Source organism: Lynx rufus, unplaced genomic scaffold (assembly GCF_022079265.1).
Source record: "Lynx rufus isolate CCGP_SWC_20201006 ecotype Redwood Valley unplaced genomic scaffold, mLynRuf1.p SCAF_9, whole genome shotgun sequence".
NCBI lineage: Eukaryota > Metazoa > Chordata > Mammalia > Carnivora > Felidae > Lynx > Lynx rufus.
This window is the reverse complement of record NW_025814897.1, coordinates 82,328,385-82,400,473: the sequence shown is the minus strand read 5'-3', so window position 1 is coordinate 82,400,473 and position 72,089 is coordinate 82,328,385. Positions and strand designations below refer to the sequence as shown.

The window sequence follows — 72,089 nt, the reverse complement described above, 5'->3', positions numbered from 1 at the left end:
CAGCTGAAAAGTGAGGTATAACATCTATTCATTCCACAAACATATAGTCAGCATCTACTATGTACATGACACTGTGCTTACCTGGAAAGTAATGGGGGTTGTGAAAACATGAAAAATTGACTACAACAACCATAAGTGTTTTTATAAGGGTAATGGCAAGGTATCTAATGGGATCTTTGAATGTTCATTTTAAGAATGATTCATTGCTTATGGCTCCCATAGAAGAGGTAGCCTTAACCACCAAGTGGACCCCATAGGGGCAAAGAGCAGTGAACAACCTGTTCAAAAAAGCTCAACTTTACTTCTTATCCTAGAGTTTTTGCTTAAGCTAATTTAAACTGATTTCTGTTAGTTTCAAATAAAGAACCTTGACTAAAATGGATAACAAAGGCAAATTTGGTATTTTAATGTAAGAAAGGAAGTATAACTCCTAGGTATTCCTGACATTTGGTAGAATTCCTATCAATAATATTGCAACCAAAGGGAATATCTTCTTGGAAAGAAATGGATCAAATACAAAATGAAGGGAAGAAGCCCAGAGACAAATAAAGTATAAGATTAGTGGGAGTTCTCAAACTGGACAACGTGAGCATAGTGAAGACAGCTTGGGTGAGGACAAAACGGGAATGAAACAGAACTGATAGGGAAACATGCTACAGCTTATTTAATCAATAGAAGTTATAGAGAGTTAGTGCCTTCCTGAAATATCCTAGCAACTTTATGTATTAAAACTCCTAAACTTACATGTTGCATTTGGACATTCATCCATGAACCTTTGAATAAACACTTCAAGCTATCACTCAGTGGCATCGCCTGTTGGTTGACAGCTGAGTGTCAGCCATGTAGCCACCTTTGTCCTTACTACAGTGTTTGTGCAATTATTTGAGTATTCTACTACATACCCTTTTGTGATTATTTTCTAAAATGTGAGTGGGAAATAGAAAGATTAATATCAATGCTACTACTGAGTAATATATTTCTCCTAAGCTTATTACAACTAAAGCCAAGATTGAAGTCATTAGTTGTGTCAAAAGTAGTGGATCCTTTGCCATCAATTGTGCTCACTGGGATTAAGCTGTCCACTGATGCTTATTTTAAAGGAAAATAATAATATTAAAGAAAATTTATTAGAAAGCAGAACTAGCCTCAACTTTTTTCTCTAAAAGTTGTGATATAATTAAGGATTTTTAAAATTATTACTCTGGAAACAGAGTCCTCCACTGAAATACCTAGTCTACTATTTAATACCTGTACATCTGATTTCCTGCAAGTCTTCGGGAACTATCATATACTAAAATATTGGAGTGCCTCTGTGACGAAATTGGCACAGAGACAAGCTACACGTTGACGGGAAATCTCAACTCTCTTGACATCTACTAGAAGTCTTTTAGAGCTCAAAGTAAAGTGGTTAAAAATTGTTTTACTTACCTTATTGAATATCAGCTCTGAAATAATAGAAGCTGCAGGAAAAAGACTATTTTGGACCAACTTCTCTCTCTGACAAGGAGGAACTGAATGGTTACCGCGTCATCTTGGCATTTGTAATGAGGAAAGGAAATATACTGCAGAGGCTGATATGTGCTGAAGATTTTAAGAAAGCAGATGTCAAGAACTTCAAAGAAAGGAAGGAGTTATAGCACAGGAGTTATAGGAAAGGGGTGGTAAGAGCTCAGACTACAGACTCAAGAAAAATGTAGGTTTGAATCCTAGGTGTGCCACTTAGCAATCGTGTGACATTAAGCAAGATAGTCAACCTTTCTGAATCTCAGTTCTCCTTGCAGAGTGAGGGTAGTAAGGAAGAGCTACAAACTGCCTGGGAAAATTACTTAACCTCTCTAACCTTGTTTAAAAAACACACTCACACATACAAGGATAGTAATTATGTATACCGCATAGGTTTGTTGGGAGAGTTGACTATGAAAGGTCACATAAGGGGCATCTGGGTGGCTCACTTGGTTAAACGTCTGACCTAGGCTCAGGTTTTAATCTTGTGGTTTGCAAGTTCGAGGCCCCCATTTGGGGTCTGTGCTGACAGCTCAGAGCCTGGAGGCTGCTTTGGATTCTGTGTCTCCCTCTCCCCCTGCCCCTTCCCTACTCATTCTCTCTCTCTCTCAAAAATAAAAATAAACATTTAAAAAAAAAAAAGAAAAGTCACATAAAATACCTAACACTGTTTGGTAAATAGTAAGCATTTTTTAAATGCATGCACACACATTATATACATATTTTATGGTCTCTAAAATTCTAAGAGAGAAGTGAGGGATTCATGAAAGAAACTATGAATAGAAGATGGATTGAATGAAGATATAACTAAGAATGAACACCAAGGACAACCACAGGTCTCTAAGAGCTGAGTTTTAAAAGGATAACGCTCGAAAAGAAATGAATTAATGTATCCTAAGACAAGCCTTTTTTTTTTTTAGAAGTTTTTCTGTTTATTTATTTTTGAGGCAATGCGAGAGACAGAGTGCAAGCAGTACAGGGGCAGACAGAGGGAGGCACAGAATTTGAAGCAGGCTCCAGGCTCTGAGCTGTCAGCACAGAGCCCGACGCAGGGCTCAAACCCACGAACGGTGAGATCATGACCTGAGCCAAAGTTGGATGCTCCAACCGACTGAGCCACTCAGGTGCCCTTTCAGACAAGACTTCTTCAGCCACATTTTGTGGGAAGAAGAGGAGGCACAGAATACATGTACTCTTTGGGGACTATTGTGCAAAGTTACCAAGTGAAAAAGAGAAGGCAGAGCTACATCATGTCTATTCGAGGTCTACATTTCCCAGCAAGAAGAATGGTCCACAGCTGGAAAAAAAAAGAGGAAGCCAGGCAAAGACAGTATGTACCAAAAGATGGGTTAGAAGAGAGAAAGGGAAGACAGAGTTACTACGTTACATGGATTCAAATCTCCAGATCCATAGACTAGGTGGTGTCTCAGATTTTTTCCAAGATCATAAATGCAATTGCTTGACATAAAAAGATTTGTTATAGCAATGAAGATCTGAAATTATTCTAAAAGAAACATTGATATGGAGACAGAGAGATGCTCATTTAAATAAATTGGCCATCCAAATCTTTATAGATTTTATTGGGCTTTATAAATCATACATAGTTTTTATTTTGATGCCTTCTTGTATAGAATATTTAATTATTTAAGCCAAATAAGATGCTGCTAAGGCAGGTCAACCATTAGTAGACATCATCCATTATAAAAATCTGCTTCATCCTTCTGAAGACTGACAAGTAGCTCAATGAAACCAATTCTTAATCATCCAACAAGGATTTGAGCATTTATTATGTGCAAAGAAAGTGAAGTTGATCTCCTCTTTTTGAGCATTTATTATGTGTGCAGAAAGTAAAGTTGATCTCTTCTTTCTATAGAGTGAGAGAGGAAGATAATCATGTGAAAAGGTTACAGTTCAAAACATAGTTTGACATACCAAACACAGGTACAAGCAAACTGTTACAGGAACACAAAGAGAGCAAACAATAATTCTGAGTTGAGAGCTCAGAGAGAAGACTGTAGGCAGGGCTGCTACTAAAAACACGTAACAATTTATATGATACCACCAATCAGAATGGATCTCTGAACAATCAGAATAGACTCAGGTAGGAAGTATCCACTATAATGACACTGGCAGGTGCCAGTTGAAAACTAGTTGTGGTTAGAGGGAAAGTCTCATAAATGCTAATCCTCAGAAGATTTGTGGAATTTTGACAGATGTAGAATGACAAAACAAACAAACAAACAAACCCTCTAATCTAGAGGAAGAGAATAAACATTGGACAGCAAAAATGGATTGCATAATATGTAACCAAGAATTTCAAGTTCATTGGTAAACTGGTGTGGCTGATCAGTATGATTTGTGAAATGATGTAGAAGATATGGCTAGAAAAGTCTTTGAGGCTCATCTATAGCTTAAATACCAGAAACAAGAGGCTTGAATTTAATTCTATGATAACTAGAACGACAGCTACAATTTTTTTGAGCACACCCTATGCAATAGAAACTTTGTATGCATTATCTCATTTTGTTCTTCCAATAACCCTATGAGATACAGTTATGACCTCTACTTTAAAAACTAGGCCTTAAGTTCACACAGCTAGTTAAGGATTAGAATTTAGATCCAAATTCAAAGCCACAGAACGACTAAACTATAATCCTTGATTGTGGAGAAAATGGCAACAGTGAACATTTTTTGAGAGGGAAACAGAATGAAAACTGAGTGTCTGGAAGATAGAATATAGTGGCAGTAGATTTCCAGGAGAAGTGAGAAACTAAAGTTGGGAAGTTTAGTTAAAAAGTTGTTAGTTCAGGGGGCACCTGTGTGGCTCTGTTGGTTACATTTCTGACTTTTGATTTTGGCTCAGGTCATGATCCCACAGTTTGTGGGTTCAAGGTCCACGTTGGACTCTGTGCTGACAGTGCAGAGCCTGCTTGGGATTCTCTTTCTCCCTCTCTCTCTGCCTACCCCCATCCCAAATAAATAAATAATCTTAAAAAAATACATTTTTAAAAAGATTCTCTCTAAAAAAAAGTTGTTAGTTCAGAGATTAGGGGCCTAAATGAGACATGAGAACAATAAAGAAAAAAGGATAGATTAAAAAACATTGGAAGGGAAGAATTAAGAGAAATTAATGTATTAGTTTTCTATGCTGCATAACAAGTTAACACAAACTTAGTCACTTAAAGCAACATACATGATCTCACAGTTTCTGTGGATTATGAGTCTGCACACAGTTTAGCTAGCTAGGTCTCTGCTCAAGGTCACACAAGGCTGTAGTTAAGGTGTCAGTTGGGCTATGGTCTTATCTGGAGCTCGACTGGGGAAGAATCTACTTACAAGCCCATGTTAGCAGACTTCATTTCTTTGTAGTTGTATGACCAAGTCTCCCCATTTTCCTGGTAGCTGTCATTAGGGAACACCTTTCAGTTACTAGAGATCACTCTCATATTCTTGCTCCGTACTTCCTCCTCTCAAACACTGCAGCTTACATCTTTAAGGCCAGCAAGGTAATCTCTGATGTTTCAAGTCACTGGGGTCAAGGAAGCCTAAATATCTTTTTTTGAGTGACTCATCTGATAACCTAGAGAATCCTCTTTTGATTAATTCAAAATCAACTGAATCACACTTGCAAAATCCCTTTATCTTTGCCACATAGAGTAACCTAATCAGTGGAATGACATCCATCAGGCTGTAGACACAATCAAAGTGGAGACATTATACAGGAGGTGTTACATCAGGGGTTGGGAGCCTGGAGGCTGCTTTCGAGTTCTGCCTACTATATCTAACAGATGGTTCGATACAAAGAGGAGGCAAAGACGACCCAAAATTTTTAGCCTGAGTATTTAAGATGATGTCCATTAATTGAGATATGACATAGAATAGGAAAAGAAGTTTAATGAGAAAGATCATGAATCTTGCTTGGGACTTCTCACCTTGAGGTAGGTACATCCATTTTTTAAAAAAAGATGGCATCAGTTCATTTCAATGGTATTTAATGTTTTATTAAATGGGGTGGAGAAGAGGAGCTTCTTACATCTGGAAGCCATTCTATCATAAAGTACACAATTTTTAAAAATGTTACAAATAGCCATGAACTTGAGAAACATTTAGCAAGTTATTATGTTTTAGATTCACATCTTCCTTTTATCCCAGCAACCAGTCACAGTGATTTTTTTTTTTAATTTGGGTTGTTTTGATAAATGTTCCTTTCAGCCTCTGTTATTCCTGAGAAATAGCCAAACATCTTTTCTCCCCCATGAGTGTTTATCTTAAAATATATCCAGTAATAGCTGAATGAGTTGTTAAGCAAGTAGATAAATGAAATACCCAAAATAACCAAGGAAATATCAGAGTTAGTGCTAATAGAAGTCAGAATAAATAATCTAAACTCTCATTTTAAACTATCTAAATTATCCCATGGCTTCGGGGTTAATACAGATTACATGTTCCCTGGCACACAGTGAAATGCAGAATATTGTTGACTGGTATGTTGTGGAAGAGAAATAGTTACTGGGTTTCTTCCTAATGCCAAGCCCTATACTAGAATTTTTACATATGCTATCTCATTTTATTCTAACAACTCTGAAATAGGTATATATTAGCCTTATTTAAAAAAAATAATGTTTATTTATTTTTGAGAAAGAGAGAGAGACAGAGTGCAAGCTGGGGAGGGGCAGAAAAAGAGGGAGACAGAGAATCCAAAGCAGCCTCCAGGCTCAGAGCTATCAGCACAGAGCCCGATGCAGGGCTCAAACTCGCGAACTGTGACATCATGCCCTGAGCTGAAGGTGGACGCTTAACTGACTGAAACACCCAGGAGCCACTAGCCTTATTTTTTTTAACAGATAAGGCAGTTGAGGCTGAGAAATTAAACATTGCACCCAAGCTAGGAAGTGGGAATAGCCAAATTTCAGACCCAGATTTATTTAATTCTTTAAGAATACTTACCTACTGGGGCGCCTGGGTGGCGCAGTCGGTTAAGCGTCCGACTTCAGCCAGGTCACGATCTCGCGGTCCGTGAGTTCGAGCCCCGCGTCGGGCTCTGGGCTGATGGCTCAGAGCCTGGAGCCTGTTTCCGATTCTGTGTCTCCCTCTCTCTCTGCCCCTCCCCCGTTCATGCTCTGTCTCTCTCTGTCCCAAAAATAAATAAACGTGGGGAAAAAAAATTAAAAAAAAAAAAAGAATACTTACCCACTTCTTCCGCTCTTAATCTTTATGCAGTTTTCAGATTAGCTGTACCTTCTTCTAAGAAACCTTCCCTGACCACTCTTGGATCTTCCAAGACTACAATGGTTGCAATTCCTACCATGCTGTCCCCTACAACCAAGATCAAAGTTCTTGATATGTATGACAGCACAGATAGGATTCAAATTCCACCTTTACATTTGCTAAGTGCATAAACTTGCAAAATTGACTTGGCCTCAGGCTTTTCACTGGTAAAATAGGAATAATATTAGTACCTGGCTCAAGGGGTGGTTAAGAAAATGACCTATGAACATAAATCCCTATCGTCGTTGTCATCATCATCATCGTCATCATTATTTGTTATTCCATTTACTACCCTGGGTTGCAGTTGCCTCTTTACTTTTCTGTATTCCACACTAGATTGTAAAATCATCCCTAGGACAGTGGCTACATCTTGTTAGCATAATTTCCCCAGAGCCTAGTACAGTGCCTATCTGGCACATGGCTGGTACTTAAAAACTTCTGCTGAGGGAGAGAGGGCAGAGGAATGGTGGAGGGCAGGAAGGAAGGGAGGGAAGGAAGGAGGGAAAAAGGGAGGGAGGAAGGGAGGGAGGAAGAAGGGTGGAAAGAGAAAGAGGAAGAAATGAGGAAAGGGAGAAAGGGGAAAGAAAAGGAAGAAAGATAGGAGACTGCTCATTACATAGGTGTTCTTGCTTTTCATTGGTCCAGCCCTAATAAAGGCATGAACTCTCAGGTTTGTTGTGGTATTATTCACAACAGTGAAGATATGGAAACAACCTAAGTGTCCATCAACAAATGAATAGAGAAAGGAGATTAGGGGCGCCTGGGTGGCGCAGTCGGTTAAGCGTCCGACTTCAGCCAGGTCACGATCTCGCGGTCCGTGAGTTCGAGCCCCGCGTCAGGCTCTGGGCTGATGGCTCGGAGCCTGGAGCCTGTTTCCGATTCTGTGTCTCCCTCTCTCTCTGCCCCTCCCCCGTTCATGCTCTGTCTCTCTGTCCCAAAAATAAATAAAAAACGTTGAAAAAAAAAATTTAAAAAAAAAAAAAGAGAAAGGAGATTATATGTATGTGTATATATATGTGTATATATATATATATATATATAATCACTCAGCCATGAGAAAGAAGGAAATAATCCTGTCATTTGTGACAACATGGATGAAACTTGAGGACATTATGCTAAGTGAAATAAGTCTGACAGAGAAAGACAAATAATTACTAAATGCTATATGATATCACTTATATGTGGAATCTAAAAAAGATGAAATCATAAAAACAGAGTAGAGTGGTGGTTATCAGGGGTGGAGGGGCAGGTTAGAATGGAAATATTGGTCAAAAAGTGCAAACTTCCAGTTACAAGGTAAATATGTTCTGAGAATCTTTTTTTTTTTTTTTTAATTTTTTTTTTCAACGTTTATTTATTTTTGGGACAGAGAGAGACAGAGCACGAGCAGGGGAGGGGCAGAGAGAGAGGGAGACACAGAATCGGAAACAGGCTCCAGGCTCCGAGCCATCAGCCCAGAGGCCGACGCGGGGCTCGAACTCACGGACCGCGAGATCGTGACCTGGCTGAAGTCGGACGCTTAACCGACTGCGCCACCCAGGCGCCCCTGTTCTGAGAATCTAATGTGCAGCATGATGATTATAATTAACAAAACAGTAAAACCTTGGTTTGCAAGCATAGTTCATTCCAGAAACATGCTTGCAATCCAAAGTACTTGTATATCAAAGTGAATTTCTCCATAAGAAATAATGGCAACTCAGATGATTCATTCCACAACCCAAAAATATTCATATAGAAATGATTATCATACTGTAATCTAATACAAAATAATAAATAAAATGTAAAGAAAAATAAATTAACCTACACTTACCTTTGAAAACCTTCGTGGCTGGTGTGAGGAGAACAAGAGAGAGGAGGGTCACTGTATAGAACAACTTTCACCATCACTAACAGAAGCATTGCTATCTATTGGCTCAAAGGAATCTTTTTCTGCATGGAGGCCATTGTATATGCTCACACAGATGTTGACTACAGCACAGTATTAATAAGTTCTTGTCATATACTGTATTTAACATAACTGACAATAAGGCAGCAGAGGAAACGGTCTATATGCAGCCTGACCTAGAATGAAGCAAAGCATTCCTGAGCTTACTCTTGTATGGAAAAGCAAAGGACTGTCCACAGGTGCTTTGAAGTGACAAAAAATACACCAGTGCCCGTTGTGGGCATCTTCAAACATTCTGAAAAATCACTGATTTCTGCCAAACGCCATGGCGTGAGACTGAGTATCTGAGCATGGGAGACGATCACCCACAATTCCACAGTGAGAAACAGAGAGAGAGACAGAGACAGAGACAGAGAAGAACCGTTGACTCAGTTGTGATCAGTGACATTCGGCATCATGTACTACTTGTATTGCAAGACATTGTTCATTTATTAAGTTAAAATTTATTAGAAATGTTTGCTCATCGGGGTGCCTGAGTGGCTTAATCAGTGAAGTGTCTGACGTCGGCTCAGGTCATGATCTCCTGGTTCATGGGTTCAAGCCTCGTCTTGGGCTCTGTGCTGACAGTCTAGAGCATGGAGCTTGCTTTGGATACTGTGTCTCCTTCTTTCTCTGCCCCTCCCCCACTCACTCTCTGTCTCTGTCTCTCTCTCTCTCAAAAATAAATAAACATTTGGGGCGCCTGGGTGGCTCAGTTGGTTGGGCGGCCGACTTCGGCTCAGGTCATGATCTCACGGTCCGTGAGTTCGAGCCCCGCGTCGGGCTCTGTGCTGACGGCTCAGAGCCTGGAGCCTGTGTTGAATTCTGTGTCTCCCTCTCTCTGACCCTCCCCCATTCATGCTCTGTCTCTCTCTGTCTCAAAAATAAATAAACGTTAAAAAAAATTTTGTTTTAAAATAAACATTAAAAAAAGAAAAAAAGAAACGTTTGCTCATCTTGCAGAACACTTGCAGAACAAGTTACTCCCAATCCAAGGTTTTATTGTACTGTATTATATACTTGAAAGTTGCTAAGACAGTAGATCTTAAATGTTCTTACCACAAAAAAAGAAATGGTAATTATGTGACATAATAGAGGTGCTGACTAACACTGTAGTGGTAATTATTTTGCAATGTACAAGTGTATCGGTTGACTGATTTGACCGGTTTTATACCTTAAACTTATACAATGTTATATTTCAATTATATCTAAATAAAACTGGAAAAAATTAAGGCATGAATGTGTATATATATATATATATATATACATATATATATATATACAGATAAAAAAATATATATATATACACACACATATATATTTAGGTAAAAATAAACTACTACTTCCCTTGAATTATACTTAAGGATCAGAAGCCTTAGAAAGTAGAGTTTGTTATGACATCCTAATGCCAAGTATGATCTGAAAATCCTAATAGTTAAATTCTGCCTGGAAAAGGTCAAAGCCCAGGCATTCTCTTAACAAGTGAGCGTTCTCCCTCCTTGGGAGAAAAGATAGCCACCCTTACCCTTCAGCCTGAGAGTAGTGCACTAAATGTGAATGCCCTGCCTGTAGCTTCAAAGCCGCCCAAAGGACAGTAGCCAATTCCCAGCCGCCACCAACTCCAAGGCTACTATGAAAAATGCCCCTGGCTCCTACTATTTCTTTAATGTCAAATAACCTAATTTTTGTATGTAGATATAATTAGATATATTTGACATAAAACATTGTGTAAGTTTAAGGTATATAGCGTGTTGATTTGACACATTTATATATTGCAGCATGATTACCACCTTAGCCTTAACCAACACCTCTATCACGTAATATAATTATCATTTCTTTTTGTGGTGAGAACATTTAAGGTCTAGGTTCTCAGCAACTTTGAAGTATATAACACAGTATTGCTGACTATACCCACTATGCTGTGCATCAGATCTTTAGAACTTATTCATCTTCCAACTGCAAATTTGTACCCTTTGACCATCATCTTCCCAAGTCCCCCACTGCCCAGCCCCTGGTGACCAGCATTCTACTCTCTGTTTCTATGTGTTTGACCTCCCACTTTTTATTTGATCTATCCCAGCTACACCTGTTTCTTTGTCACCTTCAGCTCCCAGCAGGCCAGTGCCTGTTTTTATTCCTTTGATGGAAAGAGCATATTTTTACTTGTATATGTATGTGTGTATGTATGTATATGTGTATGACTTGTACCTATTTAAAGCCCTGCATGCAAGTGAGAACAAAATATCCAAATGAGCATATTTAATTAACATAGTTTCAACCAGTTTGGGCATTTATGGGCCATGGTAAAAACAGGATTGTTTCTTTAACTGACTGAGCCACTCAGGAGCCCTAAAACAGGATTGTTCGTATTTTTCACATTTCTTACAATAAAGTCAAAACCATAGGTAAAAATGCAAATTAGGCAAAAGCAAGCCCAGGAAAGAGGGATGAAATACAAAGATGAACGGCCCTATTCATTTGTGATGCAAAAAAATCCATTATTAGAAGCAAATCTCCTCGGCAGCCTTGTGCATGCTGCATAATTCACAGAGCGCAACTGTACTTAGGAAGTGATGGTTAAATATTGAAAATCTGATTGGAAGACGGCGGTGGCTTCCTGCTCTTTCCTGTAATTGCCTTGTCTGAGTTTTCTCATGAACAATGTATCACTGGAATTTTTGACTATGATAGACTGTACCTTCCTGAGAGCTCTGCCCTGAAGGCCAGGGCTCCAGCTCCACGGGAGTCGTCTGATGGAGGACTTCACATACATCCCCTGCACCTGTCACCTCCCTTCCCTTGTCCAGCCCCAGGTGGTGCGTGGAAGTGATGAGCCTCTCCCGAGCCTGCCCCCCTCCACCCGACTGCCTCTTGCACATTACAGCCGCCTAATGAGTTGAAGAGACAGAGCCGGCCCAAGCTTCTTATTACAATCACATTCCATTTTCTTCAAATAAACCCTGCTCGGAACAAAAGCGGGGCCTTCTGGACACAGCCTTTGTTGTGGATGTTTAATCATAACGTTTTGGTGGGACTCAGAATATTATGATGACTGCTTTCAAGCAATTTGTGATATACATGCTTAGCTGATGATGTAACTGCACAATTCTGCTGTGCTTTTTGCTTCGTGGCTTCATGCAGCATAGTTTACTGTGACAGTATACTCTACAAATGCAAACAGATGTGTTTCCCATGACCTTAACCCTGACAAGTAAGAGATGTTTTATGTATTTCCCAGTTAACATGTTTGAGAGCTTCAAAATGCAGTCTCTTAAGGTCTCTTTGTACTTGTGTATCTTATACTTTTAACTATTTTGGGTATTTTAGGAATGTGATAACACTAATGAGATACTAGGGCAAGAGAAATAATAAAAAGCATACAGGCTCCAGCTTTTAAAAAGTTTGTTGTAAACGCATTGGTTTCGGGGTGCCTGGGTGGCTCAGTTGGTTGAGCAACTGACTTTGGCTCAGGTCATGATCTCACGGTCTGGTCTGTGAGTTCGAGCCCCGCGACAGACTCTGTGCTGAAAACTCAGAGCCTGGAGCCTGCTTTGGATTCTCTCTCTCTCTCTCTCTCTCTCTCTCTCTCTCTCTCCCTCTCTCTGCCCCTCCGCCACTAGTGTTCTGTCTCTCAAAAATAAATAAATATAAACCCATTGGTTTCCCTTACACTTAGCTCTCAATTAACTAAAATGATAATAAAAAGTTCTTTGGAGCATTAAATCTTAACACAAAAATATTCAAAGGAAAGACATCTAAAATAATGTGATGTCTCGGGGCGCCCGGGTGGCTCAGTAGGTTGAGCGTCCGATTTCGGCTCAGGTCACGGCACAGCTGGTGAGTTCGAGCCCCACGTCGGGCTCTGTGCTGACAGCTCAGAGCCTGGAACCTGCTTCTGCTTCTGTGTCTCCCTGTCTCTCTGCCCCAAACCCACTCGCAGTCTGTCTCTGTCTCTGTCAAAAATAAATAAACATTAAAAAAATTTTTTTAAATAATGTGATGTCTGAGTATAGATATGAAAACCTAGCAAGAAGTATTCATAATATGTTATGAGATCACTCTATAACAGGCAAGTGGGATTTGTCCCAAGAGAGTTGATATATAAAATCTACTGAAACCATCCCGCCTCACATGCCATAATTCTCCCATGTTATTTCTTTTGTGTTTTGTTCTCCTAGGGTCAAAGACACACAAAAAAGCTGAGAAGCTGGAAGTGCCTCTTATTTGTGCTTACTTATTTATGTCTATAGCCATTTTTCCAATGGATCGTTACTACTGCATAAGAGCATTTGCTTTGAAGTCCGACAGGCTTGAAACTGGAACATTTAAAAATTTTTGTTACAACAGATCTTTAAAATTAGAGCTTCTCGGGGCGCCTGGGTGGCGCAGTCGGTTAAGCGTCCGACTTCAGCCAGGTCACCATCTCGCGGTCCGTGAGTTCGAGCCCCACGTCAGGCTCTGGGCTGATGGCTCAGAGCCTGGAGCCTGCTTCCATTCTGTGTCTCCCTCTCTCTCTGCCCCTCCCCCGTTCATGCTCTGTCTCTCTCTGTCCCCAAAAAAATAAATAAACGTTGAAAAAAAAAGAAAAAAAAAAGAAAATTATAGCTTCTTATTTTGAATAGTTTTTGTCTCACAAAAAAAATTCTAGAAATAATACAGAGAAATTTCATGTATCTCACCCAGTTTCCTGTAATGATACTATCTTACATAATCACAGTGCATTGTCCAAACCAAGAAATGGACCTGGGTACAATACTATTCTCAAGTACAGACCTTATTTGGATTTCACAAGTTCTAGCATGGACATTTTGTGGGATGTTTGTGTGTGTGTGTGTGTGTGTGTGTGTGTAGTTCTGTAGTTGGTGTAACCATCACCCTAGTCAAGATAAAGAACTGGTCTATCACTACAAAGAAATTCCTTCAGGTTCCACCTTAACAGTTCCATCCTACTCCCAAACCTAACTCCTGGCTACCATTGATCTGTTCACCATTATGATTTTATCTCTTCAAGAATATTATGTGAATGGAATCATACCAGATAATAACCCTTTGGACTGGTTTCTTTTCCTCAGCATAATTCCTTTGATATGCATCTAAATCGTTATGTGTGTCAACAGTTAATTTGATTACTGAGTAGTTATTCCACAGTGTGGATTTACTGTAGTTTGCTTATCCATTCACCTGTTGTAGGACATTTGGGCTGCCTCCAGTTTTTGACTATAACAAAGAAAGCTGAGATGAATATTTGTGTACAGGTTTTTAGTGTTAACATAACCCCTCATTTCTCTAAGATAAATACCCATGACAGAGATTGCTGTGTCATAGGGTACGTGTATATTTCATTGTACAAGAAACTGATAAACTATTTTCTAAGTGGCTAAACCATTTTACATTCCTCGTCAGCACAATGGCACTATTGATATTTTTAATTTTTGTTATTTTATATGTGTGTAATATGTAAATCCTGCATCTTAATTTGTATTTCCCTGCAGGCTTGTGTGTTCATTTACCATCGGTATGACCTCTTTAGACATGTGTCTATTCAAGCCCTTTGTCCATATTCTAATTGGATTGTTTGGTTTCTTACGATTCAGTTTAGCGAGTTCTTCATTATCCTAAAGACAAGTTCATTATGAAATAGTGATCTGAAAATATTTTCTTCCAATCTGTGGCTTATTTTTTAATTCATCCTTTTAGTGGGGATTTTACTAAAAGCAACAGATTTTCATTTTGATGAAGTCTGATGTATCCATTTTGTTTCCTCATTAGTGCAGGGCAGGGATGGAAGTCAGGGTTGCAGGCAGAGGCTCTGCCAGAGAAGCACACCCCCTCATTACTTCAGGACGGGATTTGTCACAGACTGAATGTGTCCACTCCTTCATATACCGAAGTGTGCTTTTAACCCCCAGTGTGATTTTATCTGGAAATAGGGCCTAGAAAGAGGTAAGTAAGGGTAAATGAGGTCCTAAAGGTAAGGTCCTAATCTGACAGGACTAGGAAGAGACATATAAGAAAAGGAAGAGACACCTTTGTGGAGAAAAAGTCACGTGGAGATGCAGTGAAAAAGCAGCCCATCCACAAGCTTGAGATCTCACCAGAAACCAATCCAAAGGCAGCCTGAACTCAGATTTCAGCTTCCAGAACCGTGAGAAAATAATTTTCTGTTGTTTAAGCCCCCAGTCTGCTGTCTCCTGCTATGGCAGCTCGAACTGACTAATCGAGAGCAGAAATAACCCTTCTGCAGGGGAGGGTCCCCACCCCCTTACTGCAAAGAGGATGGGTAACAGGGTTTTGCGCCATGAACTCGATCCCTGCAATGCCTGTCAGGGTGAAGGAGGGGCTCATGGTCTGAGCCCTATGAGCCCTATGAGGTATGGATAAAAGTTTCTGTCCCACCTGGCTGTACTTTTCACAAAGAACTTTTCACATTCTGTGTTTAGAGAGCCAAGGCTCCTCTTGTGGCTAATTTTTGGTCTTCACCTCTTTTCAACTGGTAGGCTTCTCTAGTGCCAGGACAAATAGGAGGCAAGAAAAAAATAAAATAAAACAGGGAATTCACTTCCCGCTAATTACTCAAGCCCTGAGGCTCCTAGTCTATCCACCTTCTCTTTTCCATTTTTTGGACATAGGTATTTTGATCAGATTTCTTTTTTGTTGTTGTGATTAGTGGGAGGAGCAAAATGGGATGTTTCCTTAATCCTGTCTAGAACTGTAAACTACAACTGATTTTTTAAAAAATAAAATTGAAAATAAGATTTTAAGAGTGTAACAGCAGCATTCTCAGGGGTTATGTTTTCTTGATTGGGGGACATACCCAGGATTTATTGACTCAGTCTGATATAGAAAACACTACTTGGTAGGCACAGTTCTTGTCTCTCTCTCTCTCTTTTTTTTTAATGTTTATTTTTGAGAGAGAGAGGCAGAGTGTGAGCAGGAGGTGGGGGGCAGAGAGAGGGAGACACAGAATCTGAAGCAGGTTCCAGGTTCCAAGCTGTCAACACAGAGTCCAACACAGGACTTGAACTCATGGACTGTGAGATTATGACCTGAGCCGAAGTCAGATGCGTAACCAACTGAGCCACCCGGGTGCCCTGTCAGTTTTTATGTGACCTGGGGCAAATCACCTCACCTGTCCATGTCTCAATCTCTTCATCCCTCAAAGACATGATTTGACTTGATCTGGGTTAGTAAATAGGTTTCATCTCTTGAGCCAACAGAATGAAATAAGAAAGCTTTTGAGAAGTACTCTAAGACCATGAATAGGCTTGGTGAGAAGGAACACGATCTTTTATTAGGAATGTCTGCCTTATGCACAAGATAAGATCATGGTAGCATACCTGCTTTATTTTTATCCTTAAACTAGAAGACTTCTAAGAACTTTTCTACTTAAAAAATTCTATAATTCTAATACAAAAAGGAAATTAACTTCAATGTCTGGACATTTTAAATGAAGGTAAAAGAGATAAAAATTATCTTGTGAGAAGGGAAGATAAACCATATTAGGAATGCAGGATGAAATTATTAAGAAAAAAAATTATCTGGGTTTCCTGACAGCCACAGCAAAAAGGGAAATTTATTGATTATCTAGATCTCACCTTTTCTCTTTGCTTCTTTTTTTACCTCTTTTTTTCTACCTTCAGATGAACTGATAAAATTTTTTATATTCTCTTTTTTTTCCTCTATGAATTTGGAAGTGGAGAGAGTATTTCTGTCCTTTTTAGTAGCTATTCTTAAATTTAAAATATATATACTTTATGTTTCAAGAGGAGTGTAAAGTTGCTCAGCATTAGGACCTCTATCCTCCTCTCAAACAGGACAGAGATGTTGATACACTGAATATTCAGGGAAGGCTCCATCTCCTTTTCTGTTATTCTTGTTCAGAGATTTTGTTTCATGTTTTTGGATACCTTGACACTTACTTTTTTGGTTTCTTTGCTCAGTTTTGCATATTGCATCACAGTTAAAATTTCTTCTTGCTAAAGTATGTTCTTTATAATTTTTTAAGTGATAGTTTGTGAGTGAAAAATTCTCTTAGTCTTATATGTAGGAAAATGTTTTTATTTTAATGAGAGTATGTTTTTTGAGAGTATGTTTTAATGAGAGTAATTTTTTTTTTTAATGAGAGTATGTCACACTAGTAGTGATCACAAGTTAGGACTGGCAATCAAACTCACAGAACACAATAGGATTGAATGTGTCATTATATTTATTTACATTTATAGAAGGATAGAAGTCAAGAAAAATAGTATTTTTCCGAGGGGGAAGCCCTAAAGCTATATATGTACACAGCTTCTTGTCTCTCCCCTTACCTACCTGGGATGCATGCAACAAATAGGAATAACTTCAATATGTATGTGGTTTGATTTAGCACAGAGAAGCCACTGCTTTAGCCCTTTTATATTGTTCCTGTCACGTAAGGCCAAGGCTTGTATGTCTACCTATAGCATCTCAGTGAAGAAGAACTCTCACTAATCAGAAATTTCACAGTAAATAAGACAGATTGTTGTCTCTTACATGTAACATTTCACATTTGTCTAAACTCAGACTGTGTCCAAGGAAATTATGCTGTGAGAAGGAAGAACTGAAGTCTTCTGTCTTCCCAGGAAAGCATTTATATGTTTAGGTTCTGGGCCTGATCTCACAGGTGGTTTAGCAAGGCATAGAATTCTAGATTGAGAGTGATTTCCTGTCAGCGATTGGTAGATACTGCTCCATTGTCAACTAGTATCTATAGTTGCTGCTGTGAAGTCAGCTGTCTGCCTAATGGTCATTCCTATAAGAATCTGATTTTTCTAATAGATTTTCATATTTTCTCCTTATTTTGAATTTCATGAGGATGCATCTAAGTATTCGTTTATTTTTATTTATCCTTCTTAAGACAAGGGTTACATTTTTAATCTGAGGATTTGCGTCGTCAACTCTAAAAAGTGCTTAGCGAATGTCTCTTCAACTGTTGCTTCTCTTCTTTCCTGTATTCTAACTTTTTGGAGCTTCTGCTAGACCTAAATTTTACCACCTCAATCCATCCTCCAATTCTCCAAACTGCTTTCTTCAGTTCTACTTTATTATTTACTAATTCTGTCTTTGATTGTGTCTTTTATAACGTTTATACAAACTTACCTCCAGAATCTCTAGTAGCTTATTTCTAGATCTGCTAGTTATTGCTTTTTTCCTACATGTTTTGTTCCATATTTTCTTATTCTTTATTATGAATGTTTTCTTTCCTTTACCTTGTTGGTGAAAGTCTAAATACCTTACCAAATCTAAAAACTTTTTCAGATTGTTCAACTATTTTCACTTCATCTGAAAAAGACTTTCACTAGTTTATTTTGGTAGCTATCTTTTCTTAGTATTTTTTCTTTGTAAATTGTGTAAATTAAATTATATTTTCAGATTTATCTTGAGTAGGAGGAAGGTTTGTCAATCATTTATGGGTTTCTTCCTCCATCCAGTCTCTCTCCTTTCTTTCCTTTCCTGTTGTTTTTTAGTTGTCTTCATCCAATTCAGACAGCCTCCCAAGCTAAAATTAAATCTTATTTTGTTATATCAGATATCCTGTCCCATAAGGATAGGCTAATGTGGCAGGAATCATGACATTGGAGCTCTAGTCACTGGTTAATATCCTGGCTTCAAAGTTATATCTGGATCTTCCCTCGGATATTCAGTAATAGTAGACAGAAGTTTTGGGTTTTTTAAAAGCTTTCTTTAATGGAACGGTACTGCACCCCATGCTCTAAATTCAAACAATAATCCCAGTTCTGATCCCCACTTGCTTGGCACCTTTAGAACCTGTCACCCCATGGGAACTGAAAACTAGTGGCCTCTGCCTCTTTATAGTGCCAGAGCCTAGCAGACCCTCAGCTACAGTCCCACTTATTGCTTTGCATTCCCGTTTGCTTTTTCGCCCAAAGAAACATTGATTTTGGTCTTTAGATTATTTTTATCTTTTAAATTTTCTATTATTTTTTCTATAATAACTGTTACCCAAAGAAGGGGGTAGCTCAAATGTTGAAACTTTGTCTTGAACAGAATTACAGTAGACCTCATTAGACAATATAAAATGTATTCCACTTCCTTAGAAACATTTTTTTTAAAGATACATTTAGTAAGACAATGGAAATATACTTTAGAGGTGGTTCTTCCCAAGTAGACATTTCTTTACCATTCCTGCACAAAACCAGATAGCATATTACTTAAATGTCATTCAATGATGACATTTCTAATGGTATTAGAGTTGTAGTCTAAATAAATTTTTAAACTTGGTTTAAGGTTAAAATGTAGAGACTGAATGGTTAGCTCCAAATATCCCTCAAATATCACTCTTCTCAGCTAAGCTTTTTGACAGGGCTGAATTTCAGTCAGTCCAAGATTGAGCTCTTTAGAGGAAGTGAAGACATTGTGTTGATTGAAAAGAGATCCATATGCTTTAGGCATATGTTTTAAACTGTCAGGTGGCAAGGCTGACATTCTGTTATAAAAATTCAGGAGCCTGACTTGTATTCTCACCCCAGCAGAAGGCCTTCTCACCCCCCAAAGTGAGCCATAGTAGTGCCTGTGAAAAAGCTAAACTTTTTATTTAAAAAGAGCTTCAAATCCTCTCAAAGTCTTGGTAGAAACCTCACTTGAGGTTTTCCATAGCACAGGAGGAATTTTCTAGGACCCAGAAGGAAAATATTGAATAAAGAAGACCTTAGCTCAGAGGGACTTTTAAAAGGAAGGGACACACTTGTCCTCTTTTTTTTCAAAGTTGAATTCAAAAAGGAACCTCCATGTGCCCACCTTACACTTAGTTCTGAGGATGGAGTGATGATGGTGAATTGGTTCCTATCCCTGAAGGATTAGAACAAGACTAGAGGCAGAGATAGAAGCCAGGAAATGACTAGTCATCATGAGACGTAAAAAGACCAAGCTAAGGCAGTAAGAATGTAGAAGAGATAAGGAAGGTTTAAAATGTATTTAAGAAACAGAATTCTGATCTATTGGAGAGTAAGGATACAAAAAGATTTTTATAATTCCAGAATGATCTTACATCTTTTTTTGCTTGTTGACAGAGGTGACTAATAGGACCTTCAATCAGCCCAAAAATATGGGAGGAAAAGAAGGAAAAGGAGAAATAAGGCAAACAGTTCAGCTTCTAGATAGATTGAACTTTAAGTGTTTGGGAGACATCCAGATGGAAGAATCTAGGGGGCAGTGTATATGCAGTAGGTTTCGGGACAGAAACTATAAATTTGGGAGTCATCAGCATATAGGGATATAGAATGAACAGAGAAAGAACTCTAAAGAGGACATCAGGAGAAAGTTATCACTTTTTATTCCATCAAAAACTTGTCAGTTGGGATAAATGGATAAAAATCAGAGTTGGCATTTTTTAATATCATTAAGCCACAGAACACCCACCACCCTTTTTTACCTTTGTTGTATCTTGAAATCGGCTCAGCACATTTCAAGTGCTGACAAAATTACCAAGTAACCTGAGAAGTTGGATTCGGAACTGCATTCAATCTCTGAAATACGTTAACTGCTAGCAAACAGCTCAGTCTGAGAGAGAGATCATCGAATCCCACAGAGTTTCAGTCCATGATATCAAAAGAGAATGCAAATCCAAGTAAGCAGTATCTTTCATATGTGGACCAAAAAAGGAGATATGGGGAGGTTCTCCAACTGCTTCATAGAGAGTCATCAGGAGGTAGCAGGGCCCCAGGGATCAGGCAAAAATAGGAGAGCAGGTTAAGAGACGATTCAGGTAGGAGTATCAACAATGGGAAGAATCCAGGAACAAGACAGACAATGTATTATCAGAACTGTAGTACCTGGAGCTTTGGGGCTGGATCTCAGAGAAAAGGAATTAAAACACCTAGTAAAATACTGCCTCAATAGTACTCAAATCCATGACCTCTTTTCATTTTCGCTGCTGCTGTTTTGGTTCAGGCCACCATCGCCTCTTGCCTGAATTACTGAAACAGCCTCTTTACTGGATCATTCTGCCTCCAGTTTTGCTCTCTCATCTTGAGCCCACTCTTATCACTGCAACTGGAGTGACCCTTTAAAAGTATAAATCTGGGGCACCTGGGTGGCTCAGTCAGTTAAGCATCCGACTTTGGCTCAGGTCATGATCTCACACTCCGTGAGTTCGAGCCCTGCATCAGGCTCTGTGCTGACAGCTCAGAGCCTGGAGCCTGCTTCAGATTCTGTGTCTCCCTCTCTCTCTGTCCCTCCCCCACTCATGCTCTGTCCTCTGTGTCTCAAAAATAAATAAAAACATAAAAAAAATTTTTTAAGTACAAATCTGATCATATCACACCCACCTTCCATTTTAAAACCATTCCTTGTAACCCTATTTCTCATGCAATAAAGTCTGAATCCGTAATGTGACCTTAAGTTTTTTTATGAACTGGTCCCCATTCACTTCTTAATTCTGTTTATTACCACATGTCGCCAAATATTCAGTGGTCCAGACAAACTAAATAATGAGCAGTTCTCTAAACTTTACCTCTCCTCCAGGTCTTTGTAAACTGCTGCTTCCCCTGCCTAGAATACTTTTCAATTTCTTCATTTGTGGATGCCTTCCCTCCTTACATCTCAGCTGACATATCACATCCATGCAAATCAGAACAAGTTGAGGGCCTTAGCCACATGCTCCCAGAGCATCACATATTTTCTGTCATACATTGTCCTGTACTGTTGTAATTCTCTCTGGCTAGCTCCTCTATGCATTACAAGTTCCAGGACAGTAAGGGCTGTTTGTTTATCATTTGATCCTCAGCACTTATGCTGTATTCTTAAAAATGGTCGGCAGCTATTAGTTGGTTGGATATTTCATTTTCTTTTTTTTTCCTTTAAGTTTTAAATATTTATTTATTTTTTAATTTTTTGACACTTACTCATTTTTGAGACACAGAGAGAGACAGAGTGCAAGTGGGCGTGGAACAGAGAAGAGAGGGAGACACAGAATCCGAAGCAGGCTCCAGGCTCTGAGCTGTCAGCACAGAGCCCGACACGGGGCTCAAATTTGTGAACTGCGAGATCATGATCTGAGCCGAAGTCAGATGCTTAACCAACTGAGCCACCCTGGAGCCCCTTAAATATTTGTTAAATACTTATTTATTTTGAGAGAGAAAGAGAGCATGAGCAGGGGAGGGGAGAGACAGAGGGGGAGACAGAGAATGCCAAGCAGGCTCCGTGCTTCAGAGCAGAGCCTGATGCAGGGCTTCATCTCACGACCCTGGGATCAGGACCTGAGCTGAAATCAAGAGTTGGAAGCTTAACTGACTGAGCCACCCAAGCACCCCAAATACTTCATCTTCCCACTGAACTACAGAATCACGGGTTATGGCTGGAAAGGTATCCTCTCCATTACAGCTGATTTAGTACAGTGACTGAGGTGGAGCTAGGATGGCAACAGTCGGGAGCTCCAGCTGAAGAGAAAGGAGGACTGCCCAAACCCTAGTGTCTTTGTATCCTGTTCTTTACTGTATAGGTCTCAGGAAAAAACAAGTTCGTGTCTGCCTATAGAGGGCTTACATTATCTTGTATGAGGGACCTCTCTTTTCTAGTTCGTAATCTGTGGGATTTGACACGACAGTCAAACTCTAAGGTTGGCCCTTGACCCCCACATGATCAATTAGAATATGCTATTCCCTACATTCTATCAATGCTCACATGACCTTAGATGGGCCAATGAGAGCCTTCCACGGGACTTTCGCTGGAGCAAAAATGAAATCTTTCTGCAGACAGTGTAAATTAGTACAAAGAAGGCTACAATTGTGATCTACCTAAATAGAGTGACAGATGACTTGTGACATAAATAAATAATGAAACCATTTAAAATAATGAGATCTCTGGTTGATTGTTCAGTGACTGACGTTACATCATTTTATAAGTTTATTTGTTTATTTTGAGAGAGAGCGAGCAAGTGAACATCCCAAGCAGGCTCTGCCCTGTCAGTGCAGAGCCTGACACAGGGCTTGAAGTCATGAACCGTGATATCATGACCTGAGCTGAAATCAAGAATGAGGCATTCAACTGCCTGAGCCACCCAGGCACCCCCGAAGTTATATATGTTTATGCATCTACTGTATTACACAGATGTATATGTATATATCATTCAAATTCTATTTATGTAGATACAGTTAAGTAACAGAAAAGCTATGAGCATGATTGTATTAATACTATTTCTGGCTCATACGTAGAGTACATATAACAAAGTTACCAGACATAAGACTGAATAGCACAGTTTCTAGAAAAATTATCCTTGTATTTTTAGGGTGTGGTTGTTAGGTAGACTTCATAAAGCAAGACCACTACTTAGCAGTGAGAAATAGCATTTCTCCCCCAAGGGAAATGATGTTTCCACTAGGCAGAAGTTAATCTCCAGGCAGGAAATACGGCAGGCCTTAGGATCAGATAAAGGGTTGACAAACTTTTTCTGTAAAGATCCAGATAGTAAATATTTTTGGCTCTCTGGGCCATACTGCCTCTGTCACAGCCTTTCAGTTCTGCCGCTGTAGTGCGAAAGCAGTCATAGACAATATGTAAATAAATGAGTGTGGCTGTGTTCCAGTAAAATTTTATTTACAAAAACAGACGGACAATGGGTTTGGCCCCTGAGTCATAGTTTGCAGACGCCAGGACCATGCGAATAAAAGCCTTTCTTTCTGTGAGACCAGTTGGACTGGAATGCTGCATGCGGAGACACTCAGAGGAGTTCCACTGCTGAGAGTAAGCTGTCCTTGTACAGGGAGAAGGCAGGATTCTGTGGCTGTGGAAGTGCGGAAGATGATGGCCAGAGGGGAGGGCAAGCTTACGGATGTGATAAGGCCACCCTCCAGCTGCAGGAGCTGATGCTGGTCTTCTACTAGAACTAGAAAGCAAGCTATTTACACCTGACAGTAGCTGTGCTGACAGGACCGGTGGGAGATGGGAGCAGTGGGAATGCATAAAGACTGTGGTGGGGTCACAGAAGGTGGCAATGAGCAAAGATGGGCTCAGAAGAGCGGTAAACCATGAGCCAAGCAGGGCAGGAAACAGCACAACGATGAAGATGAAAAGCTCAAGCAGGAAGAACCCCAGAGACCTATCCTGTGCCCATGGAAACAGTCAGAAATAGCTGGATGACACTCTGAGGGGGCCAACGTTCAAGCCCTAACAATCTGTAGAGCGAAAGGAGTTGCAATTGTATTTGCTGTCCCTGGCTAATGAGGCCAGAGACAGTGGGGCTATTTACTTATATAATAGCCAATAGCTTCTAGGAATTCAGGAGTACTTTGAATTGAATTGGAGTCTCATTCATCACAACAACATCTATATTCATTTGGAAAATACTAGTACATAAACATGCAAAACACGTTTTTATTCAGATTGAGATTAGCATGCAGATTCATGGATTTACGACACCCATCTCCTCCCCGACCCCCACCACCAGGGGTTCAAAGGTTGGTGCCATTTGGGGTAACAAAAGTCCAAAGAAGAGAGAGTACTGATGCTATTTAGGAAGGAACCTGCAGATCTAGCTGAAGAACTAGAAAACAAGCCCTCGATGCCCTTCAGGATCTGCCCTGCTACACATTTAGCTTCATCTCACAACAATGTCCGTGTGGCTTTCTTTGCTCCAGCCTTACTGGCCTGCTTTTGGTTCTCAGGGAGCACCTTTTCCTCTTCTTCCTCAGGGCCTTGCAAGTGCTATTCCTTCTGCCTGGAACACTCTTCCTTATCCCCACTTTCACCTTTGCTTAGTATACTCTGAGGCGTCCTCCAGACCAGGAAATGCCATTTTATGTTCCAGTGGCATCATGGCATAAGAAAGCCCTGGTCTGTAGGTCAGGGCAACTTGTTTCTAGTCCTCAATCAACCTCTATTTAGTTGTGTATTTTGGGTTACTTTATCGTCTCTGAAAATTAACTGATGTGTTAGGAAAACAGCTAGAAGTGTCACCTGTACCTAACCCAAAGAGCAGTCAAAGAATTCTAGGAGAAAACAGTGAAGAGTGCTTTGAAGAGTAGAAGGCGCTGTATTTGGAAACCTCCACAAGGACCTTTCTAGTGCTCAGCCCAAAGCTCCCTCTCAGGCTGTTCCTCACATGCTCTTTTCCTCTTCACAATAGGTGCCAGAGATTCAACTTGCTTTCCTTTCCTGTGATGACTGCCATTGACCATGGGTAGACACAGAAAAATGTTCACCTTTAGCCCAGAAGGCTGACCTATGGCCTGTGTAGTTCTGATAAGGACCAAATACAGACAAAATATGATTACTACATTCTTTGTTTTTTTTTTTAAGTTTATTTATTTATTTTGGGAGACACAGAGATAGTGCAAGTGGGGTAGGGGCAGAGAGAGAGAGAGAAAGAGAGAATCCCAAGCAGGCTCCAAACAGTCAGCACAGAGCCCGATGTGGGGCTCAAACCCATGAAGCTGTGAGATCGTGACCTGAGCTGAAACCAAGAGTTGGACGTTTCACCTACTGAGTCACCCAGGTGCCCCTCATTGCTATGTTCTTAGAGGGTCTCATGACTTCCTGTATATCTCAACAATAGTTAATATCAAGCTGAATAATAAGCACCAGAGAAACTTTATGAAAGTAGTTTTTACCAGTAGAAATTAGAAGACAGATATAATCTAATACTCCCTGCACATCCCCTCCCCCTTAAGCACTAAGCAGATATACAGCAAAAGTGCAACTCTTTCTGCCCTGGGCTACTTAAACCTACGACGTTGCAGCGTACAATGTCTCATGAATTCTTTCTTGACCATTGTACATGGCAACCTACAACCCTGCCATTCACTCAATCCCTTGGAATCATGTTGCTCCAAGGCTGGTTGCTGTCCCTACCCATGATTGTATTTGATGACCGAAACACACAAATTGTTTGACTGCTAACTACCTCTGAGAAGCCAAAATAGCGAACTTGGTGTTACCAGTCCCAGAGCTGTGGCAATATTTTATATTTCTCCCATCTGCAGTTCATTTCAGAGTAACTGAAACAATCTTGCGCCTCCGTCTTCTAGCTTTCTTCTCAAAGGTGAAGTTCAACAAAACTTCCTTCTCTTTTTGACCCTGATGTTAGCAAAATCCCTGAGAACTCTTCCTCCAGGATGTTCCTCTTTGTTGACAGAGAATGTCATCTGAGAAGAAAGGTTGTTCCCATCTCTTAGGTACAGTTTAGAACCTGGAAGGCTCTAGCCTGGGTGATTCCATGGAGCCTTGGCCCACGTGGGAAATACCTGAAAGGAGAGAGAAAATACACAGCTCATGTGCTGGCACTCCCTGTGCCAATACCTCCATGCACATGGCTAAAGGAGCACAGCGCTCTTTCCAGCTGATCCCAGCCTGAACTCAGAGTTCTACTCAGGCCAATGCTCAAGACAGCCATCATCAATCAAGAGCTGGCAAGTGAGATAAAGCCAATTAGTTGTAAATACCAGTGAGGCAGAACCTTTCTCCCAAGGTTCAGTCTTAAAGTACTCAAGCAACCTTTTATATACAGCCTTCTGTTGTGCCAGAATTGGAAAGTGGCCTTCGTTCTGTAAATTTATATGTACTTGGGCTCCCTGTGATGGTGTTCAGTTCAGATTGGTAGGCTGCTTTAAGAAAATATTATTAAATGGAGAAATTCTGTTTTGGGTGAAAATTTATAGGCTGAAATGGTCCGTATGAGGTGATTTTGTCCTGTCTCCAAGGCAATCCTCCACTTTATTTTCTATGTTTGCTGTTTAGGTGCTAGGAACCAAGGTTTTTGCAGCCACCATTGGAGGCCAACACAATTCCTTTCCCATATTTTTCCTTGCTGGTAGAATCAGATTTCACCTGGTATTCCTAGGGCTTTATTTGGTCTTTGGGGCAATGTGTCCATTCTGATTACTTGGTGCTATGCTTTATCTGATGTTGAATATTTTGAATATCACTCTGTAGTTGTCCACCCTCTGTATGGTCCTGTGTTCAGAAAAGGAGCCCCCCTCACTGCCAGAAGTGAATTGCAGTTTTTCTAAGCCAAAGTGACCTCATTCCCCTTGCCAGTGATTGGTTTAGGCATTCACATGTAGCCCCATGTAGTAAGTCTAGTGGGAAAGCTTCTGGGAAAATGTCTTTAGTATTAAAAAGAGAAGTCCAAAGGGCTTCACAATAAAGTTGGCAGATTGGATACATGTATTCCCCACTGGCTCTTTCCAAATCCCCAATAAAAAGACAGTAAATGAAAATTCCTTTAAAGCATAGTCTGTAAGAACAAAGAAACTAAGAGAGGAAAGAAGACGAACACAATTTTTAAAGCTAAAATTTTTAAATGTAAGAACTGACTTAGCAGACCCAAAAATGCTGAATCCTAAGCCATCAGTGCAGAAAGTTGAAAGAAAAAAAAATTTCACAAGAATACCCCAAAGTATCAGAAAGAGGAAATTCTAGTCACGGGGTAAAGACCAGGCTGAACACAAAAGGATTTTTAAAAATCTGTTAAAGTGGGGGGCGGGGGTGGGCACGGAAAGAGACTTACACCCCCCCTCTGTACATGTAGTAATTCCTCTCCCCACACTAAGAAGTCACATTGCAGAAGGAATCAGGGGATCTCTTGCTTTAGGAACACTGAGCAAAGCTGAGGATAGGTTGGTATACTGAAAACAAGGAGACTGAGTAAAATTCCACACACTGCACGTTAAGATTCTCAGACCTCTTCCATAAGTTGGGTTCCCAAAATGCTGGCACTCAGGATTATTCCCTTTAGGCAGGAGACTGGAGGATTCTTCTTTGGGTAATCTGTTCAACTAAGGGGGAAAAAAAAATCAGTGATCATGTTATCAAGGTTTGCTCCAGTAAGTCTACCCAGCCTGATCACAAGGCAGTGCAGGTGACAGTTGACAATGCCCACACTGTGTAAAGTGTTTCTAGTTAGCTTTTGAGTGGTCCTTTCTTCATTAAGATTAGGCTGCAAAGGATCATCAGACATTTGAGGAAGGCTCTGACATGAAGGGCAGAGTCCAGACAGAATATAGAAATACAGAATATAGAATTCTATATAGAATATAGAATTCTGTATAGAATATAGAAAATCAATTTGGAAGACACAGCTCTGATACAGGGAGAAAAAATTTCAAAGAACTATCACTGATGTCCTCAGAGAGATAAGAGTACATTTTGCATCTGTAAAATAAGAACAAGATGGGTTTTTGTTTGTTTGTTTGCCTTTTTTGTTTCATTTTTACCAAAGAGGTACGGAAGACAGTCAAAGGACAGGAAAGATCTCTTGAAAGTTAAAAATAAGACAGATGAAAAGTTTCAATAAAAGGGTTAGATGAACAAAGCTGAGGAAATCTTCCTAAAAATAGAGAAAAAAGTTAAAAAAAATAATAATAGATGGGGGGGGCAATAGAGCAAAAAAGATCCAACATCCAAGTAATCAATTTTTTAGAAAAGAGAAAGAAAACCTATAGGGGTAGATATTAATGCAAGAATTTTTTTAGAAGGTCCCAGTACTTAAGGTCATAAGTTTCCAGACTGAAGGGTTTTACTGAGTGCCAAACGATAATAAAAAAAGGGGGGGTTCACACCAAGGCACATCATTATGAAATTTCAAAACACTGGAGACAAAGAGAGTCTATTATAAATGTGAGGAAAACCTCAATTACATACTAAGGATCAAGAATCAGAATGACACTTGACTTCTCTACAGTAATACAGGAAGCTGGGAAGTTGCCTTCAAACCTCTGAGTGAAAATTACTTCCAAACTATAATCTATACTCAGCGAAACTATCAAATATTAGGATAAAATTAAGATGTTTTCGGGGCGCCTGGGTGGCTCAGTCGATTAAGCGTCCGACTTCAGCTCAGGTCATGGTCTCACGGTTCGTGAGTTCAAGCCCCGCATCCGGCTCTGTGCTGACAACTCAGGGCCTGGAGCCTGCTTCAATTCTGTGTCTCCTTCTCTCTCTCCTCACACTATATGTCTCTCATAAATGAATAAATGTTAAAAAAAATTTTTTTTAATTAAGATGTTTTCAACTATCAATGTCTCAAAAAATTTGTTTCCCATGTACCCCTTCTCAGAAAGGGACTGCAGAATTTAGTCCACCAAAACAAGCGAATAAACCAAGAAAAGTGAAAACAAGATATCTGGGAAGCAGGGGCTTCAACATAACAAACAGACCCAGGAAACTCTAGGATGACAGAGGAGACTTCAGGGTACCTCCTGAGAAGAAAGCCTTAGGTATCACAGAACCTGCTTGGGATTCTCTCTCTCTCTCCCTATGCCCCTTCCTTGCTCACTCACATGCTCTCTCTCTCTCTCTCTCTCTCTCAAAATAAATAAGTAAACCTTAAAAAAAAACCCTACAGCACCATTCTTTAAGAAAAAACATAAAAATAAATAAATTGCTTTCATTTGAGTTTTCTGTTCCTTGTGTCCACAATCATCCAGTTGATATGGAGACTCAAGCTTCTTCAAAAAAGGAAGGCTAGGGTTCTTGACCCCAGTCTGAAAACCCATCACCAATTTACATAGCTCCCTCATTAGTCACATGAACATTTTACTCACTTTCTCTCTCCTGAATCTAGACAATCTTCTGTCTTCCACCACAGCTTCTTCTGGTCACTCACTTGCCTGCTACTTTTTAAGCTAATGACTGGTCACCGCCCTTCTCTATTTCATGGCTGCTTTTCAACTTCCGCTCCCACTGTTAAAATGCATATTGTCTAGTGATTTCTTGAGAAAGGAAATAGGATAGGTCCTGCTCATATTTTAAGGCCAGGCCACATGGTGTCTCTGACGTTTCTTATTGGTTCCCTGCAGTTACAATTCCTATCCTTGGTCCACCCAGCAGGTGTTGGGAGAAGAAGAGAGGCACTGGGGTCATGGTGATATAAGAATGGCTCCCTAGACCCATCTACCACCTCACCAGAAGATTACTGAGGGTAGGAAGAAGACACGTCTTTTTAGAATGGGCTATGGAATAGATTGATTTAATTAATTTCAGATAACTGGTTGCCCTTTTGAAATATCAAAGAGAGAGAGAGAGAGGGAGGGTGGGAGAGAGAAAGAGAGAGAGAGAGAATACACCAACTCCTTTAATGGCCCATTCCTTCTATACTACCTCACAAGAAAGGCATTTTAAAGCCTAACCACATCCTCTTGCTACAATCCTTTTCTCTTGCGGCCTCATTGGAAATGAGATATGGCAGCTTCTCACCCCTTCTCTGGTATCCATTCTGGAAATATTATACCCCTGGGGTAGTCTCATCTCCAGGGAAGAGAGATCTCATTTCTTTACATTGTCATTTTAAGGACTAAAGAAAAAATACCTCATTCATCACATTTATAAAACTTATCTCCACAAAATGAATGTGTTGATCAGTTTTTGTTCAACAGTAATGAAGATATTATGCAAATACCAAAGGCATTATTTTAACTTATGGCATTTTTATTCATAGGCTATGTACTGAATACAGTTTAAGTATGCAAATCTTTTATCCTTCCATTGATCACAAAATACAGAGTCATTTTCTGTGGGGAGCCAGAAATTCCTGATGAGTAATAGAATAATATGTAAAGTATGCATATAGACTCATAGTACATTATATATATATACACACACACACACACACACAAAACTAATACGCCTTTAAGTTCATATAAATGTTATAGTAACTTAATGTATGTATATCTATTCTAGATAATGTTATTCTACCTTATGTAGAATAACATAAGGGAAGCTTGAGTATGTGTAAATAGATATCTTGGGAGAGGGAGAGAAGAAAGTGGAATCTTTAAATACAGGTATTAATCTGTTCTAAAGACATATTAGCATTTTATTTAATGTTTATTTTTGAGAGACAGAGAGAAAGACCATAAACAGGGGAGGGGCAGAGAGAAAGAGGGAAACACAGAATCTGAAACAGGCTCCAAGCTCTGAGCTGTCAGCACAGAGCCTGATGCTGGGCTTGAACTCACAGACCACAAGATCATGGCCTAACCTGAAGTCAGACGCTTAACTGACAGACACCCAGGTGCCCCCATGTTAGCATTATATCTTAAATATATATTTTAATAAACGTTTAATACTAACCCTGTGGCAGCCCAGCAAAAATATAATATTGGCCTGGCAGTGGGGTCACGGCTTAGCCAAGAATTTCATTATAAGAGCTAGAAATGTTGTGCCAACTCTATTTTTTAAAATCTTAGATTCCTTTGGAGTAAATGAAAGGAAATTACTTCTGGATAGTCTAATTTAAGTGCTCTGGAGTGGAGCCCAGGCCAGGCACATACATTTTTTTTTAAGTTCTGTAGCTGATTTTACAGTCCAGCCAGGGCTGCAGACCACTGGGACTCGTTAGTGAGCTTCTGGGTCTACCCAGGAATTTTACTTCCAGGGAAGAGGTAACTGAATTACAATCCCATAAACAATTAAAAAAAAAAAGTAATGACTGGAACAGAAACTTTTTTGAGAGTTGCAACCATGATTCCTCACAAATGAGTTTTATAGAATATTTTCTGTTCATGTGCATTTCTAAGTGCACGTACACTAAATATCTAAGTTACAGCAACAATTGATACAAGGAATATAATGTGCACTCCTTGCCCTGTCACGCCCTTCCTGACTATGGAGTCCACAAGTAAATCTGCAACAAACAAATGAGGTAGGCATTTTTCAGCTTTATTTTGACATTTTTATCTAGCAATTTTTTAAAAAGCGATGGATGAATAAAAAGCGATGGATGAATAAAAAGCACTGGAAGCACAGCCTCCAACATCATAAATTCTCAGGGGCAGGAAGATGAGAGATCCTACTACTTCCTTTTTCTAAGCTTAAGTCATCTCTCAGAACATTATAATCCCCTCATCATCGTAGAGAAATTCAATCAGCGGCTTACTCATGCTGCTCCCTGAGTCTAAGACACTTTTGCTTCTGTAACTGCTTTCTCCCTGTCCTTTCTGCCTTCCAGTCTCCCCTCCTCCCACTGACCTAGTCTGCTGTGGACATTGATGCCACTTGACAATGCCTGTGCCCTGCCCCCCAGTCTCCCAGTATAATGTGCCTCTCCATTTATATCTTTAGTATTGTCTCATCAGTTACCCCAGTTGAGCTCAGGCCTCTGCATTCAACTGTAAATATCTCTACAATTCCCACCGAGGGGCCTGGCCATATCATCTGAAACCACATAAAGATCAATTTACAAATGACAGGAACTATTTGTGTCCAAAAATGTTGGCTTGTATTGTCTTTAACCATTTCCTAAAGAAAAGAGCTATACTCCTAATCTAATTAACAATAAAAGTAAAATCCAGCATTTATTAAACAGTTCATTTACTAAGCCTGGCACTACAGGAAGTGCATATGTATTCTCTTCAGCACTCACATATTACCTATTTTTCACGTGAGGGAATTGAGACTTAGAGAGGTCAAGGAACTTATTTAAGGTTATACCACAGGTAGGTAGCTAAATGAATTCAAGCAGAGATACATCATCTAACTTAAAGACCCACCCATGCTTCTTGATTATATTCCTAAACTTAGTCTTGAAGGCCATCCATTCTCCCCTCTAATTTATCTTCCAGCCAAACTCCAGCCAAATTATCCTACTTCCTGTTCTCCCCAAACACCATCTGGAATTATGGCAAAGGAACAATCTCTTTCACTAGAGTAAACGACAGAAACTTTCAGAGTTTTACTAGAGAATTGTAGAAGGATAGTGTCCAGGTCAGAGGATAATAAAGTATCTGTTCAGAGGTATCTGCTCACCCCAATGTTTTTCTGCCAGAGGCCTTGTTTTGTTTTCAATTTCTTAAAAACATTTATTTATTTTTGAGAGAGAGAGTGCAAGCAGGGTAGAGGCAGAAAGAGAAGGAGACACAGAATCTGAAGCAGGCTCCAGGATCTGAGCTGTCAGCACAGAGCCTGACATGGGGCTCCAACTCACAGACCACAAGATTATGGCCTGAGCTAAAGTTAGACGCTTAACCAAGCCACCCAGGTGCCCAGGCCTTGTTTTGTTTTCAAAGGCAGTCCAGGGGTGCCTGGGTGACTCAGTTGGTTGAGCGGTTGAGTGTCTGAATTTGGCTCAAGCCATGGTCTCACAGTTTGTGAGTTCAAGCCCCGCATTGGGCTCTCTGCTGTCAGCACAGAGCCTGCTTCATTCAGATCCTCTGTCCCCTTCTCTCTCTGCCCCTCCCAGCTCACTCTCTCTCTCTCAAAAGTAAACATTTAAAAAAAGGTAGTCTGTTTCTTTATACCTCTTCTTTCTGTTTATACCAAGTCTACACATCTCTCAAGACCATAGTCATACCCTCTGCATGATGTATTGGCAGCCCATTTACCACCAGGGAAGGTAATTCCCCTTTTCCCATAATTTCTGGTTCACCAACTACACAAATGCATTTAGAAAGGGACCAGATATGAGGTTGTGAGTATTTGCTATATGTGTACTCTACTTGTGGTGGTCAATAGGTTTATGTTAACAGGAGGATTTGGGAACCAGCAAAATATGGGAAGCAGATTAAGCATAACCTTGGTCAAGCGACTTCATTTCTGAGCCTCGGTTTCCATAATCTTTCAAATGAAGAGGCTAGGCTAAATCAACTCAGTTCTTATTCCTTGCACAGTATTTATAGCTTCCATTGTCTGCAACACTGCTCAATTAGCAGGGCTGAAACGACTTACTAATTTTGAGTCTTGCAACAAAAAAGGTGTATCAAAACCCTAAACACACATAACTACTAATCGGCTTCAAGTTTTGCCAGAAATGAAAAACTTCATTGAAATTCTGATTTACCTTGGCTTAGTGATTTGACGTGAGAATAATCTTCACACCAAAACCTTACTCAATAATCCAAATCCAGGGGCACCTGGATGGCTCAGCCGGTTAAGCATCCAATTTCAGCTCAGGCCATGATCTCACATTCAAGCCTCGCATTGGGCTCTGTGCTGACAGCTCAGAGCCTGGAGCCTGCTTCAAATTCTGTGTCTCCCTCTCTTTGCCCCTCCCCTGTTTGTATTCTGTCTCTCTCTCTTAAAAATAAATTAAATATATATATATATATATATATATGTGTATATATATATATATATGTGTATATATATATATATATATATATATATATATATATATATAAAGAATCCAAATCCAGATAAGCTAAAGCTTTGTGAAAGTACTTTTGCTCCTCTCATTTACTCCTACAACTAGGTCCCTCTGGCTCTTGCCCCCACCACAACCCTAAAAGGGCTTCTGCAAAATCACCAGTGACCTCCCAGTGGCCAAACAAAATGTCTTTTCAAACCCTGTCTTCTACTTGCCATGCCATGGGGATTTCCACCTCTTCCTTTCTTACTGAACTCTCTTGGCCTGCATGACCCATTTCTCTCCACTAGTGCCTTATTTCTCCTGCTGATCTCCTTCATGAGTTTTTTCTCATATTTTCCTGTAAATATTAGTGTCCCTGGGCTCTATCCTCAGTCCTTGTCTCAATCTATGCATTCTCCCCGAGTGATCTCATCTAAACCCCTAATTTCCTAAACAGAATTTCTCACCCTCCATTCCCTCTTGCATTTCACATGTGTACGTAACAAACATCTATACCAGAAATATCCCACAAATACATTAAGGCCAATATATACAGAACTAAATCATTATATTTCATCCAAAAGATATATTCCAATTTCATTAATATGTACATGCATATAGGGGTGCCTGGGTGGCTCAGCCAGTTAAGCATCCAACTCTTAATTTTGGCTCTGGTCATGATCTCGTGGTTCGTGATTTAGAGCCCCAGGTCAGGCTCTGTGCTGACAGCTCTCTCTCTCTCTCTCTCAAAAATAAACATTAAAAAAATACATGTACATGCATACATAATCATGTCCTCCATCACCATGTTCTCTTTTTCTCCCTTTTCTGTAGGTGACAGATGAATATAGGCAATCTAGGAAATAAATGCAGCCAAAGAAACAAATGCAACCCAGAAAACCTTATTTCAAGTTCCCACTCCTTAAATCCTTCACACTAAAAATTCCTCAAGTAATTATTTTACTTTATTTTTAAATTAACATATATAATTGCCTTTTCGTATACAGTTCTATGAGTTTTAACACATGTATAGATCTACGTAACTACTTACCTCCACAATAAAAGTATAAAACAGTTCCATATTTTGCTCCAAAACATTTTCCTTATGTTATCCCTTTGTAGTGAGTCACTTTCCTTACTCCTTAGCCCTGGAATTAACTGACCTTTTCCTTGTCACTATAGTTCTGTTTTTTATAGAATGGCGTATGAATAAAATTATTATAGTATGTAAACTCTTGAAAACAGCTTCTTTAAGCAGGTATAATGTCTTTTAGATCAATCCAAATTATTTTGTGTACAAATAATTCATTCCTTTTATTGCTGAATAGTATTTTTTTTAAATGGCTATTTATTTATTTTGAGAGAGAGAGAGACAGCAGGGGAGGGGCAGAGAGAGAGAGAGAGAGAGAGAGAATCCCAAGCAGGCTCCACACTGCTAGTGCAGAGCCCGATGTGGGGCTCAAACTCATGAACCAGGTCACGATCATGACCTGAACCGAAATCAAGGGTCAGATGCTTAACCAACTGAGCCAACCAGGCACCCCTGAATAGTATTTTGTTGTACAGATGCAACATTGTTTGTTTATACATTCACCCTTTGAAGGACATTTGGGTGTTTCCAGTTCTTGGTGATGATGAATAGAACTTCTATAAATATTCATGGACAGATTTTTATGTGAATGTAAGTTCACATTTCTCTAGGGCAAATTACCTAGGAATGGGATTGCTGGGTCATATGCTATATATATGTTTAACTTTGTAAGAAACCACCAAACTGGTATCTGGAGTAGCTATTTTCCTTGCTACCAACAATGTATTGAGTTTCAGTTCCTTTACATCTTTACCAGTACCGATCAATATATATTTTTTTTAATTTTGCCCACTCTGATAGATGTGCCATAGTATCTCATTGTGGTTTTAATCCACATTTCCCAAATGGCTAATGAACTTTTTTTATAAGCATATTTGCCATCCTTTTGTAGAAATTGTTTGGGAGATTTTAGTTCCTTTGTTCTCCTGTATAAATTTTAGAATTAACTTTTATATACCTTCAGACATCTGTTGGAATTTTTATTTGAATTGAGTTAAATCTATACAGAAATTTGAGAATTAAATTTTTGCTATGCTGAGCCTCCCAATTCATAAACACAGTGTTTTTTTTTTTTTTTTGAAAAAATGGGTAGTTTTCTTACAGTTGAATTATGAAGAGTCCTTTTTATATTCTAGATACATACCCTTTTTTCGGTATGTAATTCACAAATATTTTCTCCCAGTCTGTAGCTTGTCTTTTCTTTCTCAAAATAGTGCCTTTTGATAGAGCAAAAGTTTTTCATTTTGCTCAAATAGAATTCACCAATCTTTTATGGATTGTGCGTTTAGTATCACAACTCTTTGTCTAACTCCAGGTCACAAAGATTTTTCTGCCTATTTTTCTCTTTAAAATGTCATACATTTTATTTATTATTTTTTTAAATTATTTTTATTTTTTTAGAGAGAGAGCAGAGGAGAGGGGCAGAGGGAGAAAGAGAGAGAGAATCTTAAGCAGGCTCAGTTGGTTGAGTGTCTTACTCCTGATTCTGGCTCAGGTCAGATCCTAGGGTCATGGGATCGAGTCCCACATTGGCTGAGCTGAAATCAAGAGTCAGACACGCAAATGACTGAGCCACCCAGGTGCACCTCCATATAAATTTTAAAATCAGCTTTTGTGTGTCTATAAAAATAATGATGAGATTTGATCTGCAGATCAATTTGGGGAGAGTTACATCTTTGCTATGCTGATTCTTTCAAATCATAAAACAGTTCATCTTTTCACTTATTTAGGTCTTTTTAAATTTATTTTATTACTTGTCATTTATTTTTGTAGTTTCAGCATACAGACTCTGTTCATGTATTTTTAGATTTATACCTAAGTATTTATTTGGAGCTAATGTAATTTTAAAAATTTTGTTCATTGCTAGTATAAAGAAATACATTTGGTTCTTGTATGTTGGCCTTGTATCCTGCAACCTCATTAAACTTACTAGTTTAAAAGCTCTGTCATGGATTCCTTGAGATTTTCTGCATAGATAATCATGGCATCTGAAAATATGTTTGCTTTTTATTTCTTTGTCTTACTGTATTATACAAGCTGGAAAATCCAATACAATGTTGAGCGGTGAAAGTGGATATCCCTGCATTTTTCCCAAATTTATGGAAAAAGCATTCAGTCTTTCACCATTAAATATGATGTTAGCTACGTGTCTTATAGATATCCTTTACTGGGTTAAGAAAATTTTCGATTCCAAGTTTGTTAAGAGTCTTTCTCATGAATCAATGTTGAATTTTGCCAAATACTTTTTCTGCAACAATTGATATCATTATGTGATCTTTTTTTTTTTTTACATTGTTAATATGATGGATTCCATTTACTGATTTTCCAGTATTGTACCAATCTCACATTCCCACTACAATCTCCACTTGGTCATGGTATATTATTATTATTATTATTATTATTTTTACATATTGAAATATTCAACTCCTTAATATTTTATTGAGTTTTATTATATTTCTGGTCATGAGCCATATTTGACTTATAGTGGTTTTTTTGTTTTGTTTTATTTTTCTAGTGCTATCTTTGTCTTGGTTTGGTATTTGGGGAATGCTGGCTTCATGAATTGGGAATGCCCTTTCCTCTTCTAATTTCTGGAAGAGATTGTGTAGAATAAGTGTTAATTCTTCTTTAAATATTTGGTAGAATTTGCCAATGCAACCATCTGTGCCTAGAGATTGCTTTTTTGGAAACTTTTAACTGCAAATTCCATTTCTTTGTTACAGAATTATTGCGTTATCTATTACATTTTGGGTGAGTTTGGGTAGTGTGTTGTTTACAAGGAATTATTCTATTTCAATCTGTTTTCAATTAATATCTTTTTAATGTCTATGGCATTTATAGTGATATCCCCTCTTTCATTCCTAATATTGGTAATTTATGGCTTATCTCTTTTTTCTTTGTCAGTATTGCTAAAGGCTTATCAATATTATTAATCTCAAACAATCAGCTTTTGTTTTTACTGATTTTCTCCATTGTTTTCTCTTTTCATTCCATTGATCTCTACTGTTATCTTTATTGTTTCCTTCTTTATACTTGCTTTGGGCTTATTTTACTCGTATTTTTCCAGTTTTTATTTTTTTAAAAATTAGTTGTTTTTTTTTTTTATTTTGAGAGAGAGAGAGCATGCTAGTGAGAGAGAAAGGCAGAGGGAGAGAGTGAGAATCTTAAGCAGACTCCATTCCCAGCACAAAGCCCAATGTGGGGCTTGATCCCATACCTCTGGGATCATGACCTGAGCCAAAACCAAGAGTCGGATGTTTAGCCAACTGAGCCACCCAGACACCCCTAGTTTTTCTTTTAATGGAAGCTTAGGTTACTTATTTGAGACCTTCCTTCTTTTCTCAGACAAGCATCTAATTCTACGGATTTTTAAAAAATTTTTATGGAAAACTCTGTGTGGTAGAAAAATACTCGGTCCTGGCATTTGGATGCATCAGATTTAATTTGAATGCAAGACAATAATTAATGAATCCATCACCCCATTTCAGAGAAGGGAACAAATGATTCCAATGTCAACTCTCCAGATGGTTCAGTGCAGAATTCATCACAGGGTAATAACAGGCAAGAGCTGTCAGGGAGCGAAGAATAGACAAAGCATCCTATGCAACAGAGTAGAAGCCTCTTATGCAAGACTCTTGATCTTTTCTACCAAAAGGCACCCTGACAGCTTTATGCATTTTCTGCAGTCACATATGCACCTACTTTTATGCCTCTTCTGCTTGGAAACACCAATATGCATTGTGGAAGTGTCCACGGAATGTTGTTTATAATATACTCAATTGCACCCAATGTGATTCATTCAATAAATATTGATAGATTTTTCTGTTGTGAGTGAGAAAAATTCATTTAAGCTCTGTATTTTAATGAATTTAGGGGAGAACACAGTATATACAGATGAAATCTACATCAATCAGTAACAGCTATCATTTATTTAGAACATACTGTGTGCCAAACATTGCATATGCTGTATACTTTACATACACTTAATCTTAATTATCCTATAAGGTATAGAAAATTTGGACGATGGTTTCATGGGAATAATATAGGTTTGGGAAACAGAAACCAAATTTGAATCTCTGCTCTCTCTCTTAACATGACTTAAGCCAGTTATTTAAACTCCCTGAACTTCAGGGGTTTTTTGTTTGTTTGTTTGTTTGTTTGTTTTAATTAAAAATGGGGATAAGTTGTTGTGAGGATTAAATGTGATAATATATGAAAAGAGCTTGGTTGGGTAGGGAAAGTAGGGGGTTGGATGTCTAAAACGTTGGCTTCTAACCCAATATCAGCACATATTAGCTATGAGAACTTCAGCAAATTACTTACCCTCTCTGAGTTTTGATCTCATATGTAAAATAGGGCATGAATATATGATGGATGAAGGCAGATACATCATCTTCCCCTTCACCACCACAAAACCTCTCTTGTAGGTGTCCCCTTCTCAATGTCAGCAACTCCATCCATCCTCTCAGTTGCTCAGATCAAACAACTTGGGGTAATTTTTGACTCTCCCCATAATTCATAATCTGAAAGCAAATCCCATGAGTTCTACCTTCAAATCTTTTTAGATGTCTTCTACCTCTCCTACCTCCTCCCTGCAAGTCATGGTCTGAGCCACCTGTCCTACTGTCATCATTTCCTGATTTTCTCACTTCCTACCTTAATCACCACTAGTATCACAGCAGCCAGGATGACCCTTTTAAAGACACATCAGATCAAATTCTCCAACAGCTTCCCATCTCGGAGTAAAAGTCAGTGTTTACAGTGGTGTAAAAGGTCCTTTCAAAGCTCTCCCACCCCTGCCACTCATCCTAACCCTCCTCAGCTGCCCTACAATCTCTTCTCCTACGTGCTTCCTGCACCTGCTCTACTCCAGGTCCACCAGTCTCCATGCTATTCTGGGAACTCTCAAGGTTCTCTTCCACCTGAGTGACCTTATACTTTCCATTTCTTCCACTTGGTAAGTTCTTTAGCCAAATAGCCTGAAGCCTCCCTACCTCACCTCCGTTAAGTCTTTGCCCAGATTTCATCTTCTTAGCAAAGCCTTCCCTCCCCACTCCATTTAAAACTCCAACAGCTCTCCAACTCTCCATGCAGCACTCTACCCCCTTACCCTAGTTATCTTTCTCTATAACAGTGCTTTATTGTACTTACCTACATTTTGATGTTGCTGTCTGTTCCTCCAACACACACTCACACACACCCACACATGAGAACTCCATGAGAGAAGGTATTTTTGGTTGTTCTGTTCATTGTTGCATCCCCAATCCTAGGATGGTATCCAGCACATGGTATTCTCTCTCACCCTCTCTTGCTCTTCTGCCCTACCTTATTCTTCTCTACTCTCCCTTATCCTCTCCTCTCTCCCCTCCTCTTCCCTCCCTCTCTCTTCCTTCTCCTCTCCTCTCTCCCTCCCTAAAATATCTATGTACTATACATATCATGACAGAGTTTCTGGATTCATGGAATCCTAGAGAAAGTGGTATAAAGCCAATCTTAGTTTCCTTAGCTTGTTAGAAACAACCCCACCCCCCCTTCATTGAGGGAGAACATAGGATTAGTGGTTTATGTAATATATGTGTACCAGCAACCTATCATGTATCAGGTACTACTTTAAGATAAATAAGAAATAATCCGAGTCCTCAACTCACTCACTAACTGTTTAGTTTGAGAAAGGATCAAGTAAACATGTAAGAAATAAGAGAAAGGTATTCAAACACAAAAAAATATTTTACTTAGTGAGGAGGGAACTGTGAGAGGTTTAAAAATAGGTCTGATGTGGTCAAGACAAACCGGCAATAACAATCAATTAGAAGACTAATGGCACAGTGTGTTTGGTGCAGAAGTTTTGATCCATCTAGGGGGCTGATCAAGATGATTCAAGTGTTCCTTTGACAATGAGTCATCCATAATCTCATGACTGCTTTTGCCCGTGTTTGTGGTTATGAAATGATCCTCACACTACAATTCCTAATATTAGAAGATTCTGTTCCAACCAGTACAAATTGTTAGGCCAGGGAGTGGGTGTTTATAGTGTGGCATATTTGCTCTCCAGCGGGCAGGGGTTACAGTGAACTCAGCATTTACTGAATAAGAAACACATACTAGAACCTTCACTGATATGCTGAATGGGACTAAACAAGAGGTGCTTGGGGGCACATTCAGGGAAACTCAAAGAGCTGGATGGAGGAATGGAGAAGGTGAATAGTAACAACTGAAGTGTTCCTGTATTAAGAAAACAAAATTGCCCTTCTGAGTAAACATTTAGCAAACTGGCAGATTCATAACTCCAGCATGCAGAGGGCTGAACACGCCAATAGCAATGGCAAAAGGAAGCCTTGAGGACATACCTCCAATTTCCAAACTTTATTTCATTAGCAGAAACTTCTGGAGTGCTGCTTCAGGCCCTGGAGGTCTAACTGTGCAAGGTCGAGGGCGGAACCTTAGACACAGAGAGACATCTGAAGGAAAACACCACACGTCTCTGGGGGACACTTGGGTGTCTCAGTCAGAGAAGCGTCTGACTCTTGATTCTAGTTCAGGTCATGATCTTATGGTCATGGGATCAAGCCCTGCATCAGGCTCTGTGCTGGGCATGGAGCCTGCTTAGGATTCTCTCTCTCTTTGTCCCTCTGCCCCTCCCCCACTCACGTGGGCACGTGTGCTCCCTCTCTGTCTCTCTCTCATAAATACATAAATAAATAAATAAGCAAGCTTTTTGGGAATTTGGTGATAACAGTATGGGATTTGGTGATGTCACATAGGTTATCTCATCTAATCCTCACAGCATCCCTCACAGAGATAAGTGCTATCATTTTCTTATTTGATAAAATAGAAAACTGGGACTCAGAGATAAAGTGACTTTACCAAGAGGCAGAAACAGGACTTGAATTTTGGTCTTTTCACTCCCAATCCTATACTCATCTTCTCCTACTTGCTGTGATGAAATTCTGGAAAACTGTTTGGAAAGTTCTGGTCTAGAGCAGTGTTTCTCAACTTAAGTTGCATTTTGAAAGCACCTGGGGATATCTACAAACCCTGATATCTGGTTGCCAACACTAGAGATTTCTACTTAATTGGTCTGGGGTGCAATCTGGACAATGGGGTTTTTTGTTAGTTTGTTTAAAGTAGTCTCTACACCCAACACGGGGCTTGAACTCATACCCCTGAGATCAAGAGTCACATGCTCTACTGACTGAGCAGTTGGGCACCCCTGGACAATGGGGTTTTTTAACCCTCCCCCCCCCCACCCAGTGATTCTTCAGGATTCTCAATTCTGAATTGAGAACAACTATGGGGAAATTATTTTAAATTACAGATTCCCTGAGCTCCAACCTAGGCTTATTGAATTAGAGTCCCACAGGTGAGTTGGGGTAATCGTGTTATTTTATAATCTTCTCAGGTTGTTCTAGTAAGTAACCAGATTTGGGGACTATGGGGTTGAATAATACCTGAAGATCCAGGTATTAGTCCTACCTCTGTCCTTGTTTGTGCTCTAATAGGGAACTAATTTATCGTCACTGCATCTCTGTTGTTTCTTCATCCTAAAATGAGGCTGTTGACATTTGTTCCATCAATCTCTTTGGAATGTTCAAAGGAAAAGTTATGAATGTTTTAAAAGTTAGAACACATCCTACACTTGTAAAGTATTACTATCATTACTCCCCACTGGTGGCCCTGGCTTTTATCTCTAATACTGACTGCCTTCCGAACAAGCCACTTCAGTAGGAGAAGGTTTTTAGCCTTCCCTTCCTTTTCTCTCTTTTGCCCTCTTTACAACTCACAAGGAGGCAATGTATGGCTGAGAAAAAGGGTCACTGCAGATTCTCTTTCCCATCAGAGGAAATAATACAGAGGGGAAGCTTGCCCCAGTGAGGGGAAATGGAGAGACAAGGGATTGTATAGCCCCAACTGCAAGCACTTGTCAGAGATACAAATGTAACTAAAAGACTGAAACATTAGCCAATATGCTTTCCCAGCACTTCAATTCAGAAATGAGACTGCCTATTACCAATAACATCTCATCCAATCAGAAGTGGGCAGCTTCTCCAGCCGGGCAACGCCAGGGCTTTCTGCATCTAACTCTATGATGGGAACATTAGGAGATACATAGAGGAAGAAAACACATTATACAGATGCTTTCCCAGTGCAGATCTGACCTGTAGTCCCAACAGTTGATACTCCCCAAATTTGTAGGAGGATGACACAAGGGGACTGATGGCCTTCTTAGAGGTTTGAACCCTGTCAACCCTGGAGAAGACTCTGCAAATTACTAACACCTGGGGGTCACCCCTACAGATTGTAACTTAAATGTTTTCAGGTGGCATCATGTAGTAATCTCCAGGGAGACTGCAATAGGAAGCCAGTATTGAGACTCCAAAGAGAAAGGGATGACAGAGTAAGAGGGACCACTCTGTATCCACTGGCCCTTCCTCTCCCCTAGCAGTTCTTCTGTGGTCTTGCTGCCAACCCACTGCCATCCTGACCTTGACAGAGCATCCATCCTCACTTAAAGCTCTGGGCCAAGTGTCTCAAGTCATGAGAGTGATTCAGCCATGATTTTTTAAAAGACTAAATTTTGAGAGAGAACCAAAGTAAAATGAACAAAAAACACAGGAAATAAATAGGGTTATATGTAAAAAGTTTTGACCATAATCTCTGTCAACTATAGCACGTACTAGCAGCCTGTTCCCGCCAAAAACCCCGATGACCACAACAACCCACTAGCCCATCATTGCCAAGAGAGTAGTTCCCAGAATATAAATAGGTATTTCAGCCTCTGTGTGTGTGTGTGTACATGTGCACACACACACGCGCGCGCACACACACACACACACACACACACACACACACACACACACAGAATACTAGGTTAGAAAATACATATGTGAGACCATTTTTTTCAAGTTATCCCTCAGAAAAAAAAGAATTGTTATATATGCCAATTCTTACAGTCTTTTCTATTACTGGGCTCTCTGATAATTGTTTCAGTTTATTTATTTTTTTAGTATTTATTTATTTTTGAGAGAGACAGAGCACGAGTGGGGGAGGGGCAGAGAGAGAGGGAGACACAGAATCCGAAGCAGGCTCCAGGCTCTGAGCTGTCAGCACAGAGCCCGCCACAGGGCTTGAACCCACGGACCACGAGATCATGACCTGAGCCGAAGTCGCATGCTCAACCGACTGAGCCACCCAGGCACCCCTATTTTAGTTTAAACAACAATGTACTGCTTAGGATAGACCCATTAGCTGAATCAATGTGAATTTGAGGTATCTAATTTATAGAGGTTACCTGACAAAACCATTGAATAGAAGGCAAGTAAATTTAACAAAATTTACTAATTATTCCTGAGACTACAACCTCGCAATTTTAATTGTTTCAAGAAAACATTTTTTCAAGATAATTTAATATAATAAAACAGTCACAAATACATACCTAGAGGGTGAATATTTAAAAAAAAAAAACACCAAACATCCTGGTATTACTCAATTGGGCACTTGAAGCTGGGAATGAATTTTCTGTAGCCAACGATACACATTCAAAATGTGCTGTGCCTCAAACTAGCCAGGAGATAAGTGCTCTAGAAAGCTGTTAGAAGGCCATAACACAATCGGGGTAATGAGGAAAACACTGATGCCTTTCTCATAAAGTGTGAGCAGGAAAAAAACTTAAGAAATTTTAGTTCAAGAAAGGAGTAGTACTTCTAAATATGTGTATTTTTCTATAATATGTCATTATGAATACCTCTGTTCATTTAAATTTAGAAATTAAATATTATAAGTAAGCATTTTACTATTTCACTCATGTCTGAAGTTGTTATATGTATGCACCCCCAAATATTTTAAAATTTAAAAAAAAGTTTTTTATTTTGAGAGAGAGAGAGAGGGTGCAGGCAAGAGAGGATCTTAAGCAGGCTCCCATGCTCAGCACAGAGCTTGATTGAGGGGCTCAATCCCATGACCCTGGGATCATGACCCGAGCTGAAATCAAAAGTCAGACTCTTAACTGACTGAGACACCCAGGCACCCCTGAGACTCCACATCTTTTAAAAAACTTTTTTCATGGCAGGGCAGCTGGGTGGCTCAGTTGGTTGAGCATCTGACTCTTGATTTTGGTTCAGGACATGACCTCATGGATTGTGAGTTCAAGTCCCACATCAGGCTCTGCACTGATGGCACGAAGCCTGCTTGGATTCTCTCCCTCTGCTCCTTCTTGCTTCTCTCTCTCTCTCTCTCTCTCTCTCTTCCTCTCTCAAAATAAATAAACACTAAAAAAAAACTTTTTTCATGGGGAATATGAAGGAATCACCCATGATCAAGTATGGATAGGAGAAGAGGTGATTCTCACAGTACTTTTAGAGCCTTAACTATCTCACAGTCATGTGACTTCCTAAAGTGGGAAACCAATATAACATGGTGTATTTCCCATTCTTACTTGACCCTGTTAATGTAATCTACATGAGACTAGAATTCTACATAATACATATGGGGAAACACTGCTCTTGCCCAAAAGGATCCAACCCACTTCAAAAATAGCTTCCTTTCCTTTAATCTCTGAGTTAAATACCTCCATGTGTGAGTGCTATCTTACCCACCCACCATCCACACTGAAGCTCTCTCCTGGTAAGCTAGTACATTTAATCCAAGAGAAACTTTTCACTTTGTTCTTCTCTGGGTCCTGCCACTAATTGGGGTTCCAACCTTATTGAATGATTGACATGACAAATGAGCTCACTGTTCAGGTGTGATACTAACCCCTAAAATAGAGAACACTCTGGTCATTTTCAAACTCAACAGTATGATAGTGCCTTAGCATACAACATCCAAACTACCCACCCCCAAATCATACACCAGGTAATGGGGAGTCAAGCAGCATTTTCCATTTGCTAGGCAATGTATTAATATACAATGATGAGTAATAATATGAATTGTAACTACAATGGAGTAAGTGAAACTTGGGTCGTGATACTGATGATAAAATGAATATGATTACCAGTGATATTAATGACCATACATGGAGTATATACTATGTGGTAAGTTCTATACTAAGCTCTTAACATATGCTTCTCACTGATGCCCACGAGATTGGTACTGTAATCTCCATTTTGTAACTAATGAAACTAGGGATTAAAGTTGAAATGACTTGCCCCAAATCACATAACTAGTAAATGGCCTAGCCCAATTACTTAGCCCACTATGACACTGAATTTCTCAATCTTTAATTCTTCAGAGTTTATTCTAAGCAATTTGAGATCAAGGCAGTCCAGCTCCATATTCTGGAGTTACACCTTGAACTCTAAGCGAATGGCTTTTATACAGTAGCTCCAGCTGGTGGCAGACCAAAGGAAATAAAATGGATTTGTAAAAGGCCTACCTAATATTAACCCAGAACTTCAAAAAGTCAAATAATTGACTAGAAATGGTTTCTGTAAACATTTTTTATATTATTTTTAAAACGATTGTTCTATTATATTTGTTAACTTTTCTATGAAAAAAATCCTGGGAATTATTTCCCCAAGGAGGAGCTATTGGTATGGTAGGAAAAAAAGAAGCTGACCTAGGTTTGAATCTCAGTCTCCACATGACTTTTGGTAAGATATCTAAGCACTTCCTGTCTAAAAAATGGGGATAATTATATCTTCCTTTTAGAGCCATTACAATATAAGTATAAATATAAATCAGATAATGTCCTTTGTAAAGGCAGGCACATAGTATTTGTCCAGCAAATTATAGTTTCCTCCCTCGCTGAAAAAACAATTGTAAAGGGTCCATCTGTTCATCTGCCCTTTAGCTTCTTGGTGTGGGTACCATTGGCAAGTTTCCACTAGGGAGTGATCACACTGTGCTCAGAGTGGTATTTTATTTTCAAGTGGCTCAGATTTGGCTGAAAAAGGTAACACTAACTATAAGGGAGTTCTAAATCCTGCCTGGGCCTTACCTTGGGCAATGATGATACAACTTTCCTGCCTGTGAAGAGGCAGATATATGTACTGATAGAACTTCAGTGATAAAACTGCAAACCACAGCATAGTCTACACTTAGTGCACTTTGGTCAGTGTGCATGCTGGTAGTTCCTCAGCCACCAGCAAATTTTTCTATCCAGAGAATCCTTTAATTCAAAGAACAATCATGGATACTCTTTACATACTCTATTAAAGCCACATAATGCAATTTGAGGTCTTTGATACAAGTCATAATTATAGCTGTTACATCTTCATACAATGGCATATGCAGGAACACTAATATTTTATTTTCTCCTTATATCTTGATTACAAATTATTAATAAAATATCTGTATAACATTTTTTCAGATTATATATATTTTTTAAATATAACTAAATCTTTACTACTTTGCAGATGGAGGGACATCTTTAAAAAAAAGTCAGACGGGGTGCCTGGGTGTCTCAGTTAAGCGTCTGACTTCAGCTCAGGTCATGATCTCACAGTTCATGGGTTCAAGCCCCTGTGCTGACAGCTCAGGGCCTGAAGCCTGCTTCAGATTCTGTCTCCCTCTCTCTCTGCCCTTTCCCTGCTAACACTCTGTCTCTCTCTCTCTCAGAAATGAATAAACATTAACAAAATAAAAAAAAAAATCAGACAGTAGAGTTTGTCAATGTGGGGGATGTGACTATAATTTTGGAAAGGTTAAATGTTTCAAAATGCAAATGCTATAAGCAGGAACAGATAGCACACGTATGTTTACAACCTGATGATGCAACTCACTAGTCTCAATTACTTGTCAATAAAATAAGGATAATTTTATATATCTGTGGAGTTGACACAAAGATTAAATAAAATGACCTGTGTAAAGAGCCTAGCAGGAAACCCAGCACAACACAGGCACTCGATAAATATTAGTTCTTTTTGCTTTTTCCTGTATAAAGATGGGCTTCACTAGCAGATTCTCATTGCACAGAAGTGGTTTAAATATTCTTTGGGGACAGAGAAGGCAGCTTTTAGCAGGCAGCTTTAAACCCTCAGAAACCTAGAGTGAACACCAACCAAAAATAAAATAAATTAAGAGTCAGTGTGAAAATTATAAACATAGACATATTCAGTTATTTTTCGTAAAGCTTGTAGAAAACATTTAAAATATGTAAATGAAAAAGAAGGAGGTGAGGAGCTGTCACAACTCAGACAACAGTTCTGTGGCTTTGAAGAGTTTATGCTCATCTTTTTGCCTTGGTTTATCCACCTTCCTCACAGAGATAAAATAGAGAAAACAAAGGAATATACTAAAAGGCTCAACGTTCATCTCCTCAAAGCTCATCTTTATGACATAAAAGCAGCTATTTGTAAGGCAATGCTTAGAATTCCTGTTGCGATGTAATTAGAATGAATTACATCCTCTTGTCCTCTGTTTATTGAAAAGCAAGGGGAAATCACAGTCTGAATGGTGGCCATTTGGATGGAAATGCCTGATCACCAAAAGACTTACAATGTTGCCTTTTATTTCACAGCAGAGGCAGCCAAATTCACCTTAAATCCCAATGAACATAAATAACATACATAATAATTGAATGAACTACCCAAAATAAAATTTTCTTATATTGATTCATTTTCAGTCATTTTCTTGGGACTTGGAACTGGGTCTTCAACTCACTGGGACCAACAGTTTTCCTTGAAACACAAGGTAGGCTATCCCATGTTAACTAGCTAACAAAAAGCAATAAGGAAATGATGTTAACCATGGCCTACATTTGTAGAAAGAAAGCACTTTTATAGCCATGATTGCATTTGATTGTCAGTAATTCAGAAGTGGCAAGACAGGTCTTTCTTATTATCCCCATTTTATTTATAAGGAAAGGACACCAGTTCTCTATGGGGATGGGGCAGTATATAACAAGTGCACGTTTTTAGCCAAGTGGGAAGTGGCTGATATATGACAGCAGTGACATCCACCTGCATGCCACTTCCATGGGTTCCTGGGCTTGAGCCTGGGATGTTTGTAGTTAGTTACTAGAATATAAGCAACGTGGTTCATTCTGGCACCATTTAAACTTTAAGTTCAGCTCAGGTGCACCAAAGGAGAATGTGCCACCAACTTGATTTATTTGGGTGAATATAAAAGCAGATTACCCAAGGCTTAAAAAGAAAAAAAAAAAAAAAAAAGAAAAAAAACCCCACTGAAATGGGCTGTCTTTCTTACCCCACCCTTAGGGAGTGTTGGCTAGAAGAACTTACCTATTGTGTTAGATAGCATGAAAGAGGGGAAAAACAGACTGGGGCAACCCAAAGTCAAAATCAACAACCTTTGTGAATCTGAGCCATGGACTCTTTGCCTAAAGGGGAAGAGGGAGGAACCAAGTTTCCACCCTCTTAATGCAGAAATGACAACAATTGTTGATAGAAAAAGGAAAATCTTTTCCTCTCCTCCCTCCCCAGGAAAAGCATCATTAAGTAACAACACAAGGGTGCCACTCCAAACCCCATGTCCTAATTAGAAACCAAAAATGACATGCTTTATAAAAAATATGCATGTTTCAGATCCAAAATAACAAGAAGGAGAGTGTCTCCAACCCTGGGTGTAATGTGATTACATGCAGTAATTAACAATGAATCTGTAACCAGTCTTGTTGGCTCTGTTCAGATGCCAAGGATGGGAGTCCAGTGGATCATCAGTTATGGGTGTAGATCACTAATCTAAAGGCACTGAAACTTGTGGGTGATGAATGATGGATTTCAAATGGTTTCAGTGACTTGAAGGAAAAGAACAAGGCTTTTGAGACTGAAAAACAGCCAGACACCTGGGTTGTTTCCTGAGTGCCAAATGTCATCCCTCTCTGGTCCACAGACCTCTTTGGGACAGAATCAAACTGAAGGCCAGCATATGCAGCACAGCCGAGACCCAGCCCAGCACTTAACTCTCTGCCAGGCTGAGATAAGCCCTGAGGACATCTGTCCCAGCCAGGAAAGGAGGAGTGCCAGAAAGTCTGAATTCAGCCTGCCGTCCTGTGTTTGCTGGGACTTGCAGCATTGGTATCGACAGAGAGAATTTTGATGCTGGATGGCAAATTCCTGTAGAACTTGGCTTTGAACAAGGCCAAGCAGAAAGATGTCCTTAATGAAGGATTTGGATGATAGATTATGGTTCCATGGTGATCAAACCATTTCAGCCATTCCCACACAGAGGGATCACATCACTATCAATGGAAGCAGGCCAAATTAAAAAGTAGGACAAATTGGTGGTCCTAGGACAATAGGACAAGTAGGACAATAGGTCTTGGTGTGCTCAAAGCTGGGTGTCCCTACGTGCCTCCCTTCTTTCAACATGCCCCACCTTCTTTGCCTTCTCCCTACTTTCCACTCCAGCAAGGTCCAAACCCTCCTCACTGCCTCTGGTTATCCAAAGATCCTTCTCAGTAAACCGATTATCTAAAGGGAGGCCTTGCCTCACCCCAACAAACATTGTTTAAGTCTTAACTATGGGACAAGCAAAATATGATATATAAGAAAGACAAATATATGAAAAATTCTCCTGAGCCTCAATGAGAACAGCCTTATAAATTCACTCAACAACATGTACTGAGTTTCCTACCGTGAGCAGGAGATAGTGTGTATAGCTAGGCACGCAGGGGGATATGGGGATGATGAATATGCATTTTCTTCCCTCAGAAATCCCTTAAGAGACAAGATAGGTAAAGCCCAGTCACTGTCAAAGCTTCTAACTGCTCTCTCTTCTTCTGCTCCTATCTCCTGGAATAATAAAAACAACAATAATATAATATAATATAATATAATATAATATAATATAATATAATATAATATAATATAATATAATATAATATATGTGTGTATATAGTATAATACACATATACACATATACACACACATATATATAGTACAGTATAATACTATATATATAGCATAATATAATATAATATAATATAAATCTACCCACCACTCAGGAAGCAGAGTTTTCTTTGTAAAACATAAATCAGATCATGCCATGTCTACTTTAAAACTTCCCAACAGCTTCTCAGGGCACATAAAATAGAATGCAAACTCCTTCTCCATGACCGGCATAATCCTTGCCTACCTTTCCCTCATACTCACTGCAGACACATTGACTGCTTTTCTGTTCTTCAGACATTCCTGCCTCAGGGCTTTTAGCTTTGTAGTACCCTCTGACTGAAATGCTCTTCTAGATTGTGTGTGGCTGGCCTCATTTCATCACTCAGGACTCAGTTTAAATGCCCCTTTTCAGAGATGCTTTTACTGACAAGTCTGTCTAAGGAGCACTTCCCCAGTTCCTCCACAGCTATTTTCTTTTCTTCATGACAAATGTCACCAGCTGAAACTATATTATTTTTTTTAATTTGTCTAACAGAAAACTCAAACTTCAGAAATCCCAAATCAATCTGCTGATCTGCCATCTGGAAACCTGCTCTACTCACTGTCTTCCTTGTCTCTCATAAAAAGTAGCTCCACTCTTGGGGCACCTGGGTGGCTCAGTTAGTTAAGCATCTGACTTTGGATCAGGTCATGATCTCATGGTTTGTGAGTTTGAGCCCCACGTTGGGCTCTCTGCTGTCAGCACAGAGTCTGCTTCAGATCCTCTGTCCCCCTCTCTCTCTGCCCCTCCCCTGCTCATGCTCTCTCCCTCAAAAATAAAAAAATAAACATTAAAAAAAAAAGAAGTAGCTCCCCTCTTCCAGTTATTCTGGTGGCACAGATAAAAACCTAGGATCACCCTGGGCTCCTTCTTTCCTTGACAATCCATCTGGAAACCCTGTTCATTCTATCTTCACTTGTTATATTTCTTACACTATAACTCCTTTATTATCTCTCTCTCTTTTCACCTGCATTAACTTCCTTCCTGAGTTTTCTGCTTCCTCCTTTCTCCCATTTAGTCTATTTTCAATACCGCAGCCAGATTAACCTTTTTAAGATGGTTCAGGGGAGAGCATGGAAAGCAGACATGAAGACTACAAATATGAACAATCTTTAGAGGAGTTCTGCTCTAGAAATGATAAGAAAAATGGGAAGGTAGCTGGAAGGAAGCATGGCATCAAGGGGAGTATTTCGCTATGAGAAATATAGCATGTTTATATGCTGATGGAAATAAACTGATAAAGAAGAAGACCACCTCTCTAAAATAGCTGGACTAAACTTGCTTGAGTAATCTCCTTGAGTAGATGTGAGGTTCTGGGACCTAGTGCATAAGAGGAGAGATGTGCCTTAGATAGGAACATGAACAGTTGTTCATGCAAGATGGAACATGGGTATTAATAGAGGTAGGTTGGTAGAAGTGATGGAAGCACTATGTGGAAGGTCTCTTCTGTTTGCTTCCATTTTCTCAGTGAAAAAGAATCAAGGTCAATCAGCTGAAAATGATGAAGGAAGAAAAGGTGTTGAAAGTTCTAGGAGACTGAAGAAAATATTAAATAAGAATCAATAGATTAGGGAAAGAGGTAGAATTGTTGAGTCCACTTGAGTGTAGTGAGTTTCAAGGAAGGTCATTTTGGGTATTTTCTTCCAGCCAAGTTCAGCAAACAGAAAACAGGTGCAGAGGAACAAAGAAGTGAGAGAAGCTCCAGGGTGTTACGGGTGTGATAAGTGAATGATTATTAGGATAGACAATAAAATCTAGGATGGATAAAGAGGTATGTAAGGACATGTGGGGTAGGAAGGACAGTGAAAAGATGGTAAGACAAATTCATTGTCTGGCCAACAAATGTTAAAGTCAGAGTGCCAGAGACATTGCACTGGAAAGATATGGTCTGGATGTGGTCCTAGAGTACAATGCTTACGATTATGGACGGGTAGCTGTTACTGACAAAGATAAGGTCTACAGTTGGGAGTGAGTGGCCCAACTGTGGGGATGAGTAGCTGAGGTTGGGAGAGAAGGAGATCATTAGAGAAGAAGAGGCCAAGGAAGTCAGATGCCAGAATATTGAAATGATCATCAATATGGAGCTTGAAATTGCCAAGAATTGTGACAGGCATTTTGTTGGAAAGAGTGAGGTTGAGTTTGGAGCTTAAATCCTAAAGAAATGTGGAAGAGTGACTCAAAGTCAACAGACGACTGCCATAATAATGAATTGCTGGTAGTAAGGTTGTAAGCTTCATGCCAAAGTGCTTTAAGAAAGAAAAGAACTTGATCTGGTAGATGCAGTGGAAACCAGAGACATCCTCCCCATCCCAGGTCCAGAATTCTATTCCAAATTCACATTCCAGTTATAAGTTTTTGATGCCACGAGAGTTATCCTCTGTTTCCAAAGAAGCTAGTGTGATTAGAAGCTTCATGCTTTCATTCAAAGGAAACACTTACTAATTGCTGAGACTAGAGGCATTGCACACCACCAGTGTGGGAAAGATGTTTTGGAAAAGGGTCTTTAAACCATCCCTGGGCATTGTCCCATATATACAGTTGTCCCTGTAGAAAACCTTCTTCAGATCAACAGCAACAACAATAAAAACACATAAAAATCAGCCTATTAATCATTTATTAATGATTACAAGAACAAAATTTTACCTGATACTCTCAATGAGGGATGTTCATGTCAAATGAATTGAAAACCAGCAGGATGAGTCAGTGGTTAAAATCTGTAGAAGTGCTCTTAATGATTTTTACAATTGTTTCCTTAATAATGGAATCTTAATAAGCAGGTCGATGTTAAATTAATAACATGCAGGCATTCTAAAAAGCATACTGAAACATGATTTTAGCCCATTCACTCAAGGCTTAAAGCCATACTCTGGGTTTTTTTCTTCCTGATAGAATATCATCTATCAGAAGGAAAATTTTAAACTACAAGATGAAGTTTAAAACATAAAATTAATAAGAAGGAAAGGTGTAGTTTTAACAATAGCCATGCAAAGGCATTGTAGGCCCAGAGCTACAATCTTTCTGCCACCTACTGACCTCACTCCACTTCATTCAATGAATGATCACTGAGCATGGGGAATATGCCAGATACGTTGCTACCTAATGAAGAATTGGAGAAGAATAAAATACTATCCATACCCTTCCAGCAAATCTAAGGGTAAGAGGGTTCATCTAAGGGCTCATTATCTGATTGGAGAAAATAAACACTTGAGTAAACACAATACGATATTGGTAATTTGTGTAAAGTGCAGCACAAAGAATGGAACATTTGAAGAGGAAGAAGAAATTTACTAAATGGAGAAGAAAAGCACTTTGCCAGGTGGAAAGAAGGGCAGGTAAGCATGGAATATTTGGGAAGCATGAGCAGTCCTAGGGGCAGGGCTTATAGGACCTGAAAAGGAGGGTATGGGAAGTAAAATTACTTACTATGAAGCTTCCAAATCCTTTGCCCCACTTCTAGCCATGATTGCCCCTTTCTCACTGCCCTCCTCCTCTCAACATCCTGTCAACCAAAATATAGTCCTCTTCCCCAAGAAATCCAAATACAAGTATGTTGTGATGTCTGAAAACATGACTGCAGATTTAGAGGCCAGCAGGAAGAATCTCACAGTATAACATTCAATGATGCACTGTCTCTCACCCCCTTACCCTTCCTCACCTCCTTACTACCCATCCCACATCAGTCCACACCATCATCACCACACCTGGTCCAAGTACAGAGAATTTCTCCTTTCTTCTCTGAGGTTCTGGTGCTTTCCAACAATCAGAGCTTAACGACAGACAACACCCAAACAAATATGACTCTCTCCCTGAAAGGAATTTTCTTACTATCTGCTTAAATAATCAAAGCTTCTCCCTTGGACTATAGTTCTAAAATAGAGTTCTAATGTAGTGCTTCAATTTTTAAAATCCTTTGGTGGCTCACTCTAGCCCAAAAAATAAATCCAAGCATCCAGGAGCCTCTACAGTCCACCTCAACCAAAATGTTAGGCTCCGTTTTCTGCCACACTTTCCCCATCCCCAGATGCACAACCTCCACCCCACTGAAGCCCTCCTCATTTCCTAAACAAGACATACATTTTCTTCCTGCATGGCTCTATTCACATAGCCCTTTCTCTGGCATTTCTGTTCCCCACTTACCCAATTGTTAAAATTCTAATCATCCCTGTGAAAATGTTTCCTCCTGGCTGAAGCCAGGTTTATCAACCTTGGTGCTACTGGCATTTTGTGGTGTATAATTATTTCTTGGAGGGTGGGGAGCTGTCCTGTGCAACATGAGGTGTTTAGCAGCATCCCTGGTCTCTACCCACTAGATGCCAGTAGCAACTCTCACCCCCAACCCACTATGTGACAATTAAAAATGTCTCCAGACATTGTCAAATGTTCTCTTGGCTTCAAAATCACCCTGGGTTGAGAACCACTGCTCTTTAAAGCTTTCTCTGGTTACTCCAATGAGAAATCGTTGCACCCCACTCTACTCCACACCACTTTAGTGAAACCCTTGCAACTAACGCAACAACAAGAGTATCAACAATAACAACAGTTAGCACTATCTCTGTTTTGTTCCTATGATTGCTTATATGTCTGTTCTCTTTTGTAGATCTGTGAGCTGAGACCAGAGTATCTTCCCTGTATCTCTAGGACCCAGCACAATGCCTTACTATAGTGTGTAATCATGACAAATTTGCTGAGTCAATGTGGTAACGTTGTTGTCATTGTCTGTCTTCTGACTAGCCATTTGGTGACCACATCACTTGCAAGATTGAGAAGCTAATAATTCCAATGGCGTTTCGCAAGATTCTGTCTATACCTGGCAAGTGATAAAAAGCATTAAGAACAATGGATCCTGGAAAGTTTGTTTTTTGTTATTTAATATTTACATTTTGGAATGGTTTATAGTTGAGTAAAGATTAATTTTCGGATTCAGTTTAGGTTTGCAAAGTAATGTGATTCGTTTCAGTATTTTAGTTTGAGTAAGTTTGCACACTGCAAGATTTTCTTTTTAAGTTTAAGATGTAAATATAAAGTGGTGGTCCAAACCATAAAACATAGTACTTCAATAGATGCTGGTGGATAGCAGTCTGGATTGATTCACTTCTATAGGTTTCATTCACCCAAGTCACTTGGAAGTTCCTTGGGGGTAGGAACACATCCAGCATTTCTCCTATCCCTATAGCACATGCTAAGTGGATACTTTTGAGTTAACTGGCAGAAATTTTCCAATGGGGGTAAGTAAATGTATTGACCTAGAACGCCCTAAGAACTAAGTCTTGAGATAAGTTTTAGCAGCTATGATAAGGTACGGCAAAGATTCCTAGAGGACTATGTCAGCATCCATTTCCCTCTTCTTCTCGAGGGATAGAGTTGAGATTTTTGTAGCTTGGCACTTTGTTGTTCAAAATGAAAGATTTTATTTACTGGTTCCACTGCAGCAAGATGGAGCCATGTAACTGAGTTCTGACCAATGACATATAGGTCAAAATATTACGTGGGACCTCTTGGAAAGCTGGCTTAAAATATGCTGACTTGAGCGGAACCTGGATGACTCAGTTGGCTGAGCAGCCAACTCTTGGTATTGACTCTGGTCATGATCTCATGGTCAGGGGATCGCTGAGCATGGAGCCTGCTTGGGATCCTCTCTCCCTCTTTCTCTGCCTCTCCCCTGCTTGTGTGTGCATGCCCATACTCTCTCCCTAGAGAGAGAAAATAAATAAACAAATAAACAAATAAATAAACTTTAAGAAGAAAAAGATGCTGACTTGATTGGGAAGGGTGATTGTTACTTTTATGCAAAAACTTACTCTTTTTTTCTGGCTTGCAACTCACACATAATAACTGGAAGTCCTGCAGTTTTCTTAAATTGTGAGTAAATGCGATGATCAAAGCCATTGAGGATGGTGGTACATAATGACAGAAGCTGGGATCTCTAATGAAACTGTGGAGCTGTCACACTTGCCCCAGATTATCTATCTCTGGATTTCTTTTACTTATAAATTATTATTTATAATAATATTATTTTGGGCTTTCATGCTTTAAATTTTTTTAATGTTTATTCATTTTTGAGAGAGAGAGAGAGAGAGAGAGAGAGAGAGAGAGAGACAGAGCATGAGTTGGGGAGAGGCAGAGAGAGAGAGAGGGAGACACAGAATCCCAAGCAGGCTCCAGGCTCTGAGCTGTCAGCACATAGCCCGACGTGCGGCTCAAACTCATAGAATACAAGATCATGACCTGAGCCGAAGTGGACACTTAAACAACTGAGCCACCCAGGTGCCCCTGGACTTTCATGTTTTTATGAAGCTGCATCCAATATTGACTGAAACATAAATACTTCATTGTAATTCAACAATATTTTTGAATGACTCATATGTGCTAGGTCAGTAATTCTCAACAAAAGAGCACATCACAATACCTTCATAATTTTCAGAAAATGAAAATCTTCATGTCATACTCAACACTTTCTGAATCAAAATTTACATGGTGGACTTTGGCATGAATAAAATTAAATATATACACACACTATTATATATGTCAACAAATTATATAAATATATGAATATAGATAGTTGTATGTAATATATAATTATATATAATATATATTACATTTAGTATACATTATATATATGTAACATACATGATGTGTATATATACACATATATAGTTTTTCATACTATTCCCTTATATTCCTTTTTATTTCTGTAAGGTTGGTAGTAATTCTTGACTTAGTAGTTTGAATTTTCACTCATTATTTCCTGGTCAGTTAGGCTAAAGTTTTGCCAACCTTGTTGATCTTTTCAAGAAACCCAGTTTTAGTTTCATTGATTTTCTTACTTGTTTTTATGTCTATTCTTTTTTCTATTCTATGCTGGTTTTTGTTCTTTAATTCTATTTCTTGCTTGAAATGTTATTTTTTCTTCTTTCTACTTGCTTTGGGTTAGTTTACTCCTTCTTGAGTGTCTTAAGATAAAAGTTTAGGTTATTGATTTGAGGTCTTTCTTCTTTTCCAATATAGGCATTTTTTAGCTATAAATTTCCCTCTAAACACTGCTTTAGCTGCATCATGAATGTAATTTTAAAGTTCTGCAGAGAATTCTTGTGTATATATTTGGTGAGAATATGCTGTACTTTTTCACAATCACAAAATTTTGGAGGCTGTGTGTGTGTGTGTGTGTGTGTGTGTTTCCAGTTTCCAATGTGATGCTAAACTTTTGAGTAGACAAAGCTTTTCTTACAAAGCAAAATGCCTTGGCTTGGGTTTGGTTGGATTTGCAGGAATGCCCTTGCTTGTAGCTCAAAGATTCCTTTCACAGCCTAATGTAAAAAGCAAGGGCATGTTTGTTTTTACTTGATTTTCTCTGTGAAGTGAAGATTTCCTAGGCTATATGGGCCCTTCTTAAAGGGCCCTTTCAGTTGGAAGTTTCCTTCACTGTCTGTATTTCTACTAAGCATATTTTTTGGCAGCCCTGACACAATGTTTGTGTCCTGTGAGTAGAGGTCAGCTAGGAGTGAAAACTTCCTGTGCTACCATCAGTGCTTTCCCTTGGTCTGTGTACTTTGCTATTTGCCATGCTTTGTCCACAATTTGGCAGCACTATTACCCACTCTACGTGACAAATGACATCATTGCTATAATGAGAATTCCAAGCAGCACCACTGGATCAAAGCCCATCTGTGTGCCTGCTCCCACACTTGACAAAACAAATTCCAAATTCATTCAGCATGCCGGTGCCATTTAGTCACTGTGACATATCCCAAATTTTGGACTCTGTGCAAAAACCAATCTGTGCCCACAAAATTAATCATGGAACACATTTTATGACGTTTGACAACAACTTAAAAGGTTCTCATCTTTGGCAGGTGGCTCTGCCAATCTGCAAGTATGTGCATGACAAATTCTGAACAATATATTATGTGGCTGAAAATATATCATGCAGGATGCACACCCTGGAGAGAACCAGAGTGAGTCCAAACAATCCTGAGGTCTCAGGGACACATAAGCCAGACTGCTGTCTTGTGAAGGAAGGATGATGGCCCCAGGTACACACAGAAAGCCAAAGAAAAGGCAACAGCTCGTGTGCCAGTAAATGCTGAGAACATTGGCACAATCGCCTGTGTTGGCAGGACCAAGAGTTTGAGATGGCTAATTTAAGCGACAAGATCCTGGCAAACAGATTTATTTAGGGCAAGGGTGCGTCAGAAAGATGCCAGAAAAATACATCAATCTGTGCCTTTACATGCACTGTGGAGTGATGATGAAACAGTTGACATTAAAAAAGTAAACCCTTACACTTTAATATAATCCGCAGTTCATCTTCACAACAAGTAGGGTTTACTTTAGATCTCTGGTACTCCAGGATGGGGTTTTATGTTCTCATCTGAGATCTTCAACCAAGAGAATTTCTCTTCAACAGGTGTTCTTGAAGAGATCTTCCCATATGGCTGGGTTGAATTGATTAGATTCATGTTTTTATATATTGTTTAATTTATTTAAAAATGTAGGCTATTTGGCATTTGACAATATCATTCCCTTCAAATTAAGGAAGCCAATTATCTAAAATTTTACTTTACTGAGGAGCATATGACAGGATCTCCATTAGAAAAAGAAAATTCAGACTTTGTTCTGATAGAACCCTTTGCTTAAGAGTAATATTTTACTTTGTAATAAGACATAATAACTGTTTTAAATATCTATCCTGTATAGTGGTGCATATTTGTGCACTAAAATGATAAAATAGCAATAAAACAGTAAGATGCAAAAAAAGAAAAACCCAAAAAGCAAAATGTTCCACTTGGGGGTGTCTGGCTTCCTCATATTACTTTCCATTTTCCACTTTCCTTCTCTAGACAGCTTCCTACCCCCAATTTTCCCCACCTACTCCCTTTTTTATTTCTCTTACTGGATGCTGGCTTAGTACATTGTATTTGCAACATCTTGGGTTAGGAGAGCTTTCACAACCTGACAGCCTACTTAGGACTTTCATTCCTCATTCGAAGACAAAATTTGCCTAATTTAGCTTTCATGGGGATTTGTCTCAGAGTTCCTATTCTGAGTCTTCCTTTTCATCTCCGAGGCAGGAAGTAATATGAGGAAGCAAAAGGTGAAGAGTTCTTCCATAGGAAGAACAATTCTTGATTAGGAAGTGAGTCCTAATAACCTGGTGAGTCAATAACCTGATGGAGGCATAAAACTAAAAGCAGCACTTCCTTATTTGTGCTCACAATTGCCTCCTTTGAGACTTAGGGCAGCAATCTGTCCCCTCTTCTGGAAAATGAAGGAGCTGGACTCTAGTCTCTCTCAACTTCAGTAGTCAGGGATTTGTGACTGATGGAGTGATGTTTTAGGGGATCTCTCCTTACACAAAAACTGATTCTTCTCTTTTGTGCATTGAATACAAATGGGTTGTTAATTGGCTCATATTTTCCCTTCTCAGTAGCTCCTAAAACTTTTTTTCTTCCTTTCCTCTGCTTAAATAATGATCTGTAACTGTTCTGATTCCCAATTCTTAGAATGTGACTTTTTAATCTTTCTATTTTCTCTGAAAACTTTCAGGATCTTCTACTTACCCCTGGAATTTTGAAATTTTATGATGATTATGTATGTTAAGAAACTACCAAGGACAAGGAAAGGATCACTCAAAAGGAGCAAACAATCTATAGTCTCAGTTACTGAGAATTGTTCCTGTTCCTGCCAGTCAAAATAGAATCACATAATTTATGGGGAAGGGGTAAAGAACTTAGAAGGGTATTGACTCAGTAGTGGGACATAATTAGCCATACACAAAGGCTGAACTGGTTCTACCTAACAAAGCTTAAAATGAAGCCTCAAAGGAAAATTTTTTTTCAAGTATCCCATCTGCATTTCAAAAAAAATTTCAAAAATATTCATAGGGATACAAAAATATCAAGCACCCAAAAAAGTAAATTTCACAATGCTTGGCATGATATATATATATATAATGCAAGAAACAGGAAATTATGATCTGTAATGAAGAGAAAAATCAATCTATAGAAACAGTGCCAGAAATAGCACAGATGGTAGAATTAAGATAAAAACATTAAAATTGTCAACATAATAGCATTCTACATGTCCAAGAAGCTGTGGGAAAGGTTGGGCATGGTAAATAAGGACATGGAAGATTTAGAAACACACACACACCTCCTTAAATCTGTCACAAATAAAAACTATAGCCTCTGAGATGAAAAGTGAACTATTGGGATTAAAAGAATATTAGATTTCAAAAAAAGGAAACACAGGGAAAGGCTTGAAAAAACAAAATGAATAGAGCACTAGGGAGCTGTAAGACAGCATTAGGCAATAGAACGTACATGAAAGTGGGGTCATCAAAGGAGAGGAGCTGGAGGATAGGGGAAGAGAAAATATTTGAAGAAATAAGGGCAATGTCTGTATTTGTCTTGTTATGGTATTCTCAGTGCCTAGCAAAACACCTGGTAGGTATTAGACATTTAGCAAACATTGAAAATATTTGTGGCATAACCATAAGTAAAAGAGAAGCACATGAGTGTTATTGCAGGGTATAAGGACCATCAGGGACCAAGGGACAACAGTTTGAAAAAAGGGAAGCTTATTAGGGGCACCTGGGTGGCTCAGTCAGTTAAGTGTCCGACTTCGGCTCAGGTCATGATCTCTCAGTCTGTGAGTTAGAGCCCTGCATAGGGCTCTGTGCTGACAGTTCAGAGCCTGGAGCCTGCTTCCGATTCTGGGTCTCCCTCTCTCTCTGTCCCTCCCCTGCTTGCTCTCTGTCTCTCAAAAAACAAAAACAAAAACAAAAACAAAAACAAAAACAAAAACAAAAACAAAAACAAAAACAAAAAAAAAAAAAGGGAAGCTTAGAAGTGGCACTTCTTTAGCAGACCTGGGGATGGGTTCAATTTGAAGGTGTATATGGTTTGAAGAATTGGAGGAGATGAACAAGGATATTCCACATGAGAACAACATGAATGAAGACTTGGAAGCAAGAATAAACATGGTTTTGAATATATCACCTCAACTAGAGAGGTGGTTGCACTTGAGGAATAATGAGAAATGAAGTTAAATGGGTAACTTAAGGGTCAGAGTATGCAAGCCTTTAGAAATAGGAAATGGTGGGGGAGAAACAATTGAAAGTTTCTAAACAGAAACTTTTGCTAATGAAATCAGGGTTCAAGGGGGAAAAAGTATAATCATGACATTCATGATGGCTTAGAAAAAATACTAGAGTGGAAAGAGTGGGCTGAGGACAATCAGGAAGTTAAAACGTTCCTATCATGAGGTGTTTAAACTGTATACGAAACCATCTAACACAGTATCAGCAGAGACTAGTGCTTGAATGAATGTCAGTGGAATCTATATACTGGACAAATTAATATTCCATTTAAATTAAGTACTAAAATTTTTCTTGGTTCATTAATTTTCAGAAGTGGCCCTAAGAAATCTGTAATGCATTAAGCAAATTTGCTTCATATCTCATTTACATAAGATTTTGGATCATCTTTTTAAAATTGTTCTCTGTGGTGCAATTGTTCCTTGTTCTCTTGCTTACCCAGGTGTTTCATGTTTTTTGTACTTTCCATCCTTAACTCTCAAACAGATTGGCAGGGGAGGCTCGTGCCTTGATTTTTAAAGTTAAAACGATGCCGCCACAAAAAGAGACTGTATTCCGTTACCTATTTGTCACAGAATCCCAGAACTTAAGAGTGGAAAAGACCTCGGAGATAGGACCCGTCATCGCACAGATAGGGAAACTGAGGACGAAAGGGGTTAAGGGAGCATTCCAGACTCAGAACCATTAATGGTCAAGCCCGGAGAAAAATCCAGACTTTCACTTGGAGCCAAGGGTTCTAAGCGAGTGGGACAAGGCTTGAATCTGAGGCAGGGAGCAAGAATCGGGAAAGGCGCTTTTTCCACCTTCCGAAGCCGGGGCATTCGCTACCCTCGGGACCGCGGAAGACGCTGCGTAAGACTAACCTTGAGGGCATAGAGCCCAGGTGGCCTCCACCACTCTCTAAGCCACAGGTCCTACTCTCGCGATACTGGCAGGCCGTTTCCCTGCCAGCTCCTGCTAAGCCCCGCCCCTCCACCGCAGCCCTATGTCGTCATTTCCTGTGGGTCTGCAGGCAAAGGGAGAAGATGGCGGCGCTGGGGGAACCTGTGCGGCTGGAGAGGGGTGAGTGCGGCCGAAGCCGGGACCGAGGTGGGCGGAGGGGGTGGAGGAGTGCCGTGTGGCCGGAGGGGAGGAGGGGCGACCCAGGCTCCGAGATCCGGATCCAGGTGCCCCTCGCGCCAAAGTCGCTGCTCCTGGCCCCTGGGAGGGCGCTTGCGGTCCCCTGACTGATACTCAGACCCCTGCTCTCTTCACATGGACTGTGCCGGGGCACAGCACAGTTAAATACCAGCTGTCCGCCTTCGTAGACACACGCCGCAGACGCGCTCCCTAGGTGCGCACGGCAGACCCGGCGGCCTGAGACATGTCAACCCCAGAAGCAAACATCACACGCCCAGTTCGGAGAGACTACATGCACTGCCCTTACTTATGCGCGCACAAATCCGGTGTCCCCGCTCTCACCCCCCACACATTGCAGACATCCCGGACACACAGCGCATTCACCATAGAGTCGTCCTTATTTATGCACAAACTCCGTCATTACTTTAACCACAACCTCACTTATGTTTGTTTTGGGCTGTTTCCTGGCTTTGGTGCCCCTCCCAGGTACCGAGAAGGTGCTTTAAATACCATCCTACTGATTTGGTCCTCGGAAGAATGTTATGTAACTATTTGGAATAGTGAGCGGTAGGTTGTAAAATACTTGAACGTATAGTCTTATTCCATCTTTACAAACCTTACAACTGCTAACTGTGGCTGATTGCTTGCTTTTTAGAGCAGACTGTCAAGGAAAGTAAAATCTGTTCTGCTGAGTAATTAGATACCGAAGAGCCAGTGAAAATATATGACTGTGCTCCTGTCAGGGTCCTGTTACAGAGTTTCAGCATTCCACCCTTCCCTTCCCAAAACCTTTATTTCAAGGCAATTGCAAGCATGCTTTTGACACATCAGTATTAGATGTCATTGGTAAGTCAAAAACAAACAACATTTTGAGTGCTGGTGGTAAACAAAATATAGGGTGGAGATTGTAGATATCTTCCGAGTATTAACTCTTGCGGTTACAGCCTGAATATTAAGTAACTTCCGCTCCAAAAAGGAAATATATTTTTGGAATTATTGTATTTAGAGAAACCTCTTTCCTCATACCTTCACACAAATAAATGCTCACTTAACATTATTTTTTCCTGATGGTGTTCACTATTTGTAAGCCTCTTTATAAATGACATTGCTTCCCTCCAGCCCACCAGACCATTAATTAAAGCATCATTTTTGACAGAGGAGTAGCTACTCTGGGAAGAATTACTAAGTTAGGCTTAAGACTGTGACATCGCCCTCCTGAGCACAATGGCACTGTGCTTTGTAGATGGGAACAAATCTGTTCGTTGTTAACAGGAGTAGGTGTTTTTTTTTTTTTTTTTTTTTTTTGAAAGCCAGTCGTAGGATTCTAACATGTTGGCGGTCTTTTGTGTTTTTAAGTGCAGCACAAAATGTGAAACTTCACCTCTGGCATTTAGGTTTGGTAGTCATGGCTTTTTTTGCTTTTTCAGAGTTCTTTACAGTTCCACAGTAGAATGCTCAGCAACTTAGTAGGATGAATTAGTAGAGGTTGCCATTTAGCTGGATAAGAAAGATTACATCACCTGTTTCTTATTTAGGATTCTCTTTAGCGAATTCTATTAACAAACACTTCCAATAACCCTACAATTTAAAATTAGTGCATATGATCAAGATCGTGAATGTTTTCTAAATCATCCAAATATGATTCAGTGGAATAGCTTTGAGCACATGTTAGGTACAGTTTAGGTTCAGTAAAGAGTTTTTTTCATTTCGTTTCAATTTTTTGTTAATTGGGAATATTTATATAGCTTACATATTGTAACTTTGTAAGTCAAAATAATCAATGAACCAAAAGCTCCCATTCATCAGTCATTCATTCTAGTGGTGCAATAATCAGAAGGGGGAAAGTCTGATTCCATTGCATTTGATTAATATCAGTTTAAGCTTTTATGATCTGAAGTTGAAAAATCTACTTCTTTCTTCACTATATTTATTGCTAGTTTTGTAGTATTATACACAAAGAAGGCCATATTAATTCTATAAAGAAAAAGTTCCAGACTTGTGGTATAATATAAAGTTCAGAACTTCTTCCATTTTAAAAGGAGGCAAAGAATAATAAAATAATAGGTACTGTAGCCCTCTGGGGTACAAAAACAGTTAAGAAAAAAAAGTCAAAATACAGAAAATTACAGTGTTTTTTTTTTGTTTTTTTTTTTTTTCTTCAACGTTTTTATTTTTATTTTTGGGACAGAGAGAGACAGAGCATGAACGGGGAGGGACAGAGAGAGAGGGAGACACAGAATCGGAAACAGGCTCCAGGCTCCGAGCCATCCGCCCAGAGCCTGACGCGGGGCTCGAACTCACGGACCGCGAGATCGTGACCTGGCTGAAGTCGGACGCTTAACCGACTGCGCCACCCAGGCGCCCCGAAAATTACAGTGTTTTAACATGACTCGGAATCTTACAAAATATCTTAATTCATAAAATACATTTCCCAATATGCCTAATATATTTGTGCAAACATGTACCACCTCTTAAGATTTCTTAGGATTAATTGGTGCCAAGGGAACATAATATTTATGCTTGCTACATACCAGACCCTTTTCCGTGCTTTTTTTTGGTTTAGTTGTAAAGTGATTCTTATAAGGAAGGTACTGTTACTTCCATTTTACAGTGGAGAAACTGAGACATGCACATTAAGTAACATGCCCAAGATCACACAGCTAATATTGAAACCAGATTGGCAAAACTTTTTATTTTTCTGTTTTGTAAGTGTATGTATTTGGTTGAACTTGTCTTAATTAAAACAGTGTGTTAATGATCCTGAGTTGAAAAGAGGCCACAGTTAATTTATTCCTTTATACCATTGTTACTGTGTCCCTGCCACTAAGTGCATCTGTTATTGAAAGTTCATATCTACTTATAAATTGTGATTTTCTTTGGAAAATGTAAAAGGATTTCACTAGCACACAGTGTTTTGTACTACTCAAAGCTTTGATTACTAATCATGATAGGTAACTTTTTTTGACTAACTACTTTCAGATAGAACTGTCTGCTTTTTGAAGCAGTACAGTGTTCATGTGTCTATCACATTTGAACCCATCTTTTCCTGTGACATTTAGAATTTTATATTCAGTTTTCCTGTCTCTCAAAGATACTATTTTCCAGATCTTGCATGTGTGCATTAATATTTGATCCTAATCTACATAAAAGCATTCTCAGATTTTACATTCCCTCTCTCATATGTGTATTCATGTAACCCCCACCCCCAACACACACACAAGCTCACACTCTTACACATTTTTCCCCTCCATATTCTACATATTTCTAGTTAATCCTTGAGGATTGAATCCTGTTACAAGGCATTTAGAGAATATTCAGAGAAAATATGTGTGTGTGTTTAATTCTAGATATTTGTAGAGCGATTGAATTGTTGGAAAAACTGCAAAGGAGTGGAGAGGTCCCACCACAGAAACTTCAGGCTTTACAAAGAGTCCTTCAAAGTGAATTCTGCAATGCTGTAAGAGAGGTGAGTGAATGGGATTAAATTTACTAAAAACGTGAGTTAATTAGGTAAGATAGTACTCTGAAATTTGGGTTTAGAAGTTTTTAAGAAAACAAACTTTAGAAAAATACTAGAACTGGGGCACCTGGGTGGCTCAGTTGGTTATGCATCCAACTCGTGATTTCAGCTCAGGTCATGATCTCATGGTTTGTGAATTCGAGCCCCACGTTGGGCTCTGTGCTGACAGCATGGAGCCTGCTTGGGATTCTCTCTCACTCTCTCTCTGCCCCTCCCCTGCTTACACTTTCTTTCTTTCAAAATAAATAAATAAATTTAAAAATCCTTTGATCTTATTTAAAAAAAGGAGAAAAAAAAATTAGACCCTATCTCTCTCTTGAAAAAAGTATATTGTTAAGTATATTAAAAAGCATATATGTTAAGTATAACATACAATGTTATATTAGTTTCAGGTGTACAGCATATTATCCACCAGTTCTATTTATTATTCAGTGCTCACCACAATAAGTGTAGTCACCATCTGTCATCAAACATGTTGTTACAATACTAAGACTATATGCCCTATGCTATACTTTTCATGTCTGTGACTTATTTTATAACTGAAATTTTGTACCTCTTCATTTGTGGGGATTTTGAGTAGAAAAACATTTTACTGGATGCCTGAGTGGCTCAGTTGGTTATACGTCTGACTTCAGCTCAGGTCATGATCTCATGGCTTATGAGTTTGAGCCCTGCATTGGCTCTGTACTGACAGCTCAGAGGCTGCAGCCTGCTTCAGATTCTGTGTCTTCCTCTCTCTCTGCCCTTCCCCTGCTCGCACTCAGTGTCTGTCTGTCTGTCTCTCACTCACCTCACTCCCTCTCTCAAAAATAAACATTAAAAAAATATATTAATAATAATAATATTTTACCGGGATGCATAACTTTGCCTAAAACTTTAACACACTCCTTAACTTGACTTAGAACTCAAACGTGGTATATTCTGAGATTTTAAATCATGATGATAACTTTGGGTTTCACAGGTATATGAACATGTCTATGAGACTGTGGACATCAGTAGCAGTCCTGAAGTGAGAGCTAATGCAACTGCAAAGGTAGTTGTTGTTGTTGTTTTTTCCATTTACTAAAAGAGACTTCATTATAAATGAGAGGTTTAGGGGCACCTGGGTGGCTCAGTCAGTTAAGTGTCCGATTCTGTCTCCCTCTCTCTGTGCCTTCCCCACTCGTGTGTGCCCGTACTCTCACTCGCTCTCTCAAAAATAAAATAAAAAAACATAAGTGAAAGGTTTAAAATGTGTAGTTACTAGATATTTGATAGGCTAATTTTGAAAACTAACATGTAGTATTTTTTGAGCCACACTAAACTTCTCAAGTACTAAGACAAGACATTTTTTATTGGCTTTACAGGAGATATTTTATCATGCAGTTTAGATAATGCATTAAAAATACACTTGCAGGGGCGCCTGGGTGGCTCTGTTGGTTAAATGTCCGACTTCGGCTCAGGTCATGATCTCGCAGTTTGTGAGTTCAAGCCCCGTGTCGGGCTCTGTGCTGACAGCTCAGAGCCTGGAGCCTGCTTCAGATTCTGTGTCTCCCTCCCTCTCTGCCCCTCCCCTGTTCATGCTCTGTCTCTCAATAATAAATAAATGCTAAAAAAGTTAAAAAAAAAACCACACTTGCACACAAATAATAATATACCTGTTGGTGCGCCTGGGTGGCTCAGTCAATTAAGCGTCCAACTCTTGGTTTTGACTCAGGTCATGATATCATAGTTCATGAGTTCGTGTCCACCTTAGGCTCTGCTCTGACAGGAGCCTGCTTGGAATTCTCTGTCTTCCTTGCTCTCTGCCCCTCCCGCATGTCTCTGTCTCTGAAAATGAATAAATATTAAAAAAATATACATGTAATACATATTTGTTATATATGATATGCATATATCATGTAAATTTTCAAAAAAATTCTGAGGTATATATTATCCTGACTTTATTGGTGAGGAAGCATTATATTAGGTTATTTTTCTCAAATCACACAAATAGTAAATGGTAGAACTGGGTACTCCCCTAGGTTGCTCTTTGCTTTTCTCCTTTGCCTGAACTCTGCAAATATAGGGGTAATGTCACTAATAGGTTAGCTCTTCAGAGCTGCATATGGCAAGTTTTATGTGCTTTTCTGCACCAGTGGTTTCCTCCGATATTTCCAGAATTGACCTCGGTGTCCATCATATCTTGTTTGAATAAACTAGTATCAGCAGTAAGTGACTTATACTAAATTAGTCATTAGTAGGTAATTTTGCCGTGATAATTACTGATCCATAAAAGAAAATACTGGATTCTCTGTTGAATGTAAACACTTAAACATGTGAGTATAGTTTAGAAGAGTATAAAAAAGACATGGAAACTTGGCTTGAAATTCTAGAGTTACATGACCTCACGACTTCCTGAATTTCTGAGCCTTAGTTCTATTTGTAAAATGGGGCTTCTTTCAGAGCTTGGAACCTAATGGTATTCAACAAATCTTGATTTCCTTCCTCTGCCCCTTCCCATTTTTGCTCATGCACCTTGATCTATTTACAAAAAATGGTACCAGATTACTTAATTACCTGCTTTTAAAAGCAGAAAGAAACCAAAAATCTCAACTTTGTGTTAGAATTAGTGTAGGTTAGTCTAAATTTGAAAGTTTTAAAGAAGATGTGATGTGACTCTGTTTTCATCTTCTGTGGGGTTTTAGGAGTAACTGGGTAGTTGACTAAAGCAACAAAAAAAGTTCACGTTCGTTATATGTATCCTTCTTTTTCTCAATATTGAATTATTTCTTTAATTAGTTATTTAGTATATAGTACAGATAGTAACAGCAGCCCAAATGATTGCATAAAAGGACACCTACCTCCTTACAGGTTATTATGTAGATAGGTTGTGCCTTGCACAGACTCCTAAAGGAGCCAGGTTATCCAGCCCAAAGCCCAGGGCTGCTGGCATGCCAGGGAAGGGGTTTTCTCTGTAACATGCACCAGTGTTCATCTGCCAAGCAAGCCCGCACGCCAGTTGCTGCAGAGAAGTTCTGGGTGCTGGGTGGACTGAGTGGCCTGGACAGTCTTAACACCTCCTGCGTAGGCCCAGGGTATGCTTTCTGGTCATCATCACCCCATCCACTCAGCTTACCTTCTCTTTCAAACTGCCAGTGAACTTGTGAGCATTCAAACATCAAAAGCGTGTACCTCAAAAGTAGTTTTAAAAAAGAGACAAAAGAACTGAAGCAAACAAAGATCATATTTGTAACTATGTGAAATTCTTTTCGAGGCTACTGTCGCTGCATTTGCTGCCAGCGAAGGACATTCCCATCCTCGAGTTGTTGAACTACCAAAAACAGAAGAAGGCCTTGGATTCAATATTATGGGAGGCAAAGAACAAAACTCTCCAATCTATATCTCTCGAATAATTCCAGGTGGAATTGCTGATAGACATGGGGGTCTCAAGCGAGGAGATCAACTTCTTTCTGTTAATGGAGTGGTATGGATGAATTTTATTTCTACTTGTAGTAATGCATTGTAACCACATGGGGGTATATTTGAGTTACAGAAACCAAAGATGTTGAGGGGAAAACCAAAGCCGCTTTGTAGTTTAGAAATCCCTTGAGGGAATCCTGGGCAGTACTATTTAGTACAGTGATACTTTTTAAAGCACTTTAAGTGTGTTTTGCTTCTTTTCCAATGTAAATTAGCAACGCTTAGTGTGATTTTTATGAAGTAATTAAGCTCTTTAGTAGTTACGGCAGTACATTAAATTAGAGAAGTCCGCCCTCATTTTCGTACAGAATGCCAGCTGCTTAATTTACTTGGGACCTAGTGAGGTAATAGGGCATATATATTGGTATCGGGAACAATTATTTGGAACTTAAAACCCAGTTGCTGGATTTGATTTGGCAGAGGATTTCACACCGATTAAAATGATAGAACCAGGTTATTTTGTAGGCTTATAGTGTTGTGATGATACAACATTAAAATTCTTTTTACTTTTATGTTTTTTAAACATTTTTGCATTTTGAGCTGCTTACAAAACCTGGATACTAATTGTGTGTATGTCTGTTTTTCCCCAGAGTGTTGAAGGAGAACATCACGAAAAAGCTGTGGAACTGCTGAAAGCAGCTCAAGGAAAGGTTAAGTTAGTAGTACGGTACACACCCAAGGTCCTCGAAGAGATGGAGTCGCGCTTTGAAAAAATGAGGTCAGCAAAACGCAGGCAACAGACCTAATGCAATTCAGAACTTTATATTCCATTTTGCTTTTAGCTAGAAAAGTTTTACTTGTGACCTACTGATGGCCGCAGTGCCAACGATTGTAAAAAACAAACAGAAACTTCCCATGAGATCCTCCTTGCCATTTTATAAACACCTATTTTAACATCGTTTATGGTTCCAGAGATGAATACACTTTTTTCTGACAAGAAAAAGTGAAAGGTGATGAGGGCAATTCTGTCCTGCTGTTTTTACAGGCCTTTTTCAAATGCAGATTTTGTCATAAAGTTGTTATAGATTTTTAAAACTGCTTTTTTAATATTAAAATGTACTTTTACATTCTCAATCTTTTTTTAGAAAAAAAAGTTTTCTTCATTTGGCTGCTTATTTAAAAATAACAATTCTCCAATTCTTTTTTTGCTTACTCTATTTTTTTTAACCTGTAAAATTTCTTTACGGTTTTCCAAGAAATTAAACATAACAGTCTCAGCTACAGCAGTTCATTACACTATCAGTGTTAACACCACTGCTGCATTTTGTACTTTGAACACATGCATAATATATATAATCAATGGTAAATCATAACAGTGGAAATTTTTTACTTTTATTTAAACATAATGTATAATGAATATTCATTTATACTGATTTATAAAAGTTTTTAAACACTGAAACAATCATTGCTAAAATATATATTCTTTCATAATATTTGAGCAGTGAGGCAAGAGGATGTGATTTGATTGTTGGCATTACTGATCACATCTTTTTATGTTCAACAATATATCATAAATTACAAATGCAAAAACAGGTTCAGGTTTCATTTTTTTGCAAATTTTTTTAATGCTATTCATTCTTATTTAAATATATTTCTTATATTTTGGTTTTTCCATTCCTAGGGATGAGCCAGTTAGATTGTGTTGGGAAGTAGCAGAAGCAAAGATGAAAAAGTAATACCTTTAACCTCACTAGCCTCAAGAGTTACACACTCTTTACTAGCTCACCTTAAAGAGTTGATTTTAGATAGGAAGAAGATAGAAGGATATACTTAAAATATAGAGAAATTATGAGGCGATATATTCATAAGAATCTGCAGGCTCTTAGTCAAAATGAGTAGGAACTCATTCATATTGAAATGGTTGAATTTAGAGATGTGATCTTTGAAATGATGGGAATTCTGAGAGATACTTTCATTCGTCCACTGGATGTCACTCTTACTGAAAGGCAGCTACTAGTGTAGGACTATGACTGAGGTCTTTTTAAAGGTGGAAATTAAGAGTTGAGGTTCATTTTCAGTCACAATTTACAGGAAGATTTGTACAATTTTTAAGAATTTTATGTGACAGATGCTAAAAAGAAGATAATGGGTTGAAATATATAAGGAATTTAGCCTAATTACTGACCCTGTGTAAAAAGTGGGCATTTTGTAACATTCCTTCAGGAAGAATAGAAATGTATACCTTTTCCTGCATGTTTGTGAGCACTGTGAGTCTTACAAGATTATTCCAGTTTTCAATGATTTTCAGAATAAAAGTCA

General features: G+C 39.2%; 1 protein-coding gene across 1 annotated transcript; it reads left to right on the top strand.

Moving 5' to 3' along the window:
- The first annotated feature begins 62,749 nt into the window (after window positions 1-62,749).
- On the top strand, window positions 62,750-70,920 carry LIN7C (lin-7 homolog C, crumbs cell polarity complex component). Its single transcript, XM_047071095.1, has 5 exons — window positions 62,750-62,812; window positions 66,217-66,335; window positions 67,351-67,422; window positions 69,625-69,834; window positions 70,421-70,920. The coding sequence occupies exons 1-5, from the start codon at window positions 62,776-62,778 to the stop codon at window positions 70,574-70,576; spliced, it is 594 nt and encodes a 197-aa protein (XP_046927051.1). The 5' UTR covers window positions 62,750-62,775; the 3' UTR covers window positions 70,577-70,920.
- The last annotated feature ends 1,169 nt before the right edge of the window (window positions 70,921-72,089 follow it).

Excerpts from the sequence above, each read along its gene's own strand:
- LIN7C (XM_047071095.1), top strand. The coding sequence starts at position 62,776 with ATGGCGGCGCTGGGGGAACCTGTGCGGCTGGAGAGGG. Across the intron at positions 62,813-66,216 it reads ACCTGTGCGGCTGGAGAGGG|ATATTTGTAGAGCGATTGAA; the intron begins GTGAGTGCGGCC and ends GTTTAATTCTAG. Across the intron at positions 67,423-69,624 it reads GAGCTAATGCAACTGCAAAG|GCTACTGTCGCTGCATTTGC; the intron begins GTAGTTGTTGTT and ends ATTCTTTTCGAG.